The following is a 72,089-nucleotide window of genomic DNA, read 5'->3' as shown; positions in this document are numbered from 1 at the left end:
ACCACTGACATAAGGGAATCCAGCTCCGTGCCAACCACAGAGCCAGCTCTCCTCAGCAGCCTGTCCAGCCGCATAGCGTCCCTCTTCTTAATGCTGCCCCCCCAGCACACTACAGCATAGAAGAGAATGCTGGCGACAACTGGTAAAACATCAGCAGTAGTTTCCTACAGAAAATAGAGGAAATAGAGGAGCCGCCTCTGCCTCTTCCAATTAAGAGTGTCAGTGTTTGCTGACCAGTCCAGTCTATCGTTCAGCTGCAGCCCCAGGTACTTGTAGGTCCTGACCCCCTCCACATCGACTCCCTTGATGGAGACCGGTTGCAGATTGGGCCTGGACATCCAGAAGTCCACCAGCATCTCTTTGGTCTTGGAAGTATTCAGCTGCAGATGGTTTTGACCTGCAAGTATTTCACCCACAGACCGTAGAAAATTTGTTTTGTTTTCCCCCCCAAATCTGAAGTGAAACCTCTCACCTGTAAGTATAATAACACATTTGTTTTGTTTTCTGATCAAACATCAATCATGCCATCTCTCCAGCAGGTGGCAACAGAGCGCTTTGCATTTTACAGGATGTTAAAGCTCATAACAGCAAAAGACCAAGCAGAAGAGACAAAGTCAAAAATCCACTTCATATATTCAGTGTGCTCCTTTTTATCCTCCATGCCCTTTATCTTTTGTGCAGCGTGTCTTTTGTTAACCTGTGTGAGGAACCACTCAGTGTGATTGTTGTACTCTCTGCCTCAGTGTAAGGCACAGAGAGGCTCCATTAAGGTCCAAATGAACAGAGTGCACTGTCACTTCAGAAAATCACCCCCTTCACTGTTTTATTTTTTTTTGTGTGTGTCTAGTAACTGTTTTCTGGGGACAAAGTGTACTCTGACTCGGAGATCACACTTGAACAGAACAGAAATACAGCTTCAGGTGCTTGATGGCATCTCGCTTGGGGCATCTAGGTCTTGCAGCCTGAATGGTTGTTTTCTGCATGTGCCATCTTGTCCAAGCCGCTACAATGGCTGGTGACACGTCTATCACGGACACTTTATTGGGTTCATTTGTGATGCTGCACTTCTTCAGACAAGAGATGACGCTTCTTGTGTCCAACTGAGTTTAATTGCAAGACAAGTAGGAACAAATGCACGTTATTACAGATGCACGTAATTACAATTAATCCTGCGGGGATCATGAATGTGTGTATCAAATTACATGTCAATCCATCCAATAGTTGTTGAGCTATTTCAGTCTGGACCAAAGTGCTGGACCGACTGACTGACATTGCCAATCATAGAGGCACTGCTAGTGAGGGAAAACCCCCCAACAAAGTGAAAAGAATAAAAATAAAAATAAAAAGCCATGCTTTAGACGGGCTCCTGAATCAGTGTCACTGTGCTGCTTATCATGGACATCTTTTTTTTGCCTTTGCACTGTATCACAAAACTGGGCATGAATTCTGTTTGTACAATCTGCCACACTGGCAAATAGGAGTCAGGTGCTGTGTTGATATCTACAAACTGGCACGCGACCGAGCGCAGACTGACATGGGATCAGCTGCTTTTAGGGATTCATTGCTTGTTATAGGTCAGTAAACACACAGCCTGCTGTGTTTGTCACAGCGGCCGAGTACAAAGCTGACCTTCCCACAAACTCAATTACCTTGTCAACGTGGAAGCCACGCGGTTATTGCCACACACACTTCCTATTATTTCTCTCTTAGTCACATAGACCTACGTCACGCTATTTCCTGGGTCTTCTTTGTGCTCCACATAGAAAACGGACTGAAAGGATTGTTACATGCATCACTTCACTTCATAAATGCCAATGAAGTTTATAAAATGCTACAACAATTGGTGATTTATTGTAATAAACAAACTGATGGTGGCGTCAGGGTTCATATAAGTGCTTATTCATCTTTACATCTCTTTTGACTCATCACTGCCCCTCCCAGAATTCTTCACGGTCAACTTTGACCTCAAAAACTTTCTAAATAGTATGACACTACCTGTATCTGCTGGGTTGGGAGAGAAATCAGTTATTGTAAAAAAATAAAATAAATCGATCAGTGTCTGGGGAGTCTGGTGACTGTGAGTGGGCGGGAGGTGACAAGGGAGATATTTTCCATCCTAAACTGACAACTTCCGTCTGCTGGCCATGACATTTCTAAGGCTGCCTCCACTTGCTGAATAGGGACAAGCATAGAGTAAGTATTGAAAATGTGCGACACATAAAAGGCCAAGACTGTGACACAAAACACCACTTAACATGCACTTGGATGTCATTATAATACAGAAGTGAGTATGCAGAGCCATTAAAGGAATAGTTGACATTTTGGGAAATTTGCTAATTCACTTTTTTGCAGTTAGATGAGAAGATACCACTCACATCACATGTCTGTATGCTATATATAAAGCTACAGCCTGGAGACGGTTAGGTTAGCTGAGCAGAAATACTTCAAACAGGGGGAAACAGCTAGCCGACAACAACATAAAGCTCACTAATTAACACCTTATATATAGTTTGTATAAGCCATACAAAAACCAAAGTGTAAAAATGACAAGTCGGAGTTATGTCACAAGTTATGTTATGTCGGAGTCTCTGCTGGTTGACGGATTAAACAAAGGAGATAAAATGTGTTAATTAGTGAGCTTCAGAGGTGCTGGTAGGCTGATTTTGTTGCCTTTAGACAGAGCTAGGCTAGCTGTTTCCCCCTGTTTCTTGTCTTTATGCTAAGCTAAGATAACCGGCTGTAGCCTCATATTTACTGTACAGACCCTTGGCAACAAAGAGAATAAGTGTGTTTCCCAAAATGTCAAACTTTCCCTTTAATGAGCAAGTTGGCCTCAGTTTGACTGTTTGCACATTTTTACTTTGCGGCTGTTCTCAACTCTTCAGAGCTTCAAGTTTTAAGTTCCCACTTAAATAGTCTGCTTTGGAGTTGAACCTTGATCCTAATGCTTTTATTGTATCAATCAGTTAGTCTGGACTTGTCCAACATGATATTATATGACCGTGAAGCTTTTAAGGGTTCAGGATTTTCACAATACTGTAATCAAATCCCATCAGGGGAATGCATCCTACTAATGTAGAATAAGTAAAGAAATAGTAAATAAATGTCCTGTCAGAACAATGTGGGAAAGGGGTTAGTCCAAAAGTTTGTGGTCTTATGTCTTGAAATGTGTTGTTTAAAGAGAAGCAGACAATTGGCTCATTTCCCCGAGAAGGTGGAGCTTTAATGTAGTCAAGAGGAAATTTCCTGAAATCTCCAGCAGCAGAATATTCTCAATAATTAAAAAGAATGAACATCTGGTAGGGTCACAGTATAAATTGCGTAAAACTGCCTTGATAATTTGCTGACTGAAACAGTCTTTCCGTCTAACTATTGCAGCCTACATTAGGCGGAAGAGGGGGAAACACCCTGGACAGGCCTAAACACAGAGACAACCACACCACATACTGCTACAGTCACACCTTTGGGCAATTTAGAGTCTCCATTCCATCTGATTTGCATGTCTTTAATTGTAGGAAGAAAACCAGAAGGATCTGGGGGAAAGTACACCATTACAGGAACTCCACTGAGAAAAGTCAAATGCATCTCTTTAGCCTCTACATCACTTTTCCTGGAAATTTAAACTAATGCTAAACATATGTGGCTTTACCTCACAGAGGTGAGTTGTCTCGATTCCCTGCTGTCTTCTTATGGCATCATGTAATGAAATAATGCAGACTAGATGTTGAAATAACAAAATCAGTGAGTTATAGTCTCACATCTCACACCAGTGATTTAATATCACCTATATTTAGAGCGTTTCTGAAGCCTAACAAGAGGCTATTTTTCAAAGGAGTTTATTTGTGGTAGCAGCTTATTTTTTTTCATTTTGCAAGCCAAATGAAATGAAAATGAGTTTAAGCTCTGGCGGTATAACTGAGTATTTTAGAGTGAACGTTGGCATGGGACCACTCAGCTGTGCTGGGTTTGTTCCCTTGGTAACCTGGTAACCATGACTGCAGCTCTTTGTTTTCACACCACTCTCCCAAGTTCAAGCACCGTTGGTGACGCTATTAATCACCACTCACACAGCAAATATGTTTTTAAATGAGTATGTTGACTCATTTCTGCCAATGAAGCAGGCGCCCAGATGAGCCAGATCCACCAGCTAGCAGAGCTCCACCTCTTTTGTGGCACATTGTGTTTCCATTTTTCTGACATTCAGAGCTGTCCACTTCAGCTGATCCACACTGTGAGTGTTTTGCCTCTCCCTTGCCAGCTCATCCAGGTGTGGGATATGCCTGTGTTTACAGTATGGACTGTAAAACTTTATGATCCTGAATGTTTAGATAACACTGTATGGCAATAAAACTTGATCTTCTTGTTTTTTTTCCTCTTGTGTAAACACATTATGGTTTTTTTTTTCTGGAATAACTATTTTAAACCTGAAAATGAAGATTATACCTCTGTATTCAAACAAATAAAAAGGACATTACAGTAAAATGAACACCCAGTGAGAAGCAACACTCCAGCATCATATCTGTATTCTTGTATTTTTTAGCGGGGCATTTTGACATTTATTTTGATAGTGGATATTGAAGAGATGACAGGAAATGAAAGGAAAGAAAGAGAGGAAGAAATATATGCAATAAAGGTCCCTTGCTGGACTTGATTCAGGGATTTATGTTTATGGAAGGACAAGGAAAGGATTTATATTTTCAGTTGTATTTTAAGGGTAAAATGCAGCCTTACAGCATCATAGGATTATTATGTGAGAATTTTGAAAAAAACATTTACATAGACATGTATGTTTCTTATGTTACTGAAACATTTTAACTCTCATCAGTTTTCATCATAGCACTATGCTACTGTAAAGAGGCTATACAAATGGTCTTCCTTAAGATCTTGCCAGCTGTGTCCCTTATTTAAATGGTTGTCAAAAGCCTCCGGCGGCTTATCGGTTTTATAGTTTGGTTTGGCAGCCGGTTTCTTGTCCTTTTGCCAGTAGAAACTCCAGCAGTTAAAAATAGACTAGTAAAGTTGAGCTCCAGTCATGTAGATATCCAGGATGTGAATTCACCTTTAAATGTATTATTTTTTTGTCTTTGGAAAATTCTCTGTTAAATATGACTTAAAAGATTTACTGTAAGTTGACAGTGGAAAACACAACCAGTATCGTCAAAGTTTGTTTGATTAATGGAGTATGGAAGTGGACACATTTAGTTACAGCATACAATAGTTGAAATCAGGTTTGTCACTTAGGCCTGCCACTCTATTATGCACCCAGTCATTTTTATCAGTTTAGCATAATACATATAGCAGATATATCCCTCCAAACATTCCCTTTATGGGACGTTTTTTGGGGACGAGGTACTAATCTTCCTCTCTGTTTATACCTTGATAATGTCTTGGGCAGCAGTTCCTATTTCTGGTGTTTGGACTAATCCAAAGCCATTAACACAACATAATTTGAAATCTGAATTGCGTGATATGGAATGTTGTTATCTACTTATTGTCCATAATAACAACATAAAGGCACCTCCAAAACCTCAAAATCTCAGTTTATTCTACATTTGATGCCCTGAAGTAAACACAATAACAAAGACTTTATTATTATTCTTCACCTATGGGAGTTTGTGAATGTGAACAACATATAAATACAAAAAAAATAAGGGCGTCACGATCATCCTTCAGATCACTTTCAGTCACCCACACATTTACTGAACTGTGCGCAGTTCAAGTACTAAACTTGAGAACAATTTTGAGGTACTTGTACTTTACTTGAGTTTTTCCATTTTATGCTACTTCATACTTCTACTCCTCTGCATTTTGATGGCAAATATTGTACTTTTTGCTCCACTGCATTTATTTGACAGCTGTAGTTACAAGTTACTTTGCAGATTCCGATTATTAATACAAAACATAATTAACTAATAAATAATGATGTATTATTATAGTTTTAGCTAGCCCGTAGTATATAAAGTAGTTGAAATTAGCTCCACCTTTACCAGCTGAAAAAATGAGTGATGCTAACACATACATCACTAATTATAATCCACTCATATAATACATATTGTGGATCATTCTGCATTATGAGTACTTTTACTTTTGGTAATATAGTCTATTTTATGCTAATACGTATGTACTTCTACTTAAGTAAGATTTTGAATGCAGGACTTTTACTTGGAACAGAGCAGCATGTAGTATTTTACACTGTTGTATTGCTACTTTTACCTAAGTAAAATATCAGAATATTTCTTCCACCACTGACTGTGTGTGTAGTGGGATTTCTTCAAGGTAAAAAATAAAATTCTTTGAGGAATGAAGAAGATGGACATCTAGCATTTAGATGGTGCTCATTTCAAATATTTGACAAACAGCTAAACACGGGGGAAATCTCTTGTGTTGTGTGTCATTATGTAATTAGGCCTATAGCAGAAGAAAAGATGAAAAACAGCAAGGGAGCACAGGAAATTAACTAATAGTCCAGTCACGCTCTGAATGGCATTCAATTCACTATGATTCAGCTGTAATTGACTTATTTCAAAGTACTTTTGTCCACCCATCTGCATACAGTTACACACATCACACAAAAATGCACAGCTTGGCATCACAACAGACGCAATTTCCTCCCTGTATTCGATTAGAGTAGGAACCCTACAGTCAGACATTACAGTTTTTACATTTGGTGTATTTTTTATGTTGATTAAGTTGTTGTTGCCGCAGTGAAACTATTTTCTTCCAGGCATCATATAAATCATTTATCTCAATCCTGACAGCTATTCCCCCTATCTCTGTTGCGCTGTGATTATTTGTGTTATCCGTGTTTTTTATTTATCTCAAAAGTTTAAAAAAAATTCCCGACTTCACCCTCGTGAAAGCCCTCCACCCACATGCAGCCGCGCCTGATCAGGTCTCTACGTGCTTCTTTCTTTTTCCAAAGTAGCCTATATTCTGACATCTGATAGCTTTAATTTGACATGAATCATGAACATCTGCCCAAACAGAATGCTGTATACAAAGTGAAAATAATAGGCCCTACTTTTACATATATGTGTAACGTCAGCTGGTACAGCAAAGAGTAAGTGATAATTACATTTTTAAAACATTACACAAACATTAGGCCTCATTACACATCACTTCTGGGTGAAAATGACAGAGAGAAAGAGGGATGGAGTAGAGAGATAACCTCTGCCATTTTCCACGAGTGTGAGAGCGGTGTTAATGACTTTGACCTCGCCTCCTTAGGGGTTGAGTGTTTGAACAGGAGCGGCGAGGAGGTGGCGATGATGGACGGCAGGAGAATGGAGAGAAGGGAGTGATTTACGAAAAGGGAGGGGAGGCTGCGGTGACTCACGGGCTGTGAGCGGCTGCTTCAACAGTAAACAAACCTGCCTGTGGAGGTGCTCATTCGGCGGCTGCTGTCTCCATGGCGACCGTCCATCACACTCCAGATGCTCCCTGGCAAAATGATATCGTTTTTTGGACACACCCACACACACAGACACACACAAACAGTATTTCACAGTATTTCTGCCCCACTGACCTTAAAGGAATAGTTTGACATTTTGGGAAATACGCTTATTTGCTTACTTGAAGTTAGATGAGAAGATTGATACTGTCAGAAAGTGGTAGCTTCTTTTTTAGTGCACTGACATGAAAGTGGTATCAATCTTCTCATCTAGCTCTTGGCCAGAAAGAGAATGTGTGTATTTCCCCAAAATCCAAACTATTCCTTGTTTTTATATAGTTTATTATTATTTTTAATTTAGTGGCTAGGTAGGCTCCTGAGCAAGTCTTCTTGGAATATGTGTTGGTTTGCGTGTTAGTACTGGAGTTGCTGTATGTCTTTTATGTCTTTTATTGCAACCTGTCTGACTTGCGTCTCCTGTTTGTTTCTGTGCACAGGTGATCAAACTAGTTTCCCCTCTGGTGATTAATAAAGTAATCTATTTAATAAAAGAAGTTGTCAGTCTATCTAAATTCAAGGCCTTCTGTAATCCTGTAGTGACCTCACCCTTTATCTCTTTCCATGGGTCAAAAACAGATTCTTGTATTAATAAAAGAACTGACACACATTCACACATGTACACACTCGCTTCATATCTTCCATTCGCTGTGACTCCAGAGAAAAGGAGTCATCCAGTCACCCACTTGTGAAGTGGAAGCACTGAGGCCACAGATTAGTTAGCAACTACAACAGCGAACATGAGCAAGTCTTCTTCCTTTCTTTCCTCCTACATTTTTCCTGACCTCAGTACCCACATCCACCTTCTCTAGAAGTGAATTTTCCATGGAACAAAACAGTAATCTTTTGTCTATGGAACTTGGTAATCTTTTATTCAATGCACTTATTTTTTACATACAGTACTTCAGATAGAAAACATATTAAATAACTAGTTGCACAGCAAACATTCACATAATAAAAATGGACTTTAAATAAATAGTAAATAAATAAACACTAATGCTAGGGAGTCTTTCCCAGTGGTAGTTTTGTTGTGTGAAAGCAACTCAAAGCAAAGTCTCTCTGCATTTTATAATTTATGCCACTGTGGCTGCCGTTCATGCAGCCCTGTATGTACAGTACAGACGTCTCTTTCAGAGGCAGACACCACCTGCAGCTCAGTCCAGTATCAGTCTCTTCTTACAGCTTCATGTGTCCTTTTAGCTTCCAGCTCGGACCCCCAGCTGTATGCAACCTCCGCTCTCCAAAATAACTCCACAACCCGGCACCAAACTCCTTGGACTGAGGTATTTGTTCCGTGTGAACCTTTCCAGTCTCCGCTGTGCGTCAGTAAGCTTATGTCCCTTTGAGGAGTGATCACATCACGTCTGCTGCTTGCAGGACAGTTTTTTTAGTAAAATTTGTTAGCCTGTCTTGGCCTTACTGCTGATCTCCAGGTATGTGGAGGACTTGAGGAAGCGAGGATAGCAGTCTTTCTCCATCAGGGTGTAGATTTTGGCTTGGGCCAGATTGAAGCAGGACTGTCTGGGATGCTCCATGTTCTCCTTTGTGATGGCTTTGGTCACATGGTCAAGATTTACCTGTACGGGAACAGAAGAAGTAGAGAGGTGACTATCAGCACTTCACAGCAAGATAAGAGAAGCCAGCAGAGTGACAGAGCGTCCCAAATTGTCTATTTAGGTTATTTGATATTTACCTCTCGTGGTGCATCGGAGCCGATGAACTCGTCGTAAATTTTCTTGGCTTTGGTGGCCAGTTTTGATGGTTTAGTTGCCTGGTAGTCCTCACAAGCCAAGTAGAAGGCGATGTTTTCCTCACTGAACTGTGAGACCAGGAACGCTCTGAACAGGCACAGACCATCTGGAAAAAGGAGAGAGAGTAGTAGGTTAACATCTGACAGTCATCTCAAATCATCTGGAATGATCGAAAAATATGGATCAAGTGTGATCTGGAGGATCGCACTTACTTTGACTGGACAACAGTTTGTCAAACGACTCCTTCCATTTCAAAGGCTCGTCGACATTTAACCTGCAGCAACAGAAAAACATCATTAGGAAAAGTTCTAAGAATGACCCTGGTCCACTTTCATTTAGATGATGTGCTTAAAAGTGTATGTCTTACCTCAGCTTGTCATTTTTCTTTGACTGGGCAGTGATGCTGTGATCTGACTTTTGTAGTAAACTGCCAAACAAAGCTTTAAGCTCCTTTGCCCTGCAAAGATAAAGAAAGAGAAAATGTTACAAAAAAAGACAGTTTGAGAGTAATTATGTCCACCTGTCATGTTCTAGATCTAGAAGAATAACTACTGTTCCTAATAAAAAGAAAAATGTAAGAAATCCCTCATGGCTCTCACCTCTCCAGGCAGGTGATAGGCAGTGATTCGAGTCCTCTGCACATGATGAGAAGTTTTCCTGCTCGCAGGTGAATATTTCCAAAGGTTTTGTTAGTAAGATATGTAGTGTCTTACAGAGCTGTTCGCCTTGCTGTAAGTGAGTTAGCTCTCAGCTGGTCTGCCGTCTGTGCGGGAGAGTGACTTTTTATAGGTTAGGCCACTCTGTGACATCACGCCTCTCAGCCAATGAAATAAGACATGTGGGAGGATGAGGAGACTCCTCGACAAGCCTACTTCCTCACTACTGAACAACATGTGTGATAGTTTCAGTGCCTGAATTATTTCACAGCTCTTAAATGTTTTTGTGCTCAGTCAGAGTGTGTGAATGTGTGTGGTGTTGGGGAGTGTTTGTGTGTGTTCTTGTATTTCAGTATTTGTGAGGACAGAAGGACAGAAAATCCCCTAAAGTGAGGATGTTTCGAGAGTCCTTGCCTTTAATAGAAACTAAGTTTAGTCTCAGGACTCGGGTCAACAAGCCCTCATATCTACAAGGATTAAACAGGTTGTTTGTCAGTGAATTGTCAGATCGTATATTCACGCATTCAGGTCACAACAACCCAATGTAAAAATACTGTTTTACTGTTAAATACTATTGTCGCTGTCTAGAAAACCACGTATCTCCAAAACATCACATTTTCCTGAGCTTGGAAAAACAGCCTTTGTTTTCAGCTTTGTCACAATGCATTTTTCAGGGTTTTTAAATCAACTATTTAGATTAACAAGTGGGAGAATTTTCTCAACCCATAAAGTAAGACCTAATTCTTCATTATTTTCTGAAAAATGCAAAAGCACCAAATTTGGATATACATTGTTTTCATTGGACAGCGACACTATGCTGAAGTAAATCTATCAACAGTAAAAATACTCATAATGGAGAAAAGCCCTGTTCAAAGTGTTACTCAAGTAAAGTACAAATTATAATTGTCAAATTATATGAGGTCACTAAATTTAGCAAACCAACAGGAAGGATGTGTGGGTGTGTAGGGCCTGTAAGGACAGTACTTGAGTAAATGTACATAGTTAACTTGCTGCACTGCACACCAGCAGCATTTTATAACTTTAGGCAACTACAACTGGTTAAGGTTGGGGGAATATTGTTTTCATGGTTGAAAGAAACCAACTCTGCGTCGCGGTAAAGCAGGAGACAGAAAACCAACGCACATCAGAATCAGAAACAGGTTTACTGCCAAGTAGGTTTTCACATACAAGGAATTTCCCTTGGTGTATTGCTGCATAATGGTCAAAATATACTAAGTAAGAGAAAAAAGCAAGCACCGAAAAAAGTTAAGTCTTGTGAATGTAAAATTGAAATTTACAATAAAAATATGTAAAATAATAAAGCGAAAAGATCTGTACTGTGTTTAAAATGAATATTAACTAAGGAAATGGAAGATCAATGTGCAAATGTTCACAGAATAAAGAATATGTGCAATCTGCAAAATATTATTATGTATGTTATATACAAAATCCAAATATTAATAATTGCATTAATGTAACATGTCTAGCTAGATTTGGAGGGTTCATGTGCAAATAATAAAGACTTGACGTTAATGTAAATGTAATGTGTTGTGTCCATGGGGTCCCGGGCCTCGTTGATGAAGCCAGCTGCAGTCGGGAAGAAACTGTTTAGGTCACGTGAGGGTTTGGTTTTGAGAGACTGCAGCCTCTTGCCAGAGGGGAGTGTTTAAAAAAAGTTTGTGTCCGGGGTGGTAGGGGGCGGCCATAATCTTTCCTGCTAGCCTCAGGATCCTGGAGGGAAGGCAGATTGCAGCCAGTCACTTTCTCAGCAGAGCGAGAGATAAGCTGCAGTCTGCCCTTGTCCTTGGCAGCAGCGTACCAGATTTTCTTAGTTACTGAATTTGCTTCCATAGTTTATGTTTTTTACAACTTCAAAAATACATTATAACCCATATTAACATACATGCAGCAACTTTCTTTAAAGCACCTGAAAACCTATTTTCTCAACCTATTATTTATGTGTCATAAGGAAGAATGTTGTATAACCCCTGTCTGGGCTATCATTCTTGCCCATCTTTTTCTGTCAACGCATAACCAAGCAAAGATAATTGTGCCTATATATAGCCTCAGGGTCGTGAAAACTATTGTCTTCGAATAAGAAAATCTATATTTAGACTGGACAGAGAGCCAACTAACAGTAAACTCTGCTAATGGGTTATTTCTCAGTGAGTTCACAGGAAAATGCTCAGGAAAGGGAAAATCAGGCAGCCGGATGAAAAGGTAAAGAGCTCATTGAGAGTGTCTGAGCTTCTTCCTCTGTCGGCTGCCCTGAACAATACTTTCCCTCTAACTGGCTGCTTTGTCCCACACACAGCTCTGCATGTCAACGCCAGGTCACTGCATCCTGAAATAATGAGCCGCTCCCCTGCTTCTTCTATTGAAACACAGTCTTAAAGGCCTAACAGGGAAAAAGGAACTTTCTACAAGGAAAAGTTTCACTAAGGGGGCATCCTGCAGTGTGGGTTTTGTAGATTATGTGGAAGAAGAACCAGTAATCCATCTTTTTTGGTTTTGTAAGGACATTATTTTGGCTTCAAGTGGAAAGGTGAAAAACGATTCAAAAATCTCCTCACACTAAAAGATGTGTTGATTCAAGGCAATATAAGGAGAAATTACAACCTAACACTGCCACTATTGGGAAAGCAACTTGATTTACAGTACCACAAGAACACAACAATTAAGTAAAAACACAATATGATTTTTTTTTTTGCATACACTAAGAGAGAAGCCTGAAGTTACAGTATTTTACAATTGCTCTAGCTCAGTTTTCACAACAGAGTTTCAATTTACAAAACTCTTAACATCACACAGTGAGTTTACCATAGCATCAAATCATTGCATATGTGCCTCTCTGAATTTAATCCTCGTTGCATTTCAAAATCTCATCAAAACAATCTGCAATGATAATTTCCTCCAGATTAATCAAATAGCAACAAGAAAAGCTGTGCAATTTATGCAGAAGTCAGTATTTGAAATTACGTAGAGTAAGAATGACTTTCATTTTATTTATTGAAAATGTTGTATTACTGTAAATATAGCTAATTTAGTCTACAGTTTAACTTTACATTACAGTGAATCCCACATTCCTGCAAGGCAAAATGATGATTGTGACTGATCAGTTCACCTTTTCTGTTCTGTATCGACACCAAACATTAGATATTTAAATCCCTTGCAGGTTTAATTTTCCTGCAGTAAGTTAAATGCTGGATGGTGTGTCATATGAAACAGGGACATACATGTTATATGTGTGTGTATATTATGTGATTATACCTTAAAGATGTCTATGAAAATTTGTATAATTTTTTCTTTTACTGAATTTTTGTAACATTGAAGCTGAAGCTGTATGGTCAGATGTGCTGGGTTAATGCAATCCTGAAGCCTTGTGGTTGGACTTTGTTTTGGTTTTGTCTGACCTTTGGTGACCAGAAATGAAATGTCAATTAGTGGAAAACACTGACAGTGCAGTTGGAGTATGAATTTTACTTTACATTTTTGACAGTAAGTTTATTTTGAAAGGGACAAATATGTAGTTTAACCATTTTTTTGGTTATTATTACTATTTTCTTTTTTGTGTACTGATTTTTATATTGTTTCACTGGCTATCAACATGGTGTTCTGTAAAAAAAAAAAAAGAAAAAAGAAGGAAACAAATACACATACAGCTTAATTTTCTTTTTCACATACCCAAATGAGTCTTACATGAGATCTAACCTTGTGCTATAGAAAATAGCAAACATTCAACTGAAAGACAACCTTCAGCCACTTTGTGCTTTCTCAGATGCACAATATCATGAATCTCGGTACCAAGAGTAGGGTGAAGTTCAGAGCCTGAAGAGCGGACAGTCTATTTTCACTCTTGGGTCAGTGTTTTTCAGTACATCGTGCCTTGAACATGTTCCAGTCCTGAGCCAGTGGAACCTTCCTTCTTGAAGATACTTGACATATCGTAAACATGTTTTCATTGGCAGTTGCACATCACAAGTTTTATACAGGATAAAAAATAATCTGGATGTGTTTCTTGCGACCAAAACATGTTATTCTCATTCATATCACAGTCATGTTCTTTCCATTTACGGATGTGATGTTTGATCCTTGGATAACATTGCGAGATTGAACACTTATAGCTCCTCATTAATATACATGTATTTTTCACAATGCAATGTGAAATATAATTATATTTGCATGTAATTTTCAACACTGCTGGATCCAAAATAACTGTCTTGTTGTCTTAGTTCATAATTGAGGCTTTAATGTTCACATCGCACTCAACTGCAAGTGTTTGCTGCTGACACACTTTCTTTTAAAACCTCACCTACTAACCCTGAAGATTACAGACTCTATTAGCTTTTGCGTTACTGATTTTATATACAGACACAACTCCTGCCTGTGTGTGATTCTCCATCACTGATACAAGTGAAAATATAATTGATTTTATAGGCAGGAGAAAGAAATTCTGTTATCTAACAACAGAATAGGGTCCTTGTGTTCTCCTAGCTTATTGTGTCGATTGACCCAGATACACTGACAGCCTGATCAACAACTTTTCACTGTGTGCATGTTGAATGCGTGTAGTCATTAATGATCCAGGTGCAAGCTGGGTTAGTCAACAAAGGCATGAGTAAGAAAGAGACAAAGCTACTGCAACTAAACACACACACACACACACGTTCAGATATTACATGAAAAACTTCTTATGCTCATAGATGGCACAACTCATAACAGCCCACAGTGGGATGACGCTCTTCACATTATTAGGTAATAAACTGGGTCATTTAAACAACATGAAGCTGACATTTAATTTTCTGGCCTTGTCTTGCTCCTCGCTGTTCATCTCTTACAGTCAGCAACTTTGACCTAGAAATGTCTATTTTTTATGGAGAAAAGTTTGTAATAAAATATAATGTGGTATTTTTCAAGGCTACAGACAGGATATTTTAGTCAAGTTGAGATGAGGAAAATAGTTTCTCAGCATGACATGTTGTAGTTTAGAGACAGACTGAATCAACAGGCTGCAATGCTTGTTCGATATTTTCAAATTTTCAAAGTGTAATATATTTTTCATTTCATTCTGAGTTGAATCCATTTTTAAACAAGCAAAATGGATCATAACTCTGGAGCCCTTAGAGCCAGATATTCACTTCAGGAGTTGGTGAAGACAAAAACAGAGCTAAAAGGAGAATGCACTTACATTCATCAGGTGGACACAAATATGACTCCAAATAAATGCTATGCTCCGTATCTGCTGGATGTGTAAATGGGCAATTGTCTGCTAACATGTTAGTCAACTTTATGAGGTGATAATATGTTATGATAATCAGTTATCGCAAGCTTAAACATCATCGACAGTGTTTCAGACCCTCAAGACAACTACAGTATCTGCATATAAACACAATATAAAGTATATGAACTACTGTTATTATTATTATCAATGTAAAATTACCTCTGTCTAAGTCAGTGAATGTTGCATGATCATTTTTCACTAAAGAAAACCTGTTTTATTAAAGTCATTATCTATACACACCGGGGAATGACGCCACTTCCTGCCCCTGTCAGAGCCTGGTTTCTGGAAGGGTCGAATGCGGGAAGTACACAACAGCATGGAATTCCCAGATAGTCGGTCCATTTCCCAGCTGATGTGACCCCAGCCTCTATTTGGAAGACTTCCAAAAACAAGACTGTTTACTCTCTTTGCACCACTTCTCCTCCTCCCTCTCCTCGTTCACTGAAGCTCACATGTTTAGACTTTATTTTTTGAGTTTGTTGGCAGCATAATTCAAAGCTGTAACAGAGAACAGCATAAACATTTGGCATTTATTGGATCATCTCTAGCTTTGGACAGCATCTCTTGTTTGCATTGTGCAGTATTCAGGCTGCAGATACAGTTCGAGTGGCACCATCTGGCAGTGGACAGAGAAGCCATGATCTGCATATTCACTCAGCTACCTATACGACAGAGCAGGTGGAGGCTTACCTAATGCATCCCAATTAAGAAGCCCTGCCAATGGCCACCAGTGGTGCACATGATCCTATCTATGTATTATCAAATGTCAACTGGCCATTGAACATGTGGAGATGCAGCAGCAAGGATGATAAATCAATGTTAACTAGCCTCAGCTTCAGTGGAATATCAATGACTGCACATGAAAAAGAAGATCCAGTGTATCCAGTGCTTCTGGATAGACCCATCTGTCTCAGTAGCTTTCTGTACCTGCCAGTAAAGCTGAATGTATTTTTAATTCTGACACACTGGCTTTTATAAATACATTCACAAGTTGTTTTTCACCCATCTGCTATCAAGCTCCACAGGTTTGCTCTTGTAATCAGGAGAAAATCATAGCATGTTGACAGATTCCTACTTAAATCAGCTACTGTAGCTTAGCTCAATTATAACTGCATCTTCCTCCATGATTACCTGGTACCTTTTATCACAGTGTGAACACGTTTGGTGGTAAGACATATAGGGCTTCTCTTTCTTCTTAGAATAATTACAGAGGGCAGCTAGAAAAAAAAAGTGGTTTCATTTTTCCAAAGAATACTCTGCAGGAGGCTAATACGTTTGCACTCGCTAGCACTGAAACAAATATGCCCACAGCAAGGCTAGCACTGCACCAGCAGGACGTTGCTAGACACACTGCTAATTGGGTACATTGCCAGAAATCCAGTAGCAGGCGAGGAAAAAGCTGTTTTATAGGAAATAACCAGGGACACTAATCACCACTAATGTGTCTTATTCTATAATATGGCTGCCCTGTGAGACAATGGGGTGAGTGGAAACAGAAGGTTAATGAGGTGCCAGTAAACAAGAAGGACATGTCACATCAGTGTGATGAGGGCACACTATGAAGTTATAACAAATCCAAGAGAAATATCACAATACAAACATGAATAATTAAGTAGTTAATCATAAGGAATGGCATTGGAAAAAAATTCATATGTTCAAGTTTATCACTACGCAACAATGCATAAATAATGCAATGAGATGCTTTTCTTCAACTTAAAAAAAGGAAAAGGGCACATGAGAAAGTAATTGAAATATATTAGATTATGAAAACAACATACATCAATAACATCATCATGTCAGTTTCAACCAACTGGATGGAGGTTTTTTCTCTTTCCATTACAACAAAGTCAGTAAATGTTTGTCTTCTTTTAAGCACTGAGGCTTTTTGGGGGACAGATGAAGAGTATTCTGGGACAGGTCTGTTGAAAGTATCTGGGCAAGGACATCTGTTGAGAGACCTGCCTGCTTAGCAACACTTGAGTGGGGAAATCTTGGCTGAGCTCTTCTCAGAAGTGAACTGTGAATGTGGATCATTAGAACAAGACTGAGTGTCTACAGCCATGCGCTGTGAGGCTGTACATGCTAGATGAAAAGTCAAGCGATTACCAAAGTTCCTGTGGGGAACATAAATATTTGTACCAAATTTCATGGTCCATCCAATTGTTCACAAATCACAAATATCAACCTCATGGTGGCACTAGTGAAAAAGTCACGGGAATCATCGAGTAATCAAGATTCATCGTCTGGGGACTATGTATGGCTGTAGCAAATTTGATGACAATCCATCCAATAGTTGTTGAGATATTTCAGTCTAGATCAAAGTGGTGGGTCGGCAGACATTGCCTGCGCCTTGCTGCTACTGTGGCTAAAAAACAGAATTGGGAACCAAAGTTCTTTTTCAGGAGGAAGGAGAATGTGCACTGTGGGTTTCATCCTTCTCATGATCACAGTCTATTTAGCATCTTACTGTGGGTTATAGCTCCAAGCTCCACTATAGCCAGTGAATGTAGGGAGAGTTGAAGGTTAATCAACTTTGTTTGGCCCATTCAAATAGTTTAGAAAGTTGAGCAAGACTTTAAGAGTTAAAGGTCCAGTGTGTAACATTTAGAAGGAGCTTTTGGCAGAAATGTAATGTAATATAATATTTTTAAGTATGTTTTCATTAGTGTATAATCACCTGAAAATAAGAATTGTTGTGTTTTAGTTACCTTAGAATACGCTGTTTTTATCTACATAAGGAGCGGGTCCCCTTCCACGAAGGTCGTCATGTTGCACCGCCATGTTTCTACAGTAGCCCAGAGCAGACAAACCAAACACTGGTTCTAGATAGGGCCATTCACGTTTTTCGCGAGTTTCGCGCCCACCGTAGTTTCTCCTTCACACTTGCAAAGGGAGGGTGAGGCGAGCTGTGTTCAAATGGTTGCAAACTGCAATTTCACTGCTAGATGCCACTAAAGTAATTATGATACGATAAAAAAACTGTGGCTGAACATTAAATTTGCTTTTAAATCTACATTCAAAGACTCTTTAGACCTACTATACACTATGTAGACATTGGGAGTTCCTTAAGGATGAAGGTTTAATATTGAAAAACATTAAATAACAAACAGTCCATGTGTGGCATGCATAGATTTATTTTTTGATTCTGTGTAATCATGGAGCCTCTATGTGACGTACTATCTTTGCTCCACAAGTGATCCTTGCATGCATTGCACAGGATATAGCTCACTTCTCATGGGAAATGAGTAGAAGTGGGATTGGCTGGTTTGCAGATTGTGTATGCTGGAGTTTCTCAGTCAGACTGCACCTACTGGCTACATCTGCAGCTTGCTTCTGGCCTGCCGGGAGTCCAGGAGAAGTTCAGTGAGAATTAATGTGCAGGGTGACTGTTTCTTCATGCCCTTCACAAAGCTGAGCTGTGAGCGTTGCTAGTGGCAGAGACAAGAGCTCAAAGGACGCAAGAAGTGTTAGATCCTTCTCATTGCTATGCAGCACAGAGTTTGACGACAACAACAAGCTGGTATCTAATTAGCATTACAGCTATTCTGAAGTAACAAAAGGGATGGAAATGTTGTGGAATATTAAAATGGCCAAGAGAAAGATAGCCCATCCCAAAACAGGGAAAATGGCTTCCAGAACTTCTTCGTAATCTAGATAGTGTGAATTTCAAGGTCTGTTTTTGCACTGACAATCAGTGACACAGTTTATGTACAGCTACACGTGAATACCTCCATAAGGTGCTTTGTCCAAAACACAGTGAGTAAATTAAAAATTAAAATAAATAAAATAAAGGTCCAGACACCTCCTACTGTATGCGATTGGAGCTTATCAGTATTTGGCTGCAGAATATCCAAGCATTGAGCAGACAGCAAAAGTAATAAAATCTGACCTTTAGATGCTCCTTCCTGCCCTGGCAGCAGATTAAAGTTGAAGTCACCACATGTCACTGTCTGCCTGGCTGATCTTTGGGTTTCCAAGAGACCTCAGTGGCACAGCAATAAAGGAGGTATGCACATCAAGGTTAGGGTATGAGGAAGCAGCATTTTCTACAATGTATTGTAATGCTAGGTAGAACTCTAACTCATCAGTCCATATTGTGCAGCCGTATGTTAAATCTGTGAAAACATTTGGAGAAATAGAGATTAAAATGATGATTTGGAATTTCTCCCTTTCTCTTTACTTACTACAAGAATCCTATCAATGTTCCTGTTTCCTGTTTCCAGGGGCCAGATGTTTAAACAATACATATGAAAAAACAATAAGTGAAATAATAAGTGTGTGATTTTCTACACAGAACCTAGTAGAATATTAAAAATGTGCATCTCACATCAGTATTACAATGACTCACTGATTCAAAACTCACTGCCTTGAACGAACACAGTTTTGGACATTAAGTGCTCACCAACCAGAATTTCAAGACAGTTAAAATCTCCACCTGTACACATTTTCACCTGCTCCATCCTGGAGCTCTGTGGGTTTGTCTGAAGCTATAAAAGCAGTGACAAAGCAGTGCTGATATTACAGTGTAACCTTTCCGGCTCTCCACTCGACCCGTCTGTTACATCTCTACTCGCGCAGGAGCAGAGGGGGTGTGTGCCAGGGGCTTGTGTAGGATGAGACAGTTACAAAGATTGATAATGATTACTTAATGCTCCTTTAATTATCATAGATTCTTCATTTACATAGTCTTATGCAAGTAATTAAAATGATGAATGCATCTGGTTCTGTTCCATCTTTTTGGATTGTCTCTGAAATCCTCCCACTTCCGTTGGAAGGTTTAACCTAATGTAATCCTTTCATGGCTGTGCTCGCAGAAAAGCCCTTCCAAATCATTGTAACAAGACAAAGTGTTTCACATTAAGAGTGGAGGTGGTGGAAAAGGTAGCTTACTAAGTGAGCATAATGACAGTTTCACAGCATGCCATCTTCGATTGGAGGTGGAGGAAGCCACAGCACATACAGTACAACTAGCAGTTTAAATGGTTTAAAACCCGCTCAAGGCTGTTGAATGCCAGCGTGAAACGTCCACCCACATAGCAACCGGCGCTCTGCTTCCTTTAAGAGACTCAGCACTGTTGACTGTCTAAAGCTGCAGTGACTCACAGGTAAACTTTCTGTTTCTTAAAAAACACCTGTCAATCAAACTGATCTCACATGACAAAAAATGACTAAATACGGATGAAAGGATGTCAGCTAAGCAGTTACCGTGTGAAAGATGCATGCACCTATTCCAAGTCATGTTAGTGACACATAAAGTAGTCTAAGCAGTAATTTAACCCTTATGGTCTTCTTAGCTGTTTGGTTAAGCACTAGCCTGGCATCGCACCTCTCAGTTCATTTTCGATTTCCAAGGGGCGTTATCAAAGGGCGCAGACCAAAATGAGTCTGGATGCAATTGGATAGTCCTACAACCAATTAGAGCAACGAAACATGTGATGTAGCATAGTGGGTAAATTAAGTTGACCAAATCCTGTCAGAAGTACGGCAAGAGAACATGGAGAAATTCGAGAAAATATACAGTTTGTTTAATACTGATGCAAAACGTTCCACGCTCAGCGGCAGCCATCTTGGTTGTTTAAGGTCACACTCCACGGGTGGAAATCTGTCTGAATGGGAGGGGGGCCAGACACATAATTTTCTTTCCCACCAGCTTTCCACCAAGTCCCGCCCCTACTCTGCCTCTGATTGGCTATCCCTAATCCTAACCCCACCATAACCCTAACCTTAACCAACCTAACCAACGGAAGCAACGAGTACTAGTCAATCAAAGTGAATGTTAGCGGAAAGCTGGCGGGAAAAAAAATAATGCGGGCCAGACACCTTTGCCAGAGCAAATAAAACATGAGCTCGCAGATTCGTCTGGTTCCCAGCCTAGTTAAGCACATTTTGAGTTGTGAAATCTTGTTGAAAAATTAGTTGTGCTTCACTCAACCTGACTGATCCGGTTGGGTAAAGCACTAACATACTTCTGTCTTAGGTTAAAAAAAATACCCAGGATGCACTGGGGTTTTCAGAGCCTGTTCAGCTGATTTCGGTTCAGGAAGTTAGCCGCAAAGAAATCTCTGTGACATGTGGCCTGTTTAGTTTCAGAAGTGAATAGCAAATACTCGTTTTTTTGAATTCCAGGTAGTGATGGCTAGCAGAAAAGATAATACCCAAAAACTGTTGAGCTGTTCAGATAACTCTGATCTGGTTCTACAAAGACTGAACTGCAGATTAAATTATGTTATTTTTATTTGACCTTTGATTGTTTGATCATTTCATGTTTATGTTATATGTAAACACATGATTAATTCATTATTTCAGTTTAATGGAGACAAATGTATACATCTTGTGCACTTTCACTGTAAATGGATATTTCTCTCAGCTATTTGGTAGAGACTCTGTGTGGTCAGTTAAGAAAAAAGTAATTATGTTTTATTGTAAGTGCCCAAAGGAAATTAAGAAAAAAAAACAGAGACCATTAAAGGGTTAATGTGGTTCTTAATTTGACCTTGAATTTCTCAAAACACCAATGATGGGATAGGAAAACATAGATTTATTCTTTTATATACATTGTGGCTTTTATGTTAGTTATACATTTTGTATAGTAAAGCATTTAGAGGCTGACAGTATTGCTGTTTGGGTGCTTTTCGTCATTTAATTGAGAGCGAATGTGACAGCGATGATCAACAAACTTCCCATGTTGCCACATGCCAGGAACAGTGGATCCCCTCAGAGTTGTGTGTGTGGGAATTTTGGGCTCCCAATGGGAGGAATACCATGCATCACTTGATCAGACGCAACATTTGTCACATGGGTGGTGATATCTTTTGTCTGAAAGATAAAGCATTGCGGAAATCACATCAGGCTTTTATCAGCAGTGTGCCCTGAACTCTGGTTTCCTCTCTGAGGCAAGATCACTCTTGGCTACATGCCTACTGAAACCATTGCGTATTTTCATCTACAAAAATAAATATCTTATGACTGAGCACTGTGAGCAAATAACATGGAACTGGGTAACTGGAAATGAACCAAACGTCAAAGATGCACCTGACATATCAACATTAATCACAAAGTGAAGATGAAAAAAAAAAGATGACTGTCCTTTTACTAGATAAGGCAGGTTTGCCCAATTTCCCCAAATGCCATCCTGTTACAAACGCACCTCCGTCCTCAGCAAGTGACACATCAAAAAATGGTTGCCCTTTTGCTATCTAAGACTGGCAGGGCTGACAAACACAAGACCACTTTGTGCAGTTAATTCAACAGTATCTTCTTAGACGATTTCTGGGATTTGAGGTCAGTAAAAGTCAAACATGTGCCTCTCCTGGTCTCGCCTCACTTTCTTTTTGGGATCATCATTCCGGTGTTTCTCCTTTAGTGAGAGGGGAGCACACACCGTGCTATTTCTCAGGCCAGGCACAGTCTGTGTTCGAGATGCCCTTACAGCAGTGATGACAAAGGGCCAAGTCACAAAAATAGTCGGTGATCCCACTGCTCACTCTTGTGTTCACCCTGGAGTACGCTGACAAACCAGCATGTGACCTCAATCGCTTACATTTGAGCACTGTTGCTTCATGTTGGAGTATCTATCTATCTATCTATCTATCTATCTATCTATCTATCTATCTATCTATCTATCTATCTATCTATCTATCTATCTATCTATCTATCTATCTATCTATCTATCTATCTATCTATCTATCTATCTATCTATCTATCTATCTATCTATCTATCTATCCAGGCCAGTATTTATCTATTTTCTAAGAATTACACTTAAGAATGCTCTAAAATGCCAACTTAAGTAAAAAAGTAATTTGCTAGAACAAGACACATTTATTGAGTAACTTTTATTTACAGTGAAGTTATCTTTACTTTAAGTGCAACTCTCAAGTGATTGCATGATTAATCACATGAATGATCCTAGCTAGAAGAGCCAATCAAAGACAAGTATTTACCCTAAATCTACACTGGCGTGCATCATTTTTTTTAAATCTGCAAAAATATATGTAATTTTAGTTTTAAAAACAGTGATTTTCATTTCTGTAACATCTTTATCTCCTCCTATCCCCAGCAGAAAGAAAAATCTATCATATTTATAACTTATATAAATAGGACTGAAATAAAGGGAAATTGACTGAAATGGAAACAAAAACAAAACCAAACTGGAGAGATGCAAAAAAAGAAAGAAAAAAGAGTCATGTAATCTGTCAGTCCTATCAGATATCTAATTCAAATGCAAACAATAGCCTTAAACAATCCCTTTCTGCATACATATTGCTTCAGAGGACGATTTTGTGTATAATCACTCCAAAGCATGTCTCAGAAAATGTGTGCTCACCTCTGTTTCTGTACTGCAGTCATATAGGACCCTGGTTCCCATCATGGGGGTCGGGATCCTCCATGAGGTGACCAGTGGGATGGGAGAGAATCAAAACATTTTTCTTGTACACAATATTATACTATTTTTTCTGACTTTTCTCTAATAATCCTGTTTTATTATTTGCCTTTCAAGCCTCTAAAAATTAAACTAAACAATTTGAGCAGGAAAAATCACTAAATAAATGACTTAGCACAGGAAATATTAAACTGGGGACAAGAAGCCACATGTAAACAATGCATATTTTCAAGGGGACAGAAGCCAAAAAAGTTGGGAACCCCTGATCTAGGATCTGTTTTTAAACAACCTAAAAGAGTGCTGGAGCTCTCTTCAAGTTAAAAGTAAAGTAAAACTTTTAAGTTGTAAGAAATCTGATTAATCGCTTTTATTCTTAAGTTTGCGAGTTGGAGTAAAAGTCTAAAATGTCACTTTTAGCAGTTTGATAAACATGGGTCCAGATCAACTGTATGCTTCAGTGTTTGTCCAGCAGATGGCAGCAGAGTCACATCTCCGCCGTGTCGCCTGTAATCAGTGTCACATCCTGACAATCCTGCAGTAGCTCTCATTAAGGCACCACTCCTCACCTGCCATTTACATAACAATCTGTCGGCTGCATTCAGCCTTTCAAGTTCCAGAGAGGAATGAAAATGGACTGCTGAAGACAAGAAATAAAGCTCTAATTTTCTGTGGAGCCTAAGGTTTGTCATTGATATGTGAAGACTTAAAAGCCAAATTGCATTCAGTCCTAACAGAGGATTGCTTTGAACTACACATAGTAAAGAGACATTGGGCACAGAGCACAAATGAGCTATTAAATTCAAGGCCTCAGACACACTTAGCACACTTTGTGTCATATATAATAGGATTGTTTGAGTACGTATGCCTGCAAGCTACTGAAAATGTCTTAAACACTGTGAATGGAAGTTGTGCATTATTCTAATACACAAACCATTTTCTGCAGATATGGGAGATGAATAGAAACAGGCAACAGAATGCTGTTTTTGTTTTCCTGATCAATTTTCTTCCCTGCAGAACCCCCTGAATACCGTCTTGCATCTCCCCCCCCAAAGGGCCACATTATCTTGCATATTTCCATAGCAGACAACAGAAGAAAAAATGTGTAAAATGCTTTCATGTGTTATCCACTGGGTGCAGATGTGCATGTGTAAGCATATTTTATCATGTATGCCAGTGTTTACCCTTAAATAAATACAATCATCTCGTCTGCCGTTTCTCTTCTTTCTGAATGTACTTATACAAAAAGCCAAGGTGGATACCACAGTACACCACCATGAGTAATTTTCTTGTATGAATACATTTTAGTGAGGTAAGTTTGATACATCTTTACAATAAGGTAGCCTTCTTCGAGACCTATTTGTCTATTGGGATCAGTGATTGAATCGTAATAGGAATGGATGATGGCTATAAGAGCACCTGTCTGAAGATGGTAGCTTAAATCAGTATTCTCTCTTTCAATGAGAAGTGGAAATAGGGGCTGCAGTTAAGGCAGTAGTGATGTCTGTCCTCTGGTCTGTGAAATGGCTCAATCTCCTGGCCGCTCCGCTGTTTGATTGTTATAAATCTTTTGGAATCACATTATCTTGGCACCCTCATTACTGATGATTGTGATTCTGAGGCAGTGAAAGCAGGGTTTTTTCAAAATGTCTGAGATAGCCTAATACCTAATACATTTGAATTTTCTACCTACTGTAAAAAAGGTCAATGTTTTGCCAGTCCTTTATGAACTTTTATATATTGGGGCTGGGGCACACAGTTTGGGGTACAGATTAGGTTAGCAAGATTAAGAGGCTACAGCCATGCTAGCAGCTCTGTGAAGCTGTGCAGTGCTTTGAGCTAATTGCTAACACCAGCATGCTAACATAGTCAGTGACAATGCTCACATGCTGATGTTTAGCAGGTAGGCTATAATTTTTTACAATGCACATCATCTTAGTTTAGCATGTTAGCATGCTAACATTTGCTAATTAGCACTAAACACAAAGTACAGTACATTCATGTTTGTTGAAATATTTCAGTCTGTACAAAAGTGCTAGACCGACCAAGAGACTAGCCATCACTGCTAGCATGGCTAATTAACAGACAGGCTAATAGAAAATTATGTCAAATGTGAAAATACAAATTTAAGTGCCATTTTTGAGGATGCCCAATACTGAAATAATTATGTTGATTTTTGAGGCAAGACACATTTCCTGCCCTTATATGACAATAAAGTTTATTTTCTCTTCAGAGTGTGACTGACAAGTTTAACAATATGCTCACAATACTGATTCTAATGTTGTCTATTTTAAACTACATTCAAGGGAGAAATCCAAGTAATTTTCTGGAAACAAAAAAGAATAGGTCCGGAGTGCTCAAACGTTCAAACAAATGTAATGAATGTGCTCTTTGGTAGGGAACACAAAAGTTCAAAAAAGAAGAAAGGTCCGAGGCAATCTTGGCAAAAAAAGCCTTTATTCAGATCGCTATTTTATGGTGAAATTTCACCATCTGAATAAAGGCTTTTTAACTTTTTGCCAGAAGAGTGCCTTGAACCTTTCTTTTTAAAAAGAGAATTACAGTTACATGGGGGAGGGAAGCAAAGGGAAAAATACATCTTAAGAACGTTCAGTTTTGAGCAAATTCATCAGAGCACTTGAGCTAAAAGGGTAATTTCATAAATGGAGATGAAAGCCATTGAAGTGATTTGTCAACCTTCCAAAGATATTTTGATAGTATTTCAGTAAGAGGGAGCTATTTGGAGCACTGTCCTCTTATAGGACCATTAGCTATAACAAAGAAGTCTTTTTCAGCAGGAAACACTAAGAATTTCACTAATCTTATCAAATGTATGTTGCAGTAACGAATGTATGCTTAAAGTGCAGCACTAAAGTTAACAAAAGGATTATTGATTACAGTGTTTTCATGAAAGATATATCAGTTTAAGAAATCCAACATGACTAAAAAGGGCTTCTATCTTTCATTGCTCACATAAAAGTAATGCAAATGTGGGAGCAGGTAGAATATTCAAAACTATTGTTCTGGGAGCTTTGTATGTTTTCAGCATACATAATGGACCATTATAATTAAAAACATTGAATATTTTAAGAAACATGGAAACTGCTTTCAATATTAAAACATTCCTACTGTCTCAGGCTGTCAGTCAGGAGACTATACTGTATATAAAGATGGACGACATGACAACCCCCCAAAAGTGAAGCCAAAACATCTCGATCGCCCCCTGGTGGCTGGCTGCAATACAGATCATAAACCCCGCCCCCTCCATGTTAGCGGATGGGACATGAGCCAAACTAAAAGCTCAAAGTACACGCCGAATAAATTTTTCCTAAAGACGGTTTATGTTATTTTAGGTAGTTCTTATCAAGCAGATGTATGTTCAAGTGTTCATTTTTCTGATAAGTTTGGTTTTAATTAGTAATTTGATGCTATATAAAGGGGGTTTCACGTCATGATTGACAGCTGAGGTCGGCTCGTGATTGAGTCGGCCGGGTGTATGGGCGGGACCTCGATACCGCGGCTCCAACCCCGATCACCACTGCGCAGCTTCTGGCTCCAAATGACGTCAAAAGCGCAAGACAGCAGCTCCGGTATCCGGGATATTTTGGCTTTACTTTTGTACAGTGGGAGGAAGTGGAGACGTGTCGTCCATCGGTATATGCAATCTATGGTCAGGAGCACTTATAGGGATTTCCGGCAGCAGTAAAATATGTGACATGAGGGCCTTTGTAGACTACACGATTTTGTCTTTATGATGTATTTAAAATGTTTCTGAGCTCTATACAGACAGAGGGCTGTTAAATTATTTGTCTCCTTCCACCCATCTTGCAGCACCCGGCCTGGAGTTCTTAGAGTTTGATCATTATAAAATATTTTATCATTGTTGAGGGTCATTAAGCATCTGCCATAGCAGTAATAAAACTTGCATACAGTTCACACCCTTAAGTAATTCAGTTGCCAAATTAGCATATGGTAACAGTCCTCTTGGAGGCCCAACCCAAATGTGAGCCAGTTAATAGCAACGCAGCTTAAAATGTCAGTTTCTGAGGCTGGAGTGAGATGAAAACTCTGGAGTGCTTTAATGACCACATCGGTGATATAAATGCATGTTCCTTCAACTCACTGGGGCGTCTCAGCCTGCTAAGGACAGACTGCTGAGGACGGACAAGGGCAGCAGGAACGAAGCAGAGCTTAAAGCTAATCGTAATCCCCCCACACTGCATGTTAGCTCTCACATTACCCAGGAGAGCTCTTATGGCTTATCAAGACAGGAATGTCTTAGACGTAGTCTGTGCTGATCATGTTTAATTAAGAATCACTGGTGAATGCCTTCTATGGGTGTAACATGGTACTAATAGACGATAACATGTCTTAAGAGACTGGGGTCATTTTGGAATTACCTCTTATGACCATGATACACAGATAAGAGCTGTTTCCTGATGTGGTGTGTAAAGGTGATATGCAGGTTAATCGCAAAAGCCAGTCATTCATTGCCTTCAGTTAAAATAATATGCATTAGTGAACATTCACTTCAGTCTCCTGTAGCCAGAAGTAGTTCTCCCACTTCCCATCTGTGAAGGATTTGCAGTTCCATGAAGACTTAACTGGAAAAGGTAGAAAATTTCACAGTGGGAGTATGTGGGGATTTCTACACATGCTCGCGGCTCTGTGAGGTTGTACTTAGCCACAGTGGTGCATTGAGCTACATGCTAACATCAGCACACTAACAGACTCACAGTGACAATGCAAAGATGTTAGCATGCTAACGTTTACAAATTGGACCTAAACAGAAAGTACAGCTGAGGCTGATGGGAATGTCTTTAGTTTGGCAGGTATTTGGTCATAAACCAAAGATTTGGACAAAGTCAGATTCTGACATGCTGGTGGCCATGGGTGTATTAAGAAAAACTGCATTCCAAGATGACTCCCCATTTATTGCAAATTCTTGATTGGTTTCCTCACACTTCTGCATCCTTCTCAAGCCGAGCTGGTTGACAGCATGCAAGCTCGAGACTTCGTCTGGACGAGGCGGCCGACTTCCTGTCGGCTCCCCACACCTGACTGGAATAAAATAATTTTGTTGTATTGGACAGACATTCTGATAATACAAAGACTAATTTTGAGGTGTCCGTGATGCTCAGAAAAATTAATTCACCATTTATTCTCCTTTTCTAATGATTGTATGTGGTAAAAATGCTTTTGGGGCAAGTATGCGTCACGCCAAATGTTTCAATACAGAGTGTGGACTGTTCCTGGGGACTTGCTGGTGGTGCTAGAGGAAAAGTCAGGGGATCATCAAAGTCAGTGGGATTCATCCTCCGGGGACCATGAATGTCTGTACAAAATTTCACGGTGATCCATCCAATAGTTGTTGAGATATTTTAGTCCGGACCAAGGTGGAGGACCGGCCAACAGACTGACATTGCCATTCCAGGGAGCCACATCACTAGCGTAGCTACAAACTACACTGATGGTAACGCAACAACAATTGCTAACAACATCTTGCCTGGGGAGCACATTTAAACACAGGGATCCAAAAGCCTTTCCAACAATTTATTAGTGGGAATCAATTAGGGATATATTACAAATCAGAACAAAGGATTGAATTACTGAAGTAAACCAGGCTATCATTATTTTCACTTACATCAACAAATGCATCCATAACCTTGGTATTTAGGTACATCTTCACCATCCTTACTAAACATAGCATCTAAAATAAATACAATCCGTAACAATCCATTAAAGATTAATCAAATTAAATAAGATTTTACATGTGAAAAGCCCTTATTTTACTCCCACATTGGTTTTCTCTTTGTTCTGCTCTCAGTCATGGTTTGGAGGGGAAAACTGAAAGGCCTATAGGGAAGAGTTTATGTAACTTCCTGGGAATGTCTCCGAGCTCTGCTGGAGGTCTACAGTATGCAAGGAGTTGGCTGTGGTGGAGACTTGTGAATTAACAAGTATGCTAAGACAAAAGCTGACAAATTCCTTTGTTCTTTTGTTTATGGCTTTAAAAGAGAAGTGATTAAATTCTGATAGAGCATGTTCTCAAATGGCATTCCCATGGCTATTTAAATGATTTCTACAAAATTATTAAATCATGAAAACTGAATAACCAAGAAATTGGCATTATACCCATTTGTTAGTTGTTGGGGTTTTGGTTAGATTAAATTATCATTGTTTTGGTTTTATGACCCACAGTTTTACTGTTTTGATTTCTCACCACTTTAGCTCTCACCAGCATCTCTTAGTTAATCCCAAGCTCTGTTAAACCCATTATACACTACCTGCCCAGCACCAAACGCCATTCAGACAAAGTTAGTGACTAGCCGGTGAACATAGTGGCACATTTAGCAGCTAAAGAGCCAGATATTTCCCTCAGGAGTTAGTAGAGACCAAAAAACAGAGCTAAAAGACAGTGAATATTGGATTTACAGTGGCCAAAAAATAAATTAAGGCAGATTTAAAGCGATGGTCATCTTGGTTTTGTTGAGTTTAATGTAATTAATCATTTTACACAGTCCTTATTCATTTTATTTTACAGTTTTGCCTAGATTGCTACCCACATTTTCCTTTCCGAATTTAAATGAAAAAATCATTCAGCCTGATTATCAGGCTACTATCCTGTGGACACTGGTAAGACTGTGGTTGTACAAATGTGTCCAAATACATTATATTGTATAAATGTGAATTGGAGAGTTTCTGAAAAGCAGTAAACACCATCAAAATAAAGCGAAAAGCTAAATACAGTGTAACCAATGAGAGGTGTTACATTTTAGACATTATATGTTAACATTTCATAGCCTTCCCATACAGTACTGCAAATGTGTGAGCAGTTTTATAGTAAGCTCTGTGGGATTCATCACTCCTCAAAACACATTATTTCCTTGACTTTCATTCATCTTATTCAATACTTCAAATGGGATAGACAGGACACAGAATTTAGGATGTAATTCCTAAAACACTCAGTCATCTTCTGCAGGATTTATGAGGACGGTGTCTGTGATCAGACCAGTCGTTGTCACCCTGCCTTGTCTTTGATGCTTTACGATCCGTGAAATAGACCCTGCAGATGTTCGTGTTTTGAGAGTTGCCGCTGCCTTCTTTCCTCCTGTTTTTCTCTTCGCTTCTCTTCTCTTCCTTCCTTTCCTGCCAGGAGACGAGTGGGCCACATGAGGAGGATGGCCAGTGACAGATAGAGACGAGACGAGGTTATCAACTCTGTCAGACAGTCAATCAGGATGACTAACGGTGTAATGTCAGGTTAGACCATCAGGTAGACTCTCATTCCTGAGCCTTGTTCCCTGTAATTTGTTTTTGCTATCTGTCATATCACCGCAATGGCAACAACATGCGCTACAGACAGAGAATGAAGTCAAGACTTCAAACTTTCACTATCTATTATTTCCAAAGATTCCATCCATTGTGCCATTTCACATACCTGCATTGTGAAAACTTACTTCTTTTCTCTGCACAAAACAACCGTGACATGCCAAGTTAAATATTGTATATTCAACACAATTACAAAGCATATGAGCTGCGGCATTCAACTAGTTTTGATGGTTGTCAGATTTATTTATACAGTAGAGCCCTTCATCCAAAAGCCAGTCTGAAAGAAATCTACGGAGACAAGCCAACCTAGATCTGATGAAGAGTATAACGATGGAATTCAGGGACAAAACAAAATAAAACACAAGGAAACAAAACAAAGCACAAATAAAAATAGCATGACATGCAGCCTGACCCATCTAACCTTGCCCAATTTACCCAGCATGAACATCTTTAGATGCAAAAAGAAAAAAAAAACACACAAAGAAATGTTTGACAAACCCTGTTTCCTGCAGGTGTGAAATAGACCAACAGATGTGACCTTCAGTTTATTAGAGTGCGTGAGTGTGAAAATGCATTTTGCAAAGCATTCATTTGTCTGTTAAATTTCTGAATGTTGAGAATGAGATCTGCTACAAGGAAACCAGTTAGTGCAAGGTGGCATAATACAACAACCTCTGTGAAACTCAGCCAATTTGTCTCAATTTCCCCATCGAAGTCCTTTGAGCATCATTGTGATCCCATTAATGGACGTAAAGATGACTTCATTGAGCCATGGAGAGTGGGATCTGACAGCCGAGTGGGGGGGTTCGAATAGTGATGGGGGTGCGAGGGTGAGGATGGAAAGGTGGAAGGGAGGTAGAGTGGAGGAGAGCAATGTGTAAAAGACAACTGAATTGAGAGTAATGAATCCAGAGAGGAGCACAGACATCTCTTTCATCTTCAAGCAGACTTGAACTGCTCTTTCATCATCATCATCTGAAAAATGTGAATGCTCGTAGCACAGACACATTTACCTGCAGGGAGGAAATACACATTTCACTTTCAAAGAAAATACTCTCCCGCTTTCCCTCTTGTTATTGCTTTTCAGGTCCTGCAGTGTTTGGAAGCAGAGTGAGGAGTCATTAAAGACACGCCACACAACCACTACGAGGAACACGGGCAGGTGACAATTATTTAGCCTGAAATTAGCCTTGTTATTGTTCCTGATGAATGTGTGTGGAAATTAAGAGTGAAAGCTTCGAATGGCAGGCTTACAATGCAGCATAACAAGGGCATGGGAGTGTTTGAAGAGTTGCTCATCAGGATGACAGAAAGCTATGTGAGGAGCTACAGTTTCTTGTGCGTTGTAAAAGCTGAAATAATTTGAGGGGAAGGGAGTTTCATTCCTATGATTTCTTTTGGTCTGTCTGTTGTTAGAGTTCAAGTCAAGTCACATCAAGTCAGTTGTATTTTTATTAGCCACCCTAGCGCCGTGGGTCTAGGGATATAAATGTCGGTCTGACGGTAGGTTCACGACTTTGGTCTAGACTGAAATATCTCTTAAATACTCTTTGATGGATTTCCATGAAATTGTACAGAAAGTCATGGTCCCCAGAGGATGAATCTCTAAAGACTTTGTTTATCCCCTGGCTTGTCAGCTAGTGCTACCAGCAGGTAAAAATTTTCACCTATCAAATTAAATATCTCAACATCTTCTCAACACCTCTAGCACCACTATGAGGTTGACATTTGTGGTTCTAATGTGCCATGCGATTTGATACAGACATTCATGTTGCCCTCAAGCTGAATTGTAATAAACTGGCTGATCCCCTGACTTTTCATCTAGCTCCATCATCAGCAAATTTTCACCTGGCATTCATACAAATTTGACAGCTGGACTGTTGAATTGAACTGTGTTTAACAGCCAATGTATCGACTGTACAGATGTTAGCTGTATGCTGTTTTGTCCTTCAACACCCTTAGAAGACTGTCCTGTCGAAACGTTGGTAAATTATGAAAACATTTTCTCGCATAATGCATCTTGCATCAAGTGTGCGACTATCTTCTTCCACAGCTGTGTGCTAGCTAGCAACATATGCACTGACCATGGTAGACCATGGTATTGTGCCTGTGTGCATTGAACTTGATCTCAGAGCTCACCAGAAACTCCAGTCTCTCTCCTTTCTCTCTTCTTGTCTCTTTACACGAAGTAGATTCACGAGTGCAAAGTTGAAACGTCTTCAGCTTGCATAAATGAGCCTTTGCCTTTTGTCTATTCATGCCTACTCACGTCTCTCCACTGATTTTATATGTAATCGTGCCACATATAAAATTCAGCTCGCGTTCTGTCCGAAAACACACCTTAAGATAGTGAACGTGGTAAATAAACATAACTGATGTTAGCATTTACCTCAAAGCAAGTAAGCACAGCCTCACAGAGCCGCTAACGTGGCAGTGATGAAAGTCTTGTTTTTGTATCTTTTAATTGAGCTCAAAGGCAGGATATTAAAAGAGAATAAAAGCCTGTGCTCTCATCTCCCTGCCCTTCCTCAGGTGATCTGAACCTGGTTTGTCTTTCTGTGTGTGTGTGCGTGCGTGTGTGTGTGTGTGTGTGTGTGTGAGTGAGTCAGTGTGTGCTGCTGAACTAAAGCTCAGTGGCCTTACTCGGTCCACAAGCAGAAGACGTGATGTGCCCAGACCATCCGACTGGATTTGCTGTGACCCAGTTAAGCCGAGTCCTCTACTGCTGCTGCACAGACAACCCGGCTTTGCTTTACTAAATTCCTTCTTAATTGAGGAGACAGCTTAGCGAGGGAAGACACAACAACTTTCAAAGGGCATTTAGGTAGGTAGTTTATTTTCACTTGAGGTGAGCTTAGTCACTGGCTTAGTCATCAGTAACGTGACTTCAGCCTGTTCCCCTCTGCTCTCGGACTGGGATTACTACAACAGTCATTACTCCAATGGCAGACACATAAATCTAATCTAAGAAATCGACAGTTTACATCTTGATCTGCTTATTTATTCTGCTGGTGAATAGCGTTCGGAAGAGATGAATGGCTTGCGATTTTGAGACATAATTACTACATCCAGCTGAGGTTTTCGGAGCTGTCCTTGGATATACCAGTTTCCTCTCAATAATTGGCCACAGGATTCCTGGCTGTGAGATTGCTGTTTGTCCAGTTATGGCAGCTTCTGCTTTCCAACAGTCCCCACAGGCTGAAAGTGCTGATTCCGAGTGCTTTTATAAGAGAACTTACGCTCTCTTAATCTCAAAACGGTCTCCAGATGCCTTTTTTTTGTGCGAGTCAGCCCCAGTTTGATTAATGTGATCAGGGAGTGCTGAAAGTGCTGCCAGGCTCGGAGGTGTCACCCAACACTGCTGAATAAATGAACAGAACTAATTGTTTGTTTATGATTTGAAATATTAATAACATTGAATATATGAGGCCGTCAGTTGAAATCACCATTTGGGACAAATATGCGCTGTGGCTGGTGTAGCTTTGTATAAATGTTAACAGTAACAGTGTCGGCCGCCCTGGCATTAGGACACAACTAATTTCATAAATGTAGAGGCTACATTAGTTGGACTTTGATGTCATTATATTATTCCCTTAAGAAAGAGAAACTGTGACTATTTATAATTAAAGTAGCTTACATAATGTTTTTGGGAAGTTTTGGGGGGTAAACATTTGAAGGGGAAACTGCTAGAGATGGCAGCCAAGACAGTGGCTTCTGTTAATGAGATGATGAAATATTCTCCAACAGCTTACTGCACATTGCACATCTACTTCACTTTACTGTATGTCACTCACAGACAAAAACAAAGAGAAAGCCTATCACAGTTACAGCTACACGGCTGTAGGGACCTCGGACGCAAGTGAAAGTGGCCTTGACAATTATCATTAAGTATGATTGCACTTCAAGGATCCTCAAGTTCCAAGCCGACAAGTATTCCCGAGCCGCTGATTAATGGACTATTATACAGTATGTTCTGCTCTAGAGCCACTTAGAGGAGGGATCGGGGGTTTCCACAGGCAGCGGGATAATGAGTACAGAGACCGTATGGTATGTGTACGAGCACTGGAAATTCAAACCGAGTGGTTTTGTTCAAATGTTGCAGTTTGGAGCTCTGGTGGGCCTCATCAGGATTTCTGCTCTCTGCCTCTCTAATGCTGCAAGTTTAACAACGACGCTGAATCTGGAGAATAAATACCATCTCCCTGGTGGTGCAAACCTCAGGCAAAGTTTTGTTTACGCTGTGCTTTATCAGTGATCTGGGAAACATTGTAAATCCTTTGCATCTCCTCTTTCATCTCCATACAGCACCTTGATCCTCACTGTTTCATCAGTGCTGCGGCAATAATGAGAGAGTGGGGTGAAGAATTGCAACCTTCTGGTTGCATTGCTTTTGCATGGTGTGTATGTGTGTCTGTGGGGTGGGGGGGTGGGGGGCACACTACTCATTATAGAAAGACTTTATGTAAATCCAAAAGCCTCTGTTGTTGTTAATCTTGGTGAGGAAGCGATTCTCAACATTTTATTGTGCAGCACACAGCTCTCAAAATGAAATAAGATGATAATGTTGATTATAGCTGATAGTGGGGAGCAAATAGCCAGGTCTGAATTATTCTGAAGCATCTAATCAGTAACTTCATTTTGTTTTATCACAAAATGGACAATCTTCTGGAGTAGCGAAACAAACCAATATATTGGTTTGCAGATGTATATGGTGAATACCTCCCATTTCAGATATTTTGTCATTGATATCAGTGTCATTGTGTTTTTTACATTACAGTTTCATTCAAAATTCTCTAAAACTTGAAATGATTTTATTTAGGTACTGTCAGTTATGGTTTTTGCAACTTTTTCCTTGTTATTTTATTATAATACTTAACGTATCTCAGAGTTGTCACCCTGCCATAGTGACAGAATTTTATTATTCCATCAGTCTTGGTTATTTTGTGCTATTTTTAGTGTCAAAAGATAGCCTACAGTTCACGCTGATTGAGAGGATTTTCCACCCTGTCAAAAGTAAAATCCTGGGAGAAACACTTAATATTTGCAACTTTGCTACTTTTATAGATGCATTACTGACAATGCGACTTTAGTGTAGAAATGTCAGTATTGCATTAAAAAGCCATCAGTCAAACTCTACACCAAAGCTGATCTTGGGCGATCATAAGATTCACGGTGGCTGAGTTGAATATCTTCACAAGCTGTGACGCCATATTCAAACAGCGGTGTGTCAGATCTCATTTGGTTTGCAAGTGTCATATTACTTTGCTGGATTGCCTTCACATCATTTGATGTCTTATCATTATTCCATTCTACATTAGACCCCTTATTGCTGCTAACAGAACATAGCCCCACTCTTAATTTTCTAAATTAACATGTCCTTATGCTAATTGAATGGGATTTTAATAGCTCTCAGTAGACGGCATTTAGAGTGAAAGAGAAAAGCTATATGAATGCTCCCATAGCCCACCCACATCTCCTGTAGACAAAAGGTTTTCTTTTTAAGTACTGATGGCATCAGTGGACGTCAAATTAGGACACAAAGCAAACAAACACAGTCACTAAGCAGCTGGAGTATTTGCAAATGTACAGCCAAAGAAAGTGATATGTTTTTGTGATTTAAAACACAAATGTGCACCTAAATTGAAATATAATGATCAATAACCTGTTTCCTGCTCCTTTGTGCGCTCTGTTTATCGTAAAAATGTCTAAAAAGAAGCAATGCTCTGCATTTAGTTTCCAAGGAGGAGTCTCCCTCATGGCTTTTAAAGCGAGCTGTCTGGGCTGTTCTGATGTATCGTCAGCTATTATTCCTGATGCCTCTCATGGGGTCGTCCTCTCCATAAACTCTTCCCCTTCACTGAGCCCCTGCCTCCCATCACCAGCATGCTTGTTAAACAGACACATGCGTTAGTCTAACTCATGTTTCCTCCGAGGCCCACAAGCCTGCCAACCCAAAGCTCCTGCTTATCACTCAGCCTCTGCCCTGTGTGTGTGTGTGTATATATACACACACATATATATATATATATATATATATATATATATATATGTGTGTGTGTGTGTGTGTGCATAGCTGCTTGCACACATGTATACTCCTGCTCTGCCCTCAGATAAAACCTCTCAGTGTGTGTACTTTTTCTTTATCCCAGCATCCTGCATCTTAATCGCGAAAAGATTTGACCCAGAATCCATTAGCAGACGAGTACATATGCAAATTTTCTACTTAAATAAAAATAGAAATATGCTGATAAAGAAGGACTCATGTAACAAATTTTCTGATATGTGGTTTAACAGATTATTGCAACATATATTCAGACTTATTACCAGCAAGAGGAAGGCTGTCTTTGATGCATAAATCTCTGCAGGTCAAGTGGAGTTTGAAGTCAATAGCATCAATGTATCTGCCTAAATATGAGTTCCACAAAAGAGTTGAGGTCAAGCACATCAAAATTATTCTAAAGTATCAAATAGAGAAACTTACCCCAGGATAAGCTAAGCAACTCCAAGCAAAGCCAAATCAAAACATCAGTGTGATGAACTAAATCGGCAGAACCAACAGACCAAATGCGTTACAGGATCTGGGCCTGTGCAAGTCAGTGCAGTGGAGCATCCTGTTCCCTAGGACTTTAAAAACATCAAGTCAGCACCTGCATGAGCAAAAACAGCATGCTCCTGGTAAACACCAGAAGCAGGCCATTACACAGCTATTAGTAAGAAAATAAACAGAGCAAACCCCTTATTGTTCCTATCAAATCTTTGGTAATTTAATCTAAGGATTTTCTCATTATCATCTCAGTTCTTTTCACAAAAGTTCACACTTATTTAGCATTCAACTCTTGTTAGTTGTTTATTGGCTGGTCACTGCTTACTAATTAACATGTTACATCACATTAGTTCAATTGCTACAACTAGAATTGCCGCCCTGCAGTTGTATGCCTCTGCCAACCAGTCAAGTTGCAGTTTACATCCACGTCTGTCCAGACTCATATAATATATGTAGTGAATACTTGAAGGGAATTGAATAAAAGGTATAAAGTATATTTTTGGCTAAATGGAAGTTATTGCTATACTGACGAAACATATGTATGATTCCATTGAATATACAGTACACAGCTGAACTGATTAATGAAGGATTATCATAGATGTATTGGTTAAACAGGTACACATGTACTTGATTATTATGTAAAGATGGATTCTTATGGAGTATAGCTACACAAAATGTAGTGCTTTTGTTTTCTCCTGGCATTTTTAGATGCGAAGCCTCTCTGTGTGCTGTAGGTGAAACTCACTCACAGGCTCACGATTAGCTAGGTGCGCTCCAATACGTTGTTTATAGTCATGTGATTCCGATGACGCTTGAAATTCAGAATGAGGCAGGAAGTGAGAGGCAGAGTAGACGAGACGGAGGAAAGCCCGTATTGTGCTACAGTAGTTATTGTTCACTCATTGTTTCGTCTCAGTCAACATGTGTGAAATCTGGAATCGCCCAATTCATTCTTAAACTATGACTAAAAACCAGGGCTGCCAACTCTCATGCATTGACCGTGAGACTTACACAATTGACACTTGTCACACACTCTCACACCACACTTCCATTTTCTCACGCAGTGAAAAACAAATTTAGTATAGTAAACAAGGGATAGTAAACAAGTAGACCCAGTCTTGCACTGTGAGTTGCAGACAGTTTGTAACAGAGTAATGTTACTGGTAGAGTTTTGCAATATAACATTTTTAAAATAAAAAGCATCGCCAACAACTAGTTTGATGCTTTTCTTTAAAATAAAGAAAGGAGACGTGAGTTGCTTGAAGAAAAGGGAGTAAAAAATTACATGTATTTTGAGTTACAGTGAGAAGGTATAATGATAATGTACTATTGACAGTGTGTGACTTAAAATATATACATTTCATATTTTGATACATTTCTTATATGTTGTGATTGAAGTTGCACATGGAACATCATCTTTTGATGGTGCCATAAATAATGTGCCATAGATCTACCAGTCCTATTCTTCAAAGTATAGCTTATATCCCTAATTGAATACCACAGCATGTGATGTTAAGGAGGGTTATGGGTAAAACATGCAGACCACTTTTCTGGCAGAATAATTTAACTAAGCATGATAGCCATCTTAATCATAATGTGTTGCCTTTAAGTAGCTGGGAATGTGATATAAGCATGTAGAAATGCAGAAAATGGTATTCAAATCCTTTTTTGTTTTTCTGGGGGAGGACCCCCAGAACCCTGCTTTAATGTGCCACTCCCACTTTTTAAATCAATGTTATGCCCTTGAGGTGAGTACTACAAATTTGAAAATCAACTTACCAATAGCAGCCATTGACAATATATGTGAACAAAATTCAATCATATCTGCTCATATATTTAAGGAGTGCTGACTCCGACCTCTGCGTTGGGTAATGTCACAGAATGCCTTTTCATAAAATGCATGACTTCACTAATACCAAATCTCACTCTAATCTCAAACTAAATTGAAAAGCTGGCAGCCCTGCTAAAAACCTATTTTGAGGTCACAATGACCTTTGATCTTTGAGTCAAAAGTGTCACCAATTCATTGTCTGACCAACTGTGAAATATGGTTATGGCCTCAATGGTTATGGCCAAAAACATGTTTTATGAGGTCACAGTGACCTTGACCTTTGACCACTAAATTCTAATCAGTTCATCCTTGTGTCCAAGTGGAGGTTTGTGCCAAATTTGAAGAAATTCCTTCAAGGCGTTCCTGAGATATCGCGCTCATAAGAATGGGATGACCAGATGGACGGACAACCTAAAAACATAATGCGACCGGCCAAGGCTAATGCTGACGCGGAGGCATAAAAAGCGAAAGAAATGACATAAAAATTACATGTTAGCTTAGTCTTTGTACTACACTAAGCTAACCGTTTTCTAGCTGTAGTTTTACATTTAGCGTTTACACATGAGAGGGGCATCAGTTTTCTCATCTAACTCCCAGCAAGAAAAGGAATAAGAGCATTTCCCAAACTATTGCTTTAATGGTGGAAGAGTTAGTTGTGACTTTTCTCTCTTTGTATATATAATTCTTAAGGTTTTAGTGGAGCTCTCAAAAGGTTTGGCCGTGTTTCCTTTGAGCACTTGAGTTAATGTAACCCTAATCTCTATAAACAGATATCTGCATATGAATGCGTTGAATGAAACATTCTGGTTTCAGTTTGTAGTTCGAGTAGTACTGACCAATCACGTTTGAACGAGCTTCGGTTGCATGCAGCTAAACAGTCCGTGTGGCGAGCAAAAGTGGCCATGGCCAAAATGCAATCTCGGAACCCATCGGCTATCGTCTGATGATGATTTAGCTTTTTATCAATCTCCGAACCCTAGACATTAGGTTTTTATTAGCTTTTTTAAAATGTATCTGCATTCAAATCGTTGTCAAACGACAGCTGATGGGTTTGGAGATTTCTAATTGGACTGTAAACAATGTCGAGGCGCACGGAAGAGGAAGTCTTGGCCTGGATATGCGTTATCAAGCTGATGGGTTCCACGATTGATGTAACCCTTGAGTGACACTAAAACTTTAGTTTACTTAGTACTGTTTTCTGTGTAATTGCTCTCTATTGGAATATGCTAATGTAGAGTCAATTTTTATCCACTTCAATCAAAAATGAAAAGACAACCTCTCTCAAAGTGTTCACTCCATTAACCCCTGACAGAAATTTGGTCTAGGACGATGCCTTCTTTATCAAATGAACCAAAAACTTTTTCAAGCTGATCCTGAGGAGAAGGTGTAAAAAAACCTGCCTTCTAAGCCAGAGCTGCTCATAACAACAAACTCTTTCTTTCTGTCTTTTCCACGTGTCATACTCACCCGAGAGGTACACTGGACTGATTCCAGTAACACTGCGCTTCCAGTAACACTGAAACACATTTTCACACCCAGACGCAGAATATTTGCTTGTTAAAAAGATTTTACTAACACACCAGATGCTCGCTGTTAACCACAGGGATTAACCCTTTACCGGGACATGGTCCAGATTCAGTATCTTCCCCACACACAACCTTATCCAATTTGCAGTCAATTAAACACACTGTGCGGGTTGGTAGATTTTTGCATGTTATATATTACTGCTGTAATTACTTCCAGTGGATAAACTGGACAAAAATTAAAATGAATTTTTGAAATGAGAGCATAAGAGAAAAGGAAATGACAGGGTTGTAAAAAGGGAATTTTAAAGGGTGATTTTAACATGATATGACTAAACTAGCCAATACTAGTCCTGTGATGTCTGATAGCTCAGTAAAAGACTTGTGTTACAGCCTGGAGACAACGCAGCTGTGTCTTAAAATCGGTCAATGACATTGTAAAATCAATGTCTAAAGTAAAAGGCAGCCTATGGAAGACGCTAAAACTTGTAATGAAATCAATGCCTTGAGCATAATTTTAAGCTTTGCAAATCTATTCTATGCCACATAAACTGATTAAACAGATTTTTACTCTCTTTGCATTCATTCTGAACGATAGCATCAGAGCAAATTGTGTCTGGCTTTAACCTCAGGAGAAACATGTCTGGTGAATGTTGATGAAGCTACGTCTTTCCTACAAGTTCTTTAGATGCTAGTGTAATAAAAGGTGCACCATGCTGCTAGCCTGCGGCTCCACTGTTGACAGCCCATGGCAGATTAAAGCTGATTTCCCTTTAGGTCAGAGTCACTCTTGCGAGGGTCCAACTCTCTCTGGCGCTGGGTGAGTGTACTATCCTTGTCACTGATACCTAGCTTACTGTTGTTTGATGCTGGGCATGTCTCTGCGGTAACCCAGCTCATCTATCACAGTAACTGTGAATGGCGGACGGGGACGGCAGAGGAACAGAGGAAGGCTGCTCTGACCCTCCCTTCTCTCACTATATACTTAGTAATCTGTGCCAAGGCCGTTCCCTCAATGGAGAATGGAGACCTTGTATTCTGAGGCTCCAGATGGGCAAAAACAACACAGCACACACCACTACGACTCTCCAGTGGGATAACTGGATAACTAGGAAGGCTATGAGAATATTTGGATCCATGCAAGCGTTTTGTGTAAAAATGCTAAAAATTATATGAAGCCACTGTCAATCAAATCTGATCAAACCACACCCACACAGTCTTGATGAAGCAGATTATCAAATTTTGAACCATTGTTTCCCAAACTTTAACGTTGATTCTTTGATTATTGCTTATTTAGTCACAAATGTTTCATGTTATGGTGAAATACTTAAGATTTGAAGCCAAGTTTTCAGGGGCTTTAATCCATAAAACTACACTGAAATGATTAAAAACATCAAATTTAATTGTATGTACAACAAAGCCTTGGACAACATACCACACACTTGACACAAATGGATCCAGCTGACAAAGGATACAGGCCTGTCTGTGGCGAGGAAATAGTACAAAACATCAAATAGTGGCCATTAACTACACAGTTTATTTGCCTCGTACTCCACGTAGTTTGGTTGTCTGGCACTGAAAGCTTGCAGGGCAGTGAGTATCCTGGTCACGTCTGCACTGGACAGTTTGAGTCTGTGGCGGAGCAGACAGGCAAACAGATCCACGTGTGGGGCCCCCGGAGGCGAGAGGCGGTTAACCCTGTAACGCAGCTCCACCAGCTGCAGGAGGGCAGAGTCCTGTGATCCCTGAGTGTATGGGTAGTCTATCTGCAGAATCAGGTCCTGGATCGCCTCAGGGTCAAAGTGCACGCTGTATCCGAAAAGCTGCATGCTGTTCACTTTCATGTAGCCAATGTTATTAGATGGCTCTGTTGCCTCCAGAGGCTCATAGTACACTGTCATGTTCTTGTTTCCTCCTGACGCTCCCACAGACTCCTTGATACGACTCCTCAGGTAGAAATGAACCGTCTCAAAAAAGCTCTTCCATCTGTTTCCTAGAGACAACGTCCAGTTATAGCAGTCCAAGGGGATATCCAGCTTGGTCCGCTCCCAGTCAGGGTATCCGTGCTGACCTATAGGCATGGTCCAGCTCTCTGAATGGCTGCCCCCAAAAGGATTCACAAACAGAGACAACGCAGGCTCCAGGGTGCTGTTTCTGGTGAGGCAAAACTGGAGGGCGAGTCCAAGGAGCATATGAACACGGTTGGACTTCACCCGGTTGCTCTTGAGGGTGAGCAGCATTCTTTTCCTCCAGGACGGGTCAAACCAAGTGTTAACACGCACGTCGTTGCTCACAAACACAGCATGCAGAGCGATGCGTGGGTCGCGCCGCTGGAGCAGGTAGCGCAGCTCCAGATCCTGCAGGTCTCGGTCACTCTCCAAGCCCAGGTAGGGGTCTGTAGGATCGGGCACGGCGGGCCGGCAGGCTCCCTGGGTCAGGGTGAAGCCGGGGTTACAGCTGGAGCATCGTGTCCGGTTCTCTGTGGAACAGGAGGCACAGCGGGGGCCGTCGCCAACAGAGCAGGGAATGAGGCCCTGGCAAGGCGGATGGTTGTAGGGGCAGGAGCAGCTGCGGCTCTCGTCACTGTAAACACCAACCTGGTTGTTCTCACTGCAGTATAAAATGGAGAGGGCGTAGCTCAACCAGAAGTGCAGAGGCCTGAGGAAGAGATGACAGTTGTGTTCACTTCAGGTTTAGAGATGCTACACTGCTGTATTGGCTGTTACAGGATATCTAATAATATTTGTCACTTTTTCATGTTTTTGTGATTACGCAATGAAGGAAATGTTTTGCCCTAGAAGATTAATCCTGCCGTACATAATAAAATATGTGTTGTTTTGATGTGCAGCAAAAACAATTTTAGCCAAACTCAGACTCAGCTGGAGTTAGAGAAGCAAAATCAGATCAAAATGAATATTTTAATCTAAATTTATACCCCTTCTGTGGTGCAGATGGGTGGTGATGACACACAGACAAACAGATTCACATACCCATACATACATACTCTTAATGTCTCGTAACTCCATCTTCTTTTTTTTTTCTCAAGTTTATGCTACTTTTTACAGTAGATACAGAATAAACATGCTATTGGAATACAATTACAATGTGACAAAGCAAATAAATAAAAAACACAAATATTCTGTTTCACAGGGACACAAAAAATAACTGATTTACCCAGTGACCCTAAACCACTGTTGAATTATTTTTTACAAGCAGAAGGGGTGTGATAAAGAAGCATAATTGGACTGTGGACTGAGGAGGCAGTGCTGGCATTTGACTAGTGAGCTGATGGATTGTGTCATTTAGTTAATTTCCCTGCCAGAAATAGCTATCAACATGTAGTGTTCATGAGAGAGGCATAAATCTGAGTGAAGTTACGACCACAGTGGTCTCTGATAGGCTGCTGAAATAGAGTATCGAGGTGGGAGTGCTGCTGAAACAGCAGCTGTAACAGTAAAAAATACAGTAATAAATATAAGCAAAGTCATCATGTATTACTGGCCACAGCAGCTTAAATTCCTGGATGTGACTGTGTTAAAATAAATGGATTATTATATGAGGAATTTTAAGATGCCGGATTGATTGTAATGCAGTTTAAACCTGCACACAGTGAAACGAGTTCGTTTGTCCAAACAGGATCCCGTTTGTCTTCCCCCCCCCGCTGGAACAGAGAAGCAGCTTTGCTCCTGTCAGCACTTTTCACCTCACTCCACAACTACTTTTCCTCAAGTGCCTTCTAATAAGTACCGTCTCGCTCCGCTGCTTCCTCCCAGTGCCTAGCGCATAAATCATTTTCATAATTATAAGTTTTGGGGAGCACCTTGGGTTAAATGGCTGCAGTATAAATATTCCTCCCTGTTGTTCCCGACTTGCGTCTTACCTCGGCCTCTGCAGGACTATTTTGGGTTGTTTTCGGCACCTCTTGCTGAGGCTGAAGAGCTTGTTAGCAGTGCGGTGAGCTTTGGTGAAAAGCTGGTTGCTGCTGGTCTCCAGCTGCCTGTAGCGCTGGGGCAGGCTGGCATCCGTCCTCCACAAGTGTTCCACGACAGATGTGTTTACAGCATAATGGGTTGGCAGTTTCCCAACAAAGCTTTGGAACTCCACTGGTGGGAAAAAGAACATGAATAAGTAAACTCTGCCTGTGGCTATGAGCCGCAGGATAACAATATCCAAAACACTGTCTACTTCTCTTTGTTTGTCCCAGAAAAGTAAACAACTCAAGAGGAGAAATAACAGCTGCAACATGCCGAGAAAGCATGTTTTGTTATTTGGATTTTCTTTGGAGGGAGGATTGCTGATGTCATCAGCATGTCAGAGAACAAACCCCTTTTATTTCTATGAAGAGACATATGTTAATCATTACCTGTTGCCGGCCTACAGCACTGTACACCTTCAAAACAACTAGTCTCTAATTAGACATGAGTGACACTGAAAGCAAAATTGCTGTTCTTGCCTTCAACAATGTGAAAGTAAGGCGGGTTGCCACGGTAACTGTAATTACTTGTGTCAGACATAACAAAAAAGTGTCGTTTCTCAAAAGTTCCTTGACATTTTTTGATGCAGGTGGAAACTTTGACACGTTTGCATTTCACATTTCAGAAGTACATCTTATTTGCACTTAGGTGCACACATGACAGCAGCTCTGTCACTCTCTTTATATAGCATATTCTTTCGAATTTTTGAATTTAGAAACAGGCTTAGTTGAAAATCCAGTGAGGGGGGATGCCATCCCCCTTGTTAGCAAAATGACCAAAATCCATCCCCCTTGTTAAAAATTAACTGTAATAATATATTAGAATAACATTGGCTTGGCTTCCCCTATAAGAAGTTCTTCTTCCTGATTTGTGCCACAAAACAATCTATCAGATTTGTTGTGTAAATTCCAGTCAAGGCTACTAATCTTCTCCACAATGTCATGGTGTGTTTATGGTAATCATAGCACTATCTCAAAATTAATGCAATAATACATTAATAGGTGCTTGGGTGCGGGCCAGCCTTTGTGTGATTGCTGGTTCATTTATTTGTGTAGATGCCTTTTTCAAGTGCATAGAGCCGAGGGACATTACTATGGGAGCCATGAATGAGGAAAATACAGTGTGCACTTATACACCAGGCCTTTCAGTCATTGTCACACAATCAATGAATGAGCTCCACACCAGCCATTACAATAAGCTCAGTGGTGCTCTAACTGCAGTGGTTAGGTCAAAACTTTAAAGCAATCAATGGTCAACGTTTTGGCATTATGAGATCATATCCTTAATTTCTTTTACCTTCAACATCTTTATTTATTGTATATTTTGTACACTGGTTTATGTTTTTGTTTGGATAAAATGTATGCAGAGGTGGTCTTTTCCATTATGAAAGCTTTGAATTATTTACATTACTTTTAATTACTTACTAGAGTTTGACATTTTGGGAAATAATTTGCTTTCTTGCTGAGAGTTAGATGAGAAAATTGATACCACTCTCATGTCTGCATGGTAAATGTGAAGCTACAGCTAGCAGCCGGTTAGCTTAGCTTAGCATATAGACTGGAAACGGGGAAAACAGCTAGCCTGGCTCTGTCCAAAGGTAACAAAATCTGCCTACCAGCACCTCTAAAGCTCAATAATTAAAACATTATATCTCGTTTCTTGTGTTAAAACAAGGTGGTGGGTTTACGTGGAGTTATGTGCTGGATTATTTTTACATATGTTTTTTTTTGTGCAGATTAAACATACTGCATATATCATGTATTTACTGTACAGGTATGTGAGTAGTATCAATCTTATCATCTAACTCTTTGCAAGAAATTGTATGTGATTCTTCGAAGCCCATTGGTGACAAAAGGTCTGTGTATTTTCACACACTCCAGCCCTGAGCACCTAGAGAACATCAGACCATCATTTGATTTGACACAATGATTGACAGGTCTCTTGATTCAGTGTCTGGCAGGGGCAGTGTTTGACAGCCAAGAATGCATTTAGAACAAAAACAAGACATGTGTTTTTGTTCACGTTAGTGCGGTGGTCAATCAAGGGCAAACACACTGCAACTTAAGAAAACACATGCAAATAGACAAAACACAAACAAATAAAAAAAACCATCTTCATTAATTTGACAACACGTGTGCAGCAGTGAGAAAACACGCTGCAAATACACAAAACACAACCAAATACACAAACGCGCTGCAATTACACAAAACGACAATGGAAGTGTTTCCAGAGGACACTAAAAAGTGCTGAACACGCCTCGGACACGCTTGCTGTTGCCACGGTTTGTGACTCATGACGTTCAAGTCGGGTCCGTGTATCATCCGTTCATGTTTATGCTGTGGGTTTCTGACTTCTGCTACTGCTCTACTCTGCACTGAAAGTGAAAGTGTATCTTGAAGAGCGAAAAAGTGGAATTCTATCAGTAATTTTAACGATTTGTGAGATTTCGTGTTTATGACAGATAATACCCTTTACTATCCTACCACCAGTGTTGACAGACGACCTGTAGACTGCATGATAATCATATAGAAATATCCCAACGTATAGGCTACAGAAGGCCAAGCATTGTAACGATAAAGAGATAACCTCAGCTTTAATGTTTAAAAAGTTACACATCACACAGTATCACATGTTTTAAGGGGGGGATTTTGTGTGTCACAAATAGAACTGATTCACCAAAAGTTGACAGACTATGTTTTGGAAAGACATCCCCAAATGATCTTACAGGTATAAAATCACTAATGAAGCTGCTTTGACGGCCGTGGTCACAAGATGCCGCTGTACGACCTGAGCATGTCAAATCAAAGAGCTTTATTGTCTCCTCATAGAACATCACAGGAGATAACTGTCTAAACTCCCGTGCTTAAAAACGTGTATGTGAAGACGAAGAATTTCACCGGTGGTTTTAATGCAGGAAACCTTGCAGACTGTAGGAAATGCTATTTATGTCACTCCAGCAGGCTCCTCCAGTCTGTCTGCCATCACAGATGAACCTGGTTATTATCTCTGACACATTTTTTTCAAATTCCTTCAAATTTACCTTAATTTTCAGTTTCAAAAATGCTTTAGAAACGTTTTCTTTGAATCTGCGAGCTCCCGCGAGGTAAGTGCACGCTGCAGATCAGACTGGAGAAACAGTACAAAACTAAATAAGAGAAAAACAACAAACAGATGAAACGGAGTATCATGAGTCACAAACCTTTTTAGTGTCCTCTGGAAACACTTCCGTTGTCATTTTGTGTATTTGCAGCCCGTTTGTGATTTGATGGTGTTGTGAGTATTTGCCGCTTGTTTTCTAAATGCTGTGCATGTTCAAACTGATGAAGGTGTTTTCTTAATTTGCTTGTGTTTTGTCTATTTGCATGTGTTTTCTTAAGTTGCAGTGCCCTTGTTGGCCACTGTATGTTAGCTCTTCAATCCAAGTCGGTCATTTTTTATTTTGATCATTATTTTAGTGAAAAAATAACCATTATCCTGAAAGATTTTATTACTCACCCACCTGTGGGTTTTTGAAAGCACTATTCAAGCTGACATTTTCAAGTCCTATTTTGGAGGGTCATAGGGTCAAATTAAAATCTCTGACTCACCGGATTCCTCAAACTCCTGGTTGGTCAGCCTCCAGGCGTCTCGGATGCGCAGCAGGTTGTTTTCCAGACTGTCCAGGTCAGAGTGAGGACAGTTACACTGGGGGAAGTCCACGCTGCACTCACACCAGCAGTCACTGTTCTGGCAAACAAAATGGCCCTCAGATTTACAGCCGATGTAGTTGAGAGCCGCCTGGATGAAGTGGCTCTGCAAGTAGCCTGGTAGGATGACTTGCATCCCTGTGGGGGGCAAAAGACTGGATGAAGATGGGCTGAGGTCACGTGAAAAATAAATTATGTGAAGTTATTATACTTGTCTTACAAACATATTGAAGGATAAGGTTGGTGATATTCTATATTTTTCTTATTACCAGCAAAGGCCATGAAATGACCAAAACCAACAATAAATTGATCTCACAAGTATTGTCTGTGCAGCCAAAAGCCTGATATACCTCATGCCTCTGCCATAGAACTCCACTGTGGTAAAAACTATTTAAAACACATAAATGAGCCACATCGTTGCACTGGGTCACATGTTCTGTCATTACCATGAACACACACACACACACACACACACACACACACACACACACACACACACTGTAGTTTATTTTGACTCAGTCCAACATCCAGTACCCTATCCTGCTGCTGTAAATTCTCCCTAACGCACCAAATACTGTATGTACTAATCCACAGCTGAAAATAGACTTTGCTGAAGCTGTTTTAGGAATTTCTCAGCTTTTTGTAAAAAAAAAAAAAGAAAAAGAAAGAAACTTATAATTGTGAACCGTTTTTAAAGATTTATATCTTTAGTAGTAAACAGAGGGCTTGGGGCTGAGTGCGGCAAGTCGGAGAGAAATGAGAAAATGACTAATACATTGTTGGTTTTGGTTGTTTTATGGGATTTGTTGATAATGAGAAAAATATAGAATAATGCCAGATAATATGCCATAATGTCTACGCTAAATATAAGGCTATCGCCAGTAGCCGTTAAGCTTACCTTAGCACAGAGACTGGAAACAGAGGGGAAACAGCTAGCCTAGCTCTGTCCAAAGGTAACTAAATCCACCAACCAGCACCTCTAATGCTCACTAATAAACATGTTACATCTCAGTTGTTTCATCTTGTAACAAAAACCAAAGTGTAAAAACAAGTTGTGGTTTTAGTTGTTTAGTTGTTCAGTCTGTATGCTAAGTTGCTGTCTGTAGCCTCATATTTACCGGACAGACATGAGAGTGGTAAGAATGTGAATAAGCATTAAAAATATAAAATCAGTACTTTTCTACAAATCTTTGTCAACCTCCTAAGAAGCATTCAGTGTTAATTAACAAAGAGCTTGTTATGACAAATGCAGCAATGGGAAACCACAAAAACACTAATGTCACCATTATGATTTAGGGAGCAGATTTGACCTTGTAGTTGGACCTTGTTTTCTGGACTGTGGACCAGTACGGAGCTGACTGTGTCCAGATTGTCATAGTTGCTGCATCCGAGTGGCCCAGTTCTAGTTTCCGTCACCTGCAAGGATATCGAGAGAATGTGAATCTGTTGTATCTTGATTTTGTCTTTTTTTTAATCTTTTTTGTGGGAGCTTAATGGAGAGACAGCTTGGCTGTGACACAGTGCTGGCTGTGTCATCTCTTGAGTTTGGATACAGAGAACAAGACAGCGGATAATGTTAGTTTAGTCAGCGGAGACAGTCATCAGTCCCATCACTTTGACATGACCGCTACGTATTGACTCATTTTACTTGTGTATTTTCCAAAAAAGAAGGTCAAAAGAACACAAAAAGCCTCATCAAAGGCAGTTTATGCCTCAAATGAATTTTGAATGCAATGAGTCACTGTGAAGTTAAATTGAAAAGGTCTTCAATTAGAAAGCTTTCTCTCCTCAGACAGAATAATTTGTTCTGATCTGAGAGGAGAAATCAGCATATCTCTGAGTGAAGAACTTTAAACTGATTCACTTTTTTGCTTCCATCATTTCTTACAGTAATTAATCTGGATGTTAAAAGTTAGAAATTCTGACACACTGAAACACAAAAACACATAACTTACTGCGTATTAGCATAAGTTTACGCTCTGAATCCTTCCTATTTCTCACTGAATCCTTAATACCGTATGTAATTTTAATGAATGGCCATGTATCGCAGGTGCTGCTTTACATCCCTCATAAAATGTAGTATTCATCTCCCTCTCTCGCTCTCTTTCGCTCGCTCTGATCTTCAGTCTGCCTGAACTCCACACACACTGCAAAGTGGCAAATGAATGGAAGTCAGCCTGGCTGGAAATTAATGGAATGATACCTCTAATCCATCAAGCTGATGCATAACCATAGGAACACGTTCTCAATTTGGGGGGGCACTTGTCTTCATCAGTGGCTACTCACTCCAGCATCTACGTTTGCCCCTCAGGCTGATTAATGCATACACTCTAATAGCCACTTCAGATGATAAAATGGATGATTGGTGCTTTATAGTACAGGACGCAAGACTGCTACTCCGTTCTGCTTCTTCTCTCTGCTCTTTAAAGCTACCGAGGAGGCGATGTCTTAGTATTGTTATACTACTGCTTTAAAACAGTCAGTCAGTTACTTAATGGATGGTTAGCAAAGACACGTTGGACCATCTTATTAGAAAAGTTCATTAAATTCATTTATCAGAGTCTGATACAAATCAAATCATCCTGCTTCCTGCTGCACATATGAGTTTTCTGTGACAGTAAACAACATGCTGAAGAGAGAAAAACAGGAGAGATAGATCTGACAGTTGTTCTGCACCCCTGCAGCTACAACAGGTGAACTTCCTAGTGTCAGGCCAAATCTGTAAATATGCATTTGTTCTTAATCCCACCTGATTAAATAAGTTGTGAAAATAAATTCCCTGAGCTGGATTTAAAGGATTTGTTAGTGCATGTTACCTTCAAGTGAGCTACCAAAGTGTCATGAATTTAAACTTTGCTCTACTTGCATGTTGTGACTGAATTTCAGTCAGTGGTGAAGATGCTAAATACACTCAAGTAGTGCACGCTTTTGAGGTACTTTACTTGAGTATTTCCCATTTATGCTACTTTATACTTCTACTCTTCTTCCCTCTTTCTGAGAGAAATATTGTATGTTTGCTCCACTACACTTATTTTAAAGCTATAGTTACCTGTAACCATGGGCGCCTAGTTATGTTTTAAAATGGATGGGAGCACACTTTGAAAGATTGTTGGGTGGTCTGAGGGTCCACCCCCAAAATTATTTTTAATTTAAAACAAATTTCCTGCATTTCTCCACCACCTAACCTGACTTATGGTAACAATAGAAGATCATTTCCAAAACATAAAATAATCCTAATTTTCTATAGGCCCTAATCAATCTTACAGTTTAATAATAATTACACATTATGAGATTGTGTGCTCCTCACTTGAATGTAACTGCAGGGCTCATAGAATCCCATTTGAGCCAGGGTTGGATGGAAAACATGCTGGACAGGGGCTGGACAGAGGTTTAGGAAACACTATTCTAGGTTAGTCTGCTGTCGTGTGGCGACGAGGGAGAGAGCGGGGCAGCAAATCTGCCTCAGATATTAACAGTAATTGGACAAAGCCTATATCATTGATATAGGCTGCTATAATATAATCACCTAAATGCAGGGACTGTATGATCATATGTTTATTTTGAAAAAGACAAAAAGTGGGGTAGCAAAACCATAACTTTGCTCCCCCTAAATGAATAATGGGGATGCATTTGCTCCCTGCTCAGGCGCCTATGCCTGTAACCACACCCAACAGTGATGTCACAGTGTACTGACACACCCTGGAGTACACTTCTACACCAATTCAGCAGGGTGAGAAGTTAAAGCACTGAATTTCACCAAAAACAAGATTTTCTTATTATTATTTTTGTTTCAATGTTTGATCCAGTGACCTAAAATGACATAGTAACATAAAATGAAAATAAAATAACACTAACACTGGGTCACACACACTGGTACTGGGTATAGTTAACCCAGTATTTAGATGGTGCTAAATTGATTTCTCAATTTTAACCTATTGATGTGTGTATGCATTTATTTATTGATCAAGACTGAAATCACTTTCCTCCCCTGAAGACAAGTCATTCGTACATGTTCAGCAACTTCAGTTGAACCCAAAACCAAGCCAGTCCAACTCGATGCTCCATATCTTGCCATTCCCATGTATAAATGCTGGAGGCTAACAAACCCCAAGTCACACCTTTAGGCAGTGACTGCATGGTGTTTCTCCGTACAGACAGCGGCTATATTTAGTTTTCTTGACTTCCACATACCCGTATGGCGGTGGATGCGATCTGGAGGTGGTGCAGCCGGCGCAGGGTGCTCTCTCTGTCGGTGAAGTAGGAAGCAGCCAGCTGGTGGAGGGCCTCCAGGGTCACTGTCCCCGTTGTGTTTGAGTTCCTGTTGGTGCCACGGCTGCCGTCGGCCCCCGAGGGCGAAGACTCCTGGCTGAGCTTCCTTTTGTCCACAAATATCGTCAAAGACTCCTCCCCTGGTGACAGTCAGGCAGAGGGAGCGAGAGCTTCATTAGCTCTGACAGAGCAGCACTAATCACCTTTCATTAGTATCTTTTCAGATCAGATAGAAAAGCGCAGTAGTGATTAAGTGCTGTGGGGGAACTGATGGTTTGGATGATTGGAGGAAAAGGCACAGATAAGGTCTCTGCTTCTATTAAAACTCCTCAGGAACAGCGAGCTTATTCAATATCATTGATAAAGTTCCCTTAATTATTTTAATTATGTTGGCCAAAAATTACATTAAAAACAAAACAGATCTTAGGTCAGCACTGCTTCTCTGGGAGACAAATGCGTTCTACACTTGGAAACATTTTTAACAATTACAATCATTACATGACTCATGTGGAAAACAGCCAGGAAAACCAAACTACCACCAGACTCATTAAGTCTTTTTACACGTTTAACATTATGTTTGTGTGAAATTGCTACATTCAGCTGTGGGTTATAACATTTGCAGGTTTAGGCAATAACATAGTATCCACACTGTGACCTACATTACTAACAGGTCATTAATAAGCCCGGTAATGTTTTTATAAATGGCTGAGTGACCAGGGAAATACAGCCAGTCCCTCAGTTAACAGAGGGATGAGAGCATTTTGAGGGGAGGATGCATTTTGAAGTTGAGTGTGTTCACAGTAGGTGCTCTTTAGTAAATCTTAACAACATTAAATCCTCCCTTAACTTTAACAGCATGTCAAGGCCATTTTGTCAATACACGTCACACTGGCCGTTTTCCCAAACTGGTCCCTCGCCACCAGCCCTTAGGGAGCGTCACTCCATATAAGGTGACTTTTGTAGTGGCAACGGAACCTCTGTACTGTATTAAGAAGAAGGATATACAGTAAATACACAGGTAAACAGTAATGCCCACCTCCAGATACGTTCCAGTCGAACAATACCTGAAATCTTTTGTTGTAATAAGCTGTCAGTCAGCCAAAGATTTCTGGTTTCCCTACAGATGTTATGTGCCATATTGATCTTACTTATCCAAAGCTTCCCAATTTGACCACATGGATAAATATATAAGATTTAAGCCATTCAGTTTCTGCTTATTTCTATTTACTAGCTAGCACTAGCCAGATGGTGTGCCATTATGAAAGGCACACGAGTTCGCCATCTAAATGACCAAATTTACTTCCAACATGACACTTGAGTGCTTTCTGATCTCCCGCCCCTATTGGCAGGATTACATCCTGCATATGACGGTTGCAAAAATTATTCATTTGACTTTTCTGATCAGCAACTGCTATGGTTGACATTTGCTTAGGTTTAGGCACCACACCTGCATGGTCAAGGTATGGGGAAATTCATGGTCATGGTTAAAAGAAAACAATATTGCCTTTCAATAAAAGTAAAAAAAAAAAAGCGCATGATTTGGACACAGAGTGCTGTTTGTTTCCCATTTTAACATTATCAACACTGTTTTGTTTTTGTTTTTTTAACCATGACCACCATCGTTTCCCTTAACCAAGTAGTAGTTCGGAGGCTAGATATAGATATGACTGTTAAAAGAAAACAACTTTTACTGTTGGTAGGAAAACAGCAGTCACCCATGTCCAAGTTACATGCTGTGTTGAAGTATCCATCCACCTCGACCTGCTACGTCAGTCTGAACGCCTTGTAACAGCAAGAGATCAAGAGTTGTTCCAGGTGAATCAGAAATAATATTTCAATATTTCTGTGTTGCTTTGTGGTCTGCTGAGTCCACTGTCAGAGGAGACAATTGTATCTTTGTCTTTTTCATGATGGATTTCTGAACACTGTGGGGAAACTATAATGAAGTGCTGTGTCTTCAGTTCTGAGATTATGACAGCCAAGCCGTATGTTTACTGCTTATTTTTGGCCAGTTACTGTATTTGTGGGAATAAGATAAAAGCACACTGAACATCAAAATAATCTTGGATTGCAAGGTACATTGCCAATAGCTGTTTCAACAAAATTTGTATTTGGATAGTTTCTTTAAATCTGTGTTATTTTCTCACAGCAGACACTTTTCCAACCCACACTTTCACTTCTTCTACTGAAGTATACTTTGTGATAATGATTTACTAAAGAAAGAAAAGATAAGCTACTTGCATACAAGTGATAGTTTTGTACAAAAGTAATGAAGCTCCGTTTAGGGAACCATGCCATTTTGATGGCCAAACAAAAATATTAAATCTGTCTTTCACCAATTTATTTTTTGTACCCAAAACCAAAGCGATTTGATTTTATTTGGGAGCCAGAAAACACTGATCCAGAAAAATTATTATATGCTTTGTTGTTTAGAAGGCAACAGACGGTAAAATCGGTGCCCCGTGTGCTGACCAACCCCCCCCCCAAAAAAGACCCAACCACATTAGAAACTGTGTGAATCAAGCTTTCTTTGAAGCCCTGCATACTCTACTGTACCTCCCAGAGTGGCAGAGAGGAGGAGGTGGGTGCCATATTTCTTGATTAGACTCTCTGTGATCGTCTGGAGGGTTGGCCGCCTCCCCAGCTGGCGGATGGTATGCATGAAGTCGGGGTCGAGGGGCAGAGCCAGGCCGCCGCTGCCACCGAAACTGTCCCGCTTCTCCACCGCCAGGCTGTTGACCTTCCATCGACCAAACTCCCTGAAAACACAACAACACACACACACACACACACACACACACACACACACACACACACACACACACACACACACACACACACACACACACACACATACACAGGGACATTTGGTTTAGGCCTTTGGTGGTGTATAAGTCCCAGGAGGCTGTGAAATAACTTCTGTTATGAACTGGCACTATAGAAATAAATTGAATTGAAATTGAATTGAATTGTTTCACAAGATGTGTTGAGGCACGCTTACTGTACAGTATACTGATCACACACACATGCACATACACCGTTAACACACGATGAAACTGTAATGTTGCATCCCCAAGGAGCTCTGATAATGTGCCTCTGATGTATAAGAAAACCATTTTTTGCTACCTAGTTAGTATTTTGTGGAGGGTTTATGCACATAAATGCATTTCACCTACCTTTTTGCAAATGCAACACAGGGTTTACTCACCTTTTAATGAGTTTACCATTACCTAACATTGGACAGTTTAGCTAGTATTTTTTGTACTAAAGGGATTACAAGAATAGTGTGGGCTTTAAGTCAGTCCAGTTCTGGCCGGTTATTTATTCGTCCTGGGAATCACATAAAGATATTAGGACAATGGTGTGTTCATTTGAATTGATTGAAGCTGGATGTTATTTAACACTATTAATGATACAGTATAATTATTTCATAGAAGTTATCCTGCAGTTGTCGTCGTTTAGGCTTTATCACTTTTTCTTTATCAGTGGATGCAGTCCTTTTACACTACCACTTGGAGCAGAAGCTAGACATTTTAACCATTTATCCAGCACTTTTACCTTTCCATTTCGAATTCTCTGCTCACTCACTAAAAAGTTTTGATGCACTCTTAAACGTACCCAGGGCTGTAGCTACTCTTGAGGACACTAAGGTCATGTCCCCTTTATTTTTTCTGGAAATTTGGGAGTTTTATAATAACCTGTTTTTTTTCTCCCCCTGGCAGTGCAGAGAGGCTTTGAAACTGCTTTTAGACCTTCATGACAGGAAATAAAAGTTTTTTTTACAGGTCCGTATTTTCTCAGGATGTTTCCTGGAAAGAAAATAGGGAACTTAGAAACAAATATCTGGGATAGTTATTGAAGTTATAATTTAGTTAATTAACAGTTTGATGATTTTGCCAGGTGATTTTAAGAGGAATTTCCTTGAGTAATTTTTTGACATTTTGGGAAATACAGTAATTTGCTTTCTTGCACAGAGTAGAGTAGATTGATACCACACAAATTTGAAGCAGATGTTAAACTTACTCAGGTTGGTTGGAAACATGTCCTGTGCAGTCAGCCCATAACTAGAAGGTTATTGGTAACTGAGACAGTAAATATACTAAAGATCAGCATCACACCAATTTTCAGTCATATTTGTGTGCTTATTTTCCTCCTTAAGACAAATATGTGGATATATATATATTTTTCAACCAAATCATAATTTCTACTTTTTCAGATTAGCTGAGCTACTCCACGATATTTCCACGTACACTCTGACAACTGCAGAAGTAACCCCTTGTTTGGGAATCTCTGTTATAGGGCTTACTGTTGTCTGAACAAACTCGTCACAGCTTTAAATAAATCCTGGATGGGTGAAACAGAACTCATTGTAATGCAGTGCTCTAACTCCCACAGCAATAGAAAGACGTAAAACCAAAACAAAGTCCCACATCATCAGCTGCCATAATTTGTTATCTGGTACCCTTTGGACACAAGTCTCTCTGAACTCTAGCTGTTCACAAACCAGCTGGGAGATACCGCGACTGCTCTCTCTCTCCCTCCATAGCATCAGTTAATGTCTACCTCTCCCACAGTTCTGCCTGCTGCTCTGTGTACCTCCCTCTCCTTCTGGGAGGCAATCAAATCACTGCCATGAGAAAAATGATCAGTAGCAAAATAATTGAGGAACCGGGACAGTGTGGAGTGTGTCATTACAGCCAATCATCATAACGAGGGGACAGGCTGAGTGTCCGTCCCTGGTGGAAAAAATGGGCGTTGTGGATCCAGCCCAGGGTTTAGCCTACAGCTATTCCATCAGCATCCACTTATGGCAAACAGAGAGGGTTTGCTGTAGGAACGTACTTGGATATCTAAACATAAAAGGCATATATGTACTGTAAGCAATCAATAGGGATGAAAACAACTCCTTGGAGGGGGTATAAACTATAAAAGGAGCAGACGTGGGGAGCAGATTAATCCCATGTCACTGCATGACTGACATTGTTCATGGTGGTGTTTCAGCCGCAGAGGTCAGAGGAGTAGAATAGCCTTTTAGGCCCCCAGGCTATTTAAGAGCACATAGAAAACTACAGAGCATCCTCAACTCTCTGGGGACTGTGTAAAATATAGTTATGACATATTTGTAAGAATAAATGCCTTCAGTGTTTCCACCACATATTCTTTTCCTGATATTATCTCTACAATATATTATAGGCCAAAACAGACAAAGGAACTGAAAACTGGTTCAAATTGACTCCCCTGTCAGTTATCATATTGTTACAGCAGGTTTTATTTTTTTAACCTTGGTCGGGTCTCATTTTGAAGCCATCCTTAAAATCCTTAATCCCTAGTCCTTAAAACCGCCTTTGGGTCAGAAATGTGAGCAGGCAGCTTACAGGTTGCAGGATTGACTGCTTCAGGGTAAAAGACTCTCGAGTGGTGAAATGTCAGCCAGCCAATACAGATGGTGGCAGCCTTCGACAGTCCAAGCTGTTTGCTCCTTTGTCACTTTCAATGATTTTCACTGATTATGGAGGAGGTTTGGCAAAGCAGAAGCCTCATGTGAGGGGGCTATTGGGACACTTATGCAGCAGGTCCGTTGAAAATAAAATGCAGGTGTCACTAAGAGATAAACAGCACAGCCTAAAAGATTCCTGAGAGGAGATAATGGACCATTCAAACACCTACAGATGCAGACCATGAAGTATTTTTTCACTCTGGTAAACACTTGGCAATGTCCACCAGAGAGGAGAAACACAGTCTTGGACCTGAGGCAATGATAAGTCATCTAAATGCTAAATATTACAGCGAGATCTAAAATCCTCTCAATAAATACACCATAACAACTGTACAGCAGCAAAAAATCAACAGACCTTAACTTTCAACAAAATCATAAACACAAACATATATGTAATTACAAAGATATCTAATTCTGACGCATCTTATTGCGTGTGTGTTGCTTAAACACCGAAAGATGTAGGACTGGAATGCATTGATCGTTATATTGGACACCTAACAGTTGCAACAAAGCAGGATTACAGTATATTGCAAACCTAAGAATGGAGGCGTATTTAGAGAAAGGCAGCAGTAGCAAAGTGGGGACAGTGCAGGAAGTCGCTGAAAGGATGTAACTGTCCACACTCTGGCCTGGGATTAACTCCTACTGCAGGGGTCATTTTGAAACATCAGCAATAATTAAATGTCAAACCCTGAAACAAAAACCCAAGGAAGGAATAAATGTTTGATGCTATTCAGATGACTGATCTGTTTGCAAAGGGCACACTGCATCGCTACAGTAGTTCTTCAGATTTGCTCATCAGCTTGCAACTAATTCGGTGCAGGTGTGATACCTGTGAGGGCAATCCTGAGAGTGTGCAGGTTTTCATTCCAAACACTACAGCAGCTGCTTTCACTGATTAGTTCCTCTCTGGCTCAAAGTGCTCATCAGTGAAAATATCCAGTGATGTGTTGGGTGGAATGAAATCCTGCAAACACTCACAGCCCAAACATGAAACTCTTGAAAGAAATATACAACAAATACATAGATCAAAATACATACAGTAAATACAGTAGCCTACACACAGAGCTCTCCATCTGTCTCACCTGTAGATCTTGTATCTGGTGCTGAAGCCCTGCTGGTACCTCTCCGCAGCCTCCGTGAACTCCAGGGACTGGTGGAAGGGCCCTTTATCCGACAGCAGCCAGCCCAGGGAGCCGGGGGCGCCGTCGCCTTGTCCGGCAGCGGCTGCGGCTCCACCGGCGGCGGCCCTGGAGGTCCAGCAGCAGAGCCAGAGGCTGAGAGCCGCCCCCTCCCATAGCAGAGACAGCCGCTTATGACTGATTCTCTGACAGCTCATGCTTCACCCAGCGACACCTCATTCTCTCCGGACTGGGAGGAGGACAGACCAGTAAAACAGTGTTACAGCTTCACAGATTTTAGGGATGAAAAAGTAGTGCGTCGCGCAGATTTGAAGGGGAGAATGTGGACATTTCCCTTTTAAACCCAGTATTTGAGAGTTAAACAGACTAAATGTTTTATTGTGCTGGAAAGACACTTACCTGATTTTGCAATAAGGACCAAACGATGAGCTTTCAAGAATAACTGAACTCTTCCGATCTTGCGAGAGCTGCGAATAAAACCTCTCCAGTTCAGTGATCCGGAAAAATTCATTAATTCGCGACGAGTCCTTTCTTTCAAGCGCTACTCCAACTTGATTTCTGCTCTCGCTCAACTTTATTTCGCGAGACGATCCTCCCGCATCCATGCATCCATCCGCTCCTCGGTGGGAAGTTGCAGCAGTGGAGGCATGAGCGCAGAGGAGTTCATTGTGAGGATGTCCGCGCGGTCAGAGATATTTCCAGATGTTGAATGGAAACGGCGGATTTCTCCATCCTGGAGTGGGATCCCTTTATTACACTGTATGATCCTTGAAAGTTGCGGTTATTCTTCTAAATTCGTGATAAATGTTGCGTGCGAGCGGTCATCTCCCCCCTCTGCAGTGCGAGCTGGTGGATGAATGAGCGCCTGCTTCAACACAGAGAGCTTTTCTTCCCCAGTTTTTTTTTACGAGTGAGACAGCGAGAGGGCGAGCAAGTGCATCATGATGAGGGCAATACATACCATCCGAGTGTATTCAAGTTTTGAGGACAGCAGGGTGATGATGATGATGAAGGTGCACCAGGACTGCTTCCATCATTCACCATTACCTTCACATAATTCATCCTCGTTATTCCTCTCTCTGTGAATGTGGCACATTAAAAGTGTTAAAAGGAGCTTGATAATTATCCCCGCTGCTTTCCCCCCGTTCATTGTCCTGGGCCACAGCTTCAGAGCCTGCAGCATGCATGCCTAAATGGCCTAAATGATGCACATTGCTACATTTGCCAGTGAGAATAATTACAGGCCATTATCAGGGAACAGGTTTCTTGGGTTATGTTATTCAAGTTCCGGTGTGCACTCATTTTTCCACCTCTAAAGCATCACAATATGCACAAAACAAGCTGCTTTTTTTCCAAGTAAAAGGGTGCTTAAAATCATAATTATGCAAAAGAAATGCTTGACCTATAACTTCTAAACAATAAACTTTGAATGCTCAAAACATTTTAGTGTGAATTCACAATACTAATGGTATTTCTCAGACAGTGATGGGCGAGACAGGTGTAGGAACAGATGCTGAGGAGGATCCACCCCCGCCTTCCTTGCAGCAACATCACAACTACTTGACACACAGTTGACAAATCTTTCAGACATGTGAAAGCTGAATGACGTTAGAGGAAAGTTAGCTTCCACAAGCCTTCAAATTATGGAGGGGGAGATAGCAGGGACGTAGTTCTCTCTCTTTCTGTGTGTGTGTGTGTGTGTGTGTGTGTGTGTGTGGGTTTGGGGATGGGGGTCGACAGGTACAGTGGATGAATCTCTAATTAGACTCTTGTGTCTGCTCTTTGGGGGCTACAACAACGAAAAAAAGCTAAATTCCCGAGCCAGAGGTTGTTTGATGTTGGCGCAATTATACTTTATGTTTGCCAGGAGAGTCCTTTGTCTCTCTCTTTCAAGTCATCGTGTCATTATGCTTGTCATTCACGCTGAAAACCTGATTGACAAAGGCCCCCTTGTGTTAAATGGGCTGCGAGGAGAGTGTCTGTTATTCATGATGGGTTTGAATCAATAGCCTGCTTCCATTGATTCCCTTTTGCTTTAATGTTATTTGGCCAGCGCCCCTCTGGATGCCAAGGGGTGTTGTTTTTTCTTTTTCAAGCTCAAATTAAGATGGTCAATTCAATAACAAGGTGTCACATCTTCAAAGCCTAAATATCTGTAGTAATTGTCAGTGCTACTGACAGACGTATGGACCATCTCAATCAACTGAAACACTTTGAAATTTAAAGTACAGGGCAGTTTTTCTTGTGATCTTCCAACAGGAGGATTTGTCTCCCTAGGTGATCTTGGTGTTTGAGACATCTGTAATGATAGGGAAGCCTGTGTTTGCTTGTGCAACAAAAGGAACACATTAAATATTCCAACTTGTAATTTGTGTGGAGAAAGGATAGGAGAAATGAAGGAGGCTAAATGAGCTTTTCCCTCCGGGCTGCAGACTGTTATAGTCTCTTGAAATCTGGGTCTTTGTTGTCTGTGTGTGCTGTAATTGAAAAGTTCCAGCCCCCCGTTTCTCTCTTCCTTCCACATGCCTTTGCTTTACTCTCGCTCTCTCTATCCTAGTTTCCCAGTCTGACTTCCCTTCCACCACCCCAACCAGCAGTCTCTCCTTTTCTCCTCTCTTTCAGCGTCTCTCTCTCCATTTGAATTCTCTGTCATCTCTTGTTTGACTCATTCTCTTCCCCTCCCTCTTCCCTCTTCGGCCGCCTGCTGAGTTTTAGGACGGATGTAGCCGATTTTGATCATTCGGGCTGCAATCAACCTCTTCCAGCAGCTGAGCAAAGGGCGGAGAAACTCAGAATTGTCCAGGAAGATGATGTAAAAGGGCTTGACATGGCAGTGGTGTTAATATGCCTGAACACAAACGCCTTTAGCCCAGTAACATGCAATGTGCCAAAGTAATCACAAGTCAAGAATGACACTGTGATTTCCTCCCACATTAGGAAATGAGGGGAAAGAGGTTCAACTGCACCTTACATGACATGAAGGCTTTGGCATAAAGCAGGACTGTGTGTCCGTGGCCGTGTGCATGTGAAGCTCGGCATCATCTCTGTTGAAATGACATAAAAATGACTAATTTTGTTCATGAGTTCTGGCATCTCCCAAAGAGTTCTGCACACTTCTTTCTGTTCCAACTGATAACACGCTGTAGCTTCCCCCTGACTACAAATGGGTTTTACTGAGTAATTACTTCTTCTGCACCTTTTATTGTGAAAGAATGAATTGTATTTGATGAGCACAGTGTAAAATAGATCATGGCCACACTAGGTGCTGTGTGCCCATTGTTCTTTGAAAGTCTCTCCAAAATAGAAAGGCGATGTAACTTGGCAGGTGGTGAATGTGAAAGTGCGAACAAAATGGAACGGATGATGATGAGGTCTCGGCTTTGCTAATTCCATTTAACCCCGGAGTGAAGACAGTGATTGGAGCGAAACCGCTCTTGTGTGAGTATTTGGACAGGCATTGCAGAAAAGATGTTTGGAAACGAAACAGCAAATGCCCCCACGCTTTCATCCGTGTGTGTGTGTGTGAGGGGGCCGAGGCACATTAGCAATCGTTTCAGCACATTAAACATGATCTCAATGCTGAGATTTATTAAAATTAATGAATTTAGGTTTGCTTAGCTTTCCTGTACAGTCTTTTGTGAAAGAAAAAAAAAAGCTATTTTCAGACAGGTCTGGGGTCTACCTGGTCGAGCGCTCTGCAGCTCTCTTGGTTATTCAGGTCAGGGAACACACATGTCCGAGGCTTTGTCAAAGCTTTGGCTTCTGTGGCCAAGCTGCTATTTTTGCTTCTTCCCTGTACATGCCCTTTCATTCTTGAGTCACACTGGAGCATTGGAGGGCTGACCTAGAATGCTGTGAAAGCCTGTCACACAACAGGACACGAAGATCTGTGCACAGAAAAGGTAACTAAACAGTGACACCACTCAGGAAATAAAACCGCTTTTCTATCCATTAAATAGCCTCATGAAGTGCCAATGAACGCACTTGAGGATGATTGGTGGCTTTCAGTGACATTGCACATATGCAAAAATTCAGTGAGTTCAATCTATTGTTAATGAGGACTCTAATAAAGTGGTGGCACTTTTCATTAACCCTTAATATAAATTTTCAGCATGTGTTTCTCTGGTAATGTGGTAAAAAACAATTCCTGTTACTGTTGAAGGAATTATGATTTCATATACTTAATTCTTTTCCCTTATAGAGAACATTACATTATGGGAATACGCTTTTCTGCTTTCTGTGTCGAGAATTAGATAAGAAGATCAGGCGGTTAGCTTAGTTTAGCATATAGACTGGAAACAGGGGGAAACAGCTAGCCTAGCTCTGTCCAAAGGTAACAAAATCTGCCTATTAGCACCTCTAAAGCTCACTAAATTTTAAAACATTGTATTTTGTTTATTTAAACTGTACAAAAAGTGTTAAACTTGTTAGCTTAGTCTTTTTGCTAAACTAAGCTCATCATCTCCTGGCATTAGCTTGATATTTAGCGTACAGCTACAGTACGAGAGAAGTAATGATCTTCTCATCTAAACAAGTTGTGATTCCAGGGTGCCAGACTGTTTCTTTGGTGCCATCACTTCCTCTCTCTTTGTCCCCGTGAGGTTGTGGCACACATAATCCACATAAAACTTGTTGGTTTAACACTTCGGTTTTTGTAGGGATTAGACAAACAAGACATAACGTGTTAATTAGTGAGCTTTGGAGGTGCTTATGCCAAACTAAGCTAACCCACTGCTGGCTGCAGCTCCATATTTAGTGTACAGACATGAGAGTGGCATCAACCTTCTCATCCAACTCTCTGCAACAAAGTGAATTTCCAAAATGTAAAACTATTCCTGTGACATATTTTTATTATCTAATATTTTTTGTATGATGGTTTACCTTTTTGTTTGGAAGAATATAAATAACCTATGCGGTGTTCTAATGTGAGAGCTTCAAATTACTGACAAACTTTTAAATTCAATTATGGGCAAGTTACCATTACTGTGCACTGAAAGAATTTAATGCTATTAGAACATTAGGTTTGGCAGGAAAACGAATAAAAAGAAACAGAACTTCTTACTTTGACATTATGTAAATTAAGGTCTCTCAGTCACTTTTGTGTGACTGAAGTGTTTTTTTTCTGTTTCTTATACCTCTTTTAATGTGATCATTATTGGGAAGTTGGTTGGTAATTTTACTGCATTTAAAGAATAATGAAAAGCTCTTAGAAAGCCATTTAATTCTTCCTTTCCTTTTTCGTTATATAACTGAAACTTACTTTGGACAGAATGAATGCAAAGTCATTTGCAAGTGAGATAAGTTTTCTAAAATAATATCTGCATGTTGTTAATAAGTGTGAATTTTATGGTGAAATTTTTGAAAATGTCACATTTTGTCAAGGGTACACACATGGCATATTTTATTATATTCCTGTAATGCTTTGAAATAGCACCCGATTGAAAGTATAAATTAAAGCTCTTTTATTAGAAGCCAAGCAGCATTCACCATGAACTTCGTCTCATATTAACGTTTATTGTTGAAAGGTTGAAAGAAATTCGGCACTCGTGAATTTCAGTCTTGAGTTACAAAGCAAAAAATAACCATTCATCTATTTCTTCTCAGGCAGAGATCATTCCTTTTTGACACTGGGGCACTGAAGGGAAGCAGCAATTGATGATGTTAATCAGTTAACACACTCTCAGCTTCCTGGGCTCCAGCCTCAGTCAAGCCAAAGCAGTAGGAAAATAGTGCATACTAATAATTGTGCATAGAAAGTCTTTTTTAATTGGTACAATCAGGTACAAAGTTCTGTCCTTTGCCATGCCACATCTCATTGCAGTTACCTTAAAGCACTGTTTTTGCTTGTTTTAGCTGACAAATGTGCATTTTACATTTTTGAATGTGTTTTTTCCAGCCGCTTGTTTTACTCTCCTTTAAGCCGGAAAACCAAAACAATGAGCTGAAAGACACTATAAAGCTCCAGAACTGCAGAGTTGGGTCATAATTCTCTGCGGGTTAGTGACTACAACCAACACGTTTTACATACGAGTAGTTATGTGATCAATTGTTAATTGTTAAAAAAAATATTATAGCTGCTTATTTTTACTCTATTGTATCTCAGGGGAATCCAGTTAATGTTTAACTCTTCATACTGAAGTTGAAAGTTATTCCACAGTATGCTCTGTTTTTCCTATTACCCTTTTCTGCATATCCACTTTTAGTACTGGCGACCCTTAGAAAATGTACTAGGTATACTGTTGCAAAATTTAATGATTTAAGAATAGGGCTTATCAATTATTTTGTATGAATTGTTTTTATTCTATGGCTTATCTACTTCATACGGATTATTTCTTACAGTACATCCGGTTGCCCCAGAAACTATAAATAGGAATTTGTCATGCTTTCCACTTTGAGCTATGAATAAGGCACTCTGTTGCAGAAATATCATCTTATGGAATAAAGGCTATATGCTGCATATCTGCCCCTGCATTCTTTTCAAGTTACTATGCTTGTTTTCTTCTTAAAGTTCAATTTGTAGAGACTTGAACTTGCTTGAAATCAGAAAGCCATGACAATGAACATCATGTGTGCGTTTGGTCTATGTTGCATTATCATCATGAGATAATGCAGTGTAAGTGTAGTTTGGTTTAAGAAGTCTGCACTGCACAACAACATTGACTTAATCTTGACAAAAACAAAAGCACATACTGTATGATGTTCACTGTGATGGATTATCGATCTCAAGCAAGTTACAAGTCTCAGCAAGTTGATGTTCATACCAGAGTGAAAAGAATGGAATCAAGTGGCTGGAAGGAGGTAAAAAGCACAAATACATCAACTACAACTCTTGGTTAGCAGTGATCTGTAAATAAGCTAAAACATGCAAAAATGCTGGCATCGTTCTTTAACATGTTCAAAACAGATGTTATGGAACTGTGTAGCTAGCTCCTTGTCACAGTCAATTAAAGTGTGGTGATTTTTTTTTACTTTGAATAATTTCAAATCATTATTTTTCTCAGCTGCAACTGCGAAACACTAATAAACTCGCACTTTCTATTCTGGGCCGCGCTATTGATCGACACAGTTGGCCTCAGAATCAGGGTTGAGCTCACCGGGTGTTTCAGTCACAGCCGGTCGCTCAGAGACACAAAGACACAAAGAGAGCCACTGAGGATTATTTGATGGACTATTCAAGTCACCTTGGTCATATAGGAGAACAAAGTCATCATTTGATTATTATATATAAGATGAATGTCATGAGTGCTCTAGCTGACAGCTTTGTGATGCTCCTAATGCATCATAATTGCTCATAATGTATTTTTGTGAGCCTTAGCACAGGCGAAGCTTTGCAGAGCTTCAGTGAATATGTAACGATTCCTCGGTCAGTGGTGCATTAACACGTGAAAAGAAAACATCATGAGCATTTTGCCAGGGCTGTGCCATTTGAATACTTCACATCACGTCTAATCCAAACAATTGCTAATATATCCATCCTCACTGTGGGCAAAGCTGTGTACACATTCTGAAACCTGTTGCACCATTTCCAAATAAACCCATTTGCTGGCTCTCCTGAGCATTTACAAACTTTTTCAAACTGTACAGGTGGCAGTTTTCTGAAAGAAAGTGTGACCTTCAGTTCTCATTAGATTAGGTTGTGTTACTAATTTGCTTGAGACGGGAAATTCAGTTGCCAAAAATTTCTCTGCAGGAGACACCCACTGGCTCATTATGCCAAAAGAATATATAATGATGTATTCTAGCTGCAAGGTCAGACTTATCGTGTATCCTCTGGTCAGAGGAGACAGATAAACTATTTTGGTTTCATAACTTGCTCTTAGTGTGAATTTAAAAATTTTAAATTTGTTGGTATTGTCAAAGCTAAATAGAGTGTAAAGACCGTTGCATGTACTTCTTGCATGTACATCTTTCTTGAGATGACAATGTTGGTCGGCCCACCGCATTGGTCCAGTCTGAAGAATCTCAGCAATTATTGGATGGATTGTCATGAAACTTTGTGCAGAGAGTCATGGTCCCCAGAGGATGAAGCCTAATGACGCCGGTGATCCTGTGATGTTTCCACTAGCACCACCATGAAGTTGTCATTTGTGTGTTTTTGTGTAATGTCTCCCCAACTTTTGCCATAAACCTTGGTACAGACAATCATGATCCCCTCAGGATGAATTGTAATAATTGTAATAATTCATCCTTTACTTTTCATCTACCTCAAAGTTTCAATTTGCCAAATACTTTATACTTTATGAGTAAGTACCTACAAAACTAATTACATTTCAGTTGTTTAAGTCCAAAGGGTCCCCACCCTGCAATAAGGGGAGAACATAGGCTGCTTTCCAGATTTGGGGGATAGAATTAGTCTGGAGGCTCAAAAATATGAGCAATAGGCTCCACAAAACAATCAGCTGCAAGCTTTAAAAGATAAGGGTCCAGGTTGTCGGGTGCAGACGACTTTTTTGGATAAATAGCTTTCAAAGCTTTACAGATCTCCACACTAGAAATAGGTTTAAAAACAAAGGGATCCTTAGGTAAGTTGGTACAGAATAGAGGTGTCACAAAAATGGAATTAGAGCTCTGAGACCTTGCTGCATATATATTTTATCTGTTTCCAGAATTTAATGGGATTGTTGAGATTTCCCAAAATAGATTTTAAGTAATATTCTGATTTGGATATCCTAGTCTGAATTGTGCATTTATTTCTCAGAGCTCTAAAGGCAGTCTAGTCAGCATTGGAGTAATGGAAAGTTTGTATCACGATTGCTTAACCCAAAATACTCTCATTTTCAGGTATGGGCTTTCATAATAATGGTTTGTGTGTTGGGTGAATGCGTGTACTTGATAGGAGCACCTGTTTATATTTTAATTTGATTCTGTATTATGAAGTAATACAGAACACGGTTGTTTATATGATGACGTGACTAAGCTAGCTAGCTAACCACACGGTAGTTAGAGATGGTGGTTTCACTGTTAGCATTGTAACTATGAGCATATTAGCATTCTGACGTTAGCATTCAGCTCAAAACACTGCTGTGCAGTTTCACACAGCCACTAGCATGGCTGCACTTGTTTGTATTGCATTACAATAAAGCACCTGTTTTTCCTTTAACAACACAGAGTCCTTTTCTCAGAACAAAAAGTAGGACACATTTTCACCAGGACATAATGTAACATTTCATATTTGGCAATGAGTTATGCCACAGTGCACCGTGTCATTGATGTGAGGAATTGTTGGGTTTTGTGCTCAAAGACAGACATGACATTCGCTCTGACCCGATTGCTGTCAGGATAATCTGCCCTGTCAGCTTTTATAAAGAACCAACGGACACTAAAAAGAGTGCTTTGACTAAAACTAAGCCTCTTACTTAAATTTGAAATCTTTGCTCTTTTCATGTGCTCATCCTCTCCCATTTCCTGCCTCTGTGTATATCTGTCTGTCTACTTATCTGTGAATCTCTGCCCCCGCCTCTCACTCTCAAACCTGTCTGAAACTTGTTTGAGGAGGAAGCAAATTTGTTGTTAACATTTCTGCTTCAATTTCCAAGGGTTATTTAAAAATCTGTAAGCATCTGTGAACAGGTGCAATGTTCTCTTTCACTCTGCAGTTTCAGTCTGCAGCACACCAGTCATTATATGGAAATCACTCCCTCTCTGTCGCCTGTTACCTGTGTAACCAATGGTCCTCATTAACCTCTTCAACTGCAGTTCTGTGCTTGTCATGACAACTCTTGCACCACACATAGCATACACGAAACCCGTGCTTTCATGTAATACGTTTTTAGTGCGTTGGAGAGGGTGTGAGATTATAGTGTCCAGTGGATGAAGTGTGTCGAATCTCCCGCCTGGAAAAGAGATCAAGAAAGAGAGAGACAGTGTGTGGTGTGTATGTGGACTAGTTTTGTTTTGCCTGTGAGAGTCATTTTGAGCTTTGGACTTTTTTTAGGAAGTGAGGTCATTTTGGCCAGTCCTCGCTTCACCCAGTTCAATTGGTAGTTGAGGATTAGGATTTTGGATTAGGGATAAATTTTGAAATTAGGTTTTGCTCCGGGTAAGAGTTCAAGGCAAGAATAAACTCAGAGAAATCACGTTTAACACCTGCTCATGGAGATAGTTTACATACATCGGTAGATATGCTCAACTCCACTTGGGGAAAATATGCAATTTTATAAAGAATAAATCTCATATAAAATGGACAAGTTTTCTTGCAACATGCCTGGATTACTCCATTTTTAATATGTAGTTGTACATCACTGTAAGAAAAAACTCAATGTTCTCTCTCTCTAGTCTACTACAGAATCCACTACATTTTTTAAATGAGCTGAAATTGTTTTATTTGGTGTGTAATCCCTCAACCAATATGAACAGAATTCCCTAAAGAGACAGCAAACAGACAGCACAGTCAGTCTGAGCAATTTATGTAACAAGATCATATAGTTTTAAGCCTTTAAGTTGACGTTAAGTTTGGACTTGACAAATAGTTTGTCTGTGCGTGACCCTGTCTCCTAAAAACTGGATGTGTATGTTTTCTAGGAAACCTTATAGCACTTTAAAATAGATTGAATATAGGAAATCATATGATATGTTATACTGAACTGATCTGCAAAGTGTTCTCAATGTATTTCTTATGTTTTCCCTACAATATTCAATGTACAACATCCACTAAAGCATCTTTACCATTTTTATGATTATGTTTAGGCAACTTAAAGCACCAGGAAAACCGCTACCATTGAGGACACAAAGGTCATGTCCTCTGTAATAATTCACTTATCCAGTAAAATATCTCAACATTGGCCCAGATTTTGTACAGACATTCAGGATTCCCAGAGGATGAATGACTTTGTTGATCGCCCGACTTTTCCTTTAGCGCCACCATGAGGTTGTGGTTGAGAGTGTAACAACCTGTTCTCATTCCCAGGGCGTCAAATACTTACGTTTTGTCACGCCCCTTGGCGTTGTACATAGATGCACAAGGTACCCTTTAGCATCTGTAGGAGATGCCTTCAGAAGCTACTTCATTAGGTAGTAGGAAGTCACGTGACTTAAAACTTTATATAACTCAACATTAACTTTTGGTAATCCCTTAACTTTTCATCTAGTACAGTCATCAGGTCAAATTTGTCCAATACTTTGGTTTATGACCAAATAACTGCAAAACTAATGACATTCCCATCAGCCCTTAGTGCTAATTATATGCTAAAAGATCACAAGATCATGACCATGGTAAACATTATACATGCTCAACATCAGCAATCATTGTGAGCATGCTAGCTGACGTTTAGCATTTAGCTCAAAGCATAAATACTGCCTAAATACAGCCTTACAGAGCTCAAAATGTTACTGTTTTGCTGAGTTCTGCTGGGGGAATTTTGGATTCAGTATTTCTAAAATATTTGCACTTGTTATGGAAAGATTGTGGTATGGATTAAATGTAAAAAAAAAAAAAAGTCAATGTCAAAGTCAACCAAGAGTTTAAGTTGCCTAAACCCTAACAACACAGAATGTGTACCCCAAGTCCTGTGCAGTAAGAAAAGCAATACAAATAATCCAGGCAGCAATTTCGTTAATTCCAAAATGTATATGGCCAATCAAATTAGGAGTATAAAAACATTTTTTGTAGGAAGCAGAGTTGTTACATATGAAACCCCTATCTGGCCCACAGGCCTTTGTGCTGCACACTCTGTTTGGGTTAATGAGTCGTGAGTGTCCAGGCAGCAGAGTCTGGATCTACGTCAGCTGGACTGTGTTCGCTCTGCAGCCTCTGCATTTTAATAGACAGGTTCACTGTAGGGCAGCGTTTGATATTCTTCAGCACACAAACAAAAACAGTTTTCAGGGCTCTACATACCTGTCTGAATTATGACGCACACTGATGAGTGTGTCTGAAGCAGACGGTGACACATCAGCATCAAGTGGTGTTCAATGTCACTGCAGGAAGTTCAGGTTATTAGTCACTTTATCAAAAACATCTTCTAAAGCCTGCGTTGTTAATGACTGACCTGAGATCAACCATTTCCCAAGGGCATACACTAACACATCTTTATACTTCTAAGAGAGTGCAGTCACACAGTATTTTGATTTATTTTATGCTTTCAGGTATAATGCCGGCCTCACCAAAGGCCTCTTTGACTGCTAGTTGTCTGTTATTGCTGCTAATGTTTATTTAACAGTGACCAGCATACAGAGCAGAGTCCTGGTCTGGAGGCAGTGGAGCTGCAGGTGTGAGACTGCCGATGTGGCACTTGTGGAAATGAAATGAGAAATCATCACCTATCGTCAGGGATTAAGAGTCTCATTTGAAAACATAGAATGACGCATTATTGGTATTTCTCTTCCTGAGACGAAAAGTGGAATCTCAAGTGAATTAAGCACTTGAGGTTTTTGAGAGATTTAGCACAGACTTTCACATGAAAGAAGACTTTTTAATCATTACAATAGCATGTGATGGCCTGTTTACAATAACTCTCTGATCAAAAGGATTCTAATTTTTACAGCACTTAATACATTAAGATGAACAAACTACATAGTAAAATGTAGAATTTAAGTGAGGATATAAATAGTGGATAAAGGTGTTTTTTTGGTTCTTTGTTTTGAAGTGGGATGATTTCATGAGGCCCTCGGGTTTTCAATATCACCTGGACAAGTTTCATTCTGTTTCCCCTGTGAGTGTTTTTTGCCACTGTATTTTAATTGTGTTTTTCTTCTAACTTTATCCCTGTGCAATCAAATGAACTAAACTTGTTAACCTTGACAGAGCACTGACGTGACAGAACATCCCACCCAGCTGAAA

General features: G+C 40.0%; 2 protein-coding genes across 2 annotated transcripts; both read right to left on the bottom strand.

The window, feature by feature from the left end:
• Positions 1 to 8,302: 8,302 nt before the first annotated feature.
• On the bottom strand, positions 8,303 to 9,962 carry rgs5b (regulator of G protein signaling 5b). Its single transcript, XM_044218914.1, has 5 exons — positions 9,798 to 9,962; positions 9,566 to 9,655; positions 9,411 to 9,472; positions 9,141 to 9,304; positions 8,303 to 9,024 (listed from the first exon to the last, which is right to left on the bottom strand). The coding sequence occupies exons 1-5, from the start codon at positions 9,839 to 9,841 to the stop codon at positions 8,848 to 8,850; spliced, it is 537 nt and encodes a 178-aa protein (XP_044074849.1). The 5' UTR covers positions 9,842 to 9,962; the 3' UTR covers positions 8,303 to 8,847.
• Positions 9,963 to 42,084: 32,122 nt separating this feature from the next.
• LOC122887176 (BMP/retinoic acid-inducible neural-specific protein 3-like) lies at positions 42,085 to 60,642 on the bottom strand. The gene is made up of 8 exons (XM_044220135.1): positions 59,711 to 60,642; positions 59,255 to 59,540; positions 55,229 to 55,431; positions 52,595 to 52,812; positions 49,714 to 49,819; positions 48,305 to 48,541; positions 44,624 to 44,846; positions 42,085 to 43,401 (listed from the first exon to the last, which is right to left on the bottom strand). Exons 2-8 carry the CDS (start codon positions 59,506 to 59,508, stop codon positions 42,267 to 42,269), a joined length of 2,376 nt encoding a protein of 791 aa, XP_044076070.1. The 5' UTR covers positions 59,509 to 59,540; positions 59,711 to 60,642; the 3' UTR covers positions 42,085 to 42,266.
• Positions 60,643 to 72,089: the final 11,447 nt, after the last annotated feature.

This window comes from Siniperca chuatsi, linkage group LG13 (genome assembly GCF_020085105.1).
Source record: "Siniperca chuatsi isolate FFG_IHB_CAS linkage group LG13, ASM2008510v1, whole genome shotgun sequence".
In the NCBI taxonomy this organism is placed as follows: Eukaryota; Metazoa; Chordata; class Actinopteri; order Centrarchiformes; family Sinipercidae; genus Siniperca; species Siniperca chuatsi.
Note: the sequence above shows the minus strand (reverse complement) of the source record. Positions and strands in the feature narration are given on the sequence as shown.

Excerpts from the sequence above, each read along its gene's own strand:
- rgs5b (XM_044218914.1), bottom strand. The coding sequence starts at position 9,841 with ATGTGCAGAGGACTCGAATCACTGCCTATCACCTGCCTGGAGAG. Across the intron at positions 9,305-9,410 it reads CAAACTGTTGTCCAGTCAAA|ATGGTCTGTGCCTGTTCAGA; the intron begins GTAAGTGCGATC and ends TCCTTTTTCCAG. Across the intron at positions 9,025-9,140 it reads GCTCCGATGCACCACGAGAG|GTAAATCTTGACCATGTGAC; the intron begins GTAAATATCAAA and ends GTTCCCGTACAG.
- LOC122887176 (XM_044220135.1), bottom strand. The coding sequence starts at position 59,508 with ATGAGCTGTCAGAGAATCAGTCATAAGCGGCTGTCTCTGCTATGGGAG. Across the intron at positions 52,813-55,228 it reads CCTCTCTGCCACTCTGGGAG|GGGAGGAGTCTTTGACGATA; the intron begins GTACAGTAGAGT and ends GACTGTCACCAG. Across the intron at positions 44,847-48,304 it reads CCAGGAGTTTGAGGAATCCG|TGGAGTTCCAAAGCTTTGTT; the intron begins GTGAGTCAGAGA and ends TTTTCCCACCAG.